At 49.3% G+C, this 69,155-nt stretch overlaps 1 protein-coding gene across 1 annotated transcript; it reads right to left on the minus strand.

Annotated features, from left to right (window-relative positions):
• Window positions 1-34,183: 34,183 nt before the first annotated feature.
• Window positions 34,184-50,622, minus strand: LOC122547986 (transmembrane protein 88-like). Its single transcript, XM_087982911.1, has 2 exons — window positions 50,341-50,622; window positions 34,184-34,476 (listed from the first exon to the last, which is right to left on the minus strand). Exons 1-2 carry the CDS (start codon window positions 50,620-50,622, stop codon window positions 34,210-34,212), a joined length of 549 nt encoding a protein of 182 aa, XP_087839037.1. The 3' UTR covers window positions 34,184-34,209.
• Between the last annotated feature and the right edge of the window lie 18,533 nt (window positions 50,623-69,155).

The raw sequence follows: 69,155 nt of genomic DNA on the forward strand, positions 1-69,155 counted from the left end.
TTGAGTGCAGTCTATATAGGGATAGATCCCACACTGGCATTGAGTGCAGTCTATATAGTGATATATCCCACACTGGCATTGAGTGCAGTCTATATAGTGATACATCTCACACTGGCATTGAGTGCAGCCTATATAGTGACACATCCCACACTGGCATTGAGTGCAGTCTATATCGGGATAGATCCCACTCTGGCATTGAGTGCAGTCTATATAGTGACACATCCCACACTGGCATTGCGTCCAGTCTATACAGGGATAGATCCCGCACTGGCATTGAGTGCAGTCTATATAGTGACACATCCCACACTTGCATTGAGTGCAGTCTATATAGGGATAGATCCAACACTGTCATTGAGTGCAGTCTATATAGTGATACATCCGACAGTGCCATTTTGTACAGTCTATCTCGTGACACATCTCACAGTGACATTGAGTGCAGTCTATATAGTGATATGTCCCACACTGACATTGAGTTCAGTCCATCTAGTGATACATCCCACACTGGCATTGAGTGCAGTCTATATAGTGATACATCCCACACTGGCATTGAGTGCAGTCTATATAGTGATACAACCCATACTGACATTGAGTGCAGTCTATATAGTGATACATCCCACACTTGCATTGAGTGCAGTCTATATAGTGACACATCCCACACTTGCATTGAGTGCAGTCTATATAGGGATAGATCCCACACTGTCATTGAGTGCAGTCTATATAGTTACACATTCCACACTGGCATTGAGTGCAGTCTGTATAGGGATAGATCCCACAAAGGCATTGAGTGCAGTCTATATAGGGATAGATCCCACACTGGCATTGAGTGCAGTCTATATAGTGACACATCCCACACTGGCATTGAGTGCAGTCTATATAGGGATAGATCCCACACTGTCATTGAGTGCAGTCTATATAGGGATAGATCCCACACTGGCATTGAGTGCAGTCTATATAGTGACACATCCCACACTGGCATTGAGTGCAGTCTATATAGGGATAGATCCCCCACTGGCATTGAGTGCAGTCTATATCGTGACACATCCCACACTGGCATTGAGTGCAGTCTATATAGTGACACATCCCACACTGACATTGAGTGCAGTCTATATAGGAATAGATCCAACACTGACATTGAGTGCAGTCTATAATGATACATCCCACACTGGCATTGAGTGCAGTCTATAAAGTGATACATCCCACACTGGCATTGAGTGCAGTCTATATAGGGATAGATCCCACACTGTCATTGCGGGCAATCTATATAGGGATAGATCCCACACTGGCATTGAGTGCAGTCTGCTCAGTGATACATCCTACAGTGCCATTTAGTACAGTCGATATAGGGATCGATCTCACAGTGACATTGAGTGCAGTCTATATAGTGATATGTCCCACACTGAGATTGAGTTCAGTCCACCTAGTGATACATCCCACACTTGCATTGAGTGCAGTCTATTTGGTGACACGTCTCACACTGGCATTGAGTGCAGTCTAAAAAGTGATACATCCCACACTGACATTGAGTACAGTCTATACAGTGATACGTCCCACACTGGCATTGAGTGCAGTCTGCAAAGTGATCCATCTCACACTGGCATGGAATGCAGTCTATATAGTGACACATAACGCACTGGCATTGGGTGCAGTCTATACAGTGACACATCCCACACTGACACTGAGTGCAGTCTATACAGTGACACATTCCAAACCTTCAGTGAGTGCAGTCTATATAGTGATACATCCCACACTGGCATTGAGTGCAGTCTATACAGTGACACATTCCAAACCTTCAGTGAGTGCAGTCTATATAGTGATACATCCGACACTGGCGTTGACTGCAGTCTATATAGTGATACGTCCCACACTGGCGTTGAGTGCAGTCTATATAGGGATACATCCCACACTGGCATTGAGTGCAGTCTATACGAGGATACATCCCACACTGACATTAAGTACAGTCTATGTAGTGATATGTCCCACACTGGCATTGAGTGCAGTCTATATAGTGACACGTCCCACACTGGCATTGAGTGCAGTCTATATAGTGATACGTCCCACACTGGCATTGAGTGCAGTCTATATAGTGATACGTCCCACACTGGCATTGAGTGCAGTCTATATAGTGATACATCCCACACTGGCATTGAGTGCAGTCTATATAGTGATTCGTCCCACACTTGCATTGAGTGCAGTCTATATAGTGATACATCCCACACTGTCATTGAGTGCAGTCTATATAGTGATACGTCCCACACTGGCGTTGAGTGCAGTCTATATAGTGATACATCCCACACTGGCGTTGAGTGCAGTCTATATAGTGATACGTCCCACACTGGCGTTGAGTGCAGTCTATATAGTGATACATCCCACACTGGCATTGAGTGCAGTCTATATAGTGATACATCCCACACTGGCATTGAGTGCAGTCTATATAGTGATACATCCCACACTGACATTGGGTGCAGTCTATACTGTGACACATCCCACACTGACATTGAGTGCTGTCTGCATGGTGATATATCCCACACTGGCATTGAGTGCAGTCTATATAGTGACACATCCCACACTGGCATTGAGTGCAGTCTATATCGGGATAGATCCCACTCTGGCATTGAGTGCAGTCTATATAGTGACACATCCCACACTGGCATTGAGTGCAGTCTATACAGGGAGAGATCCCGCACTGGCATTGAGTGCAGTCTATATAGTGACACATCCCACACTTGCATTGAGTGCAGTCTATATAGGGATAGATCCCACACTGTCATTGAGTGCAGTCTATATAGTGATACATCCGACAGTGCCATTTTGTACAGTCGAGATAGTGACATATCTCACAGTGACATTGAGTGCAGTCTATATAGTGATATGTCCCACACTGAGATTGAGTTCAGTCCATCTAGTGATACATCCCACACTGGCATTGAGTGCAGTCTATATAGTGATACATCCCACACTGGCATTGAGTGCAGTCTATATAGTGATACAACCCATACTGACATTGAGTGCAGTCTATATAGTGATACATCCCACACTTGCATTGAGTGCAGTCTATATAGTGACACATCCCACACTTGCATTGAGTGCAGTCTATGTAGGGATAGATCCCACACTGTCATTGAGTGCAGTCTACATAGGGATAGATCCCACACTGGCATTGAGTGCAGTCTATATAGTGACACATCCCACACTGGCATTGAGTGCAGTCTATATAGTGACACATCCCACACTTGCATTGAGTGCAGTCTATATAGTGACACATCCCACACTGACATTGAGTGCAGTGTATATGGTGATACATCCCACACTGGCACTGAGTGCAGTCTATATAGTGACACATCCCACACTGACATTGAGTGCAGTCTATATAGGGATAGATCCCACACTGGCATTGAGTGCAGTCTATATAGTGACACATCCCACACTTGCATTGAGTGCAGTCTATATGGTGATACATCCCACACTGGCATTGAGTGCAGTCTATATAGGGATAGATCCCACACTGTCATTGAGTGCAGTCTATATAGGGATAGATCCCACACTGGCATTGAGTGCAGTCTATGTAGGGATAGAGCCCACACTGGCATTGAGTGCAGTCTGCATAGTGGTACATCACTCATAGGCATTTAGTACATTCTATACAGTGACACATCCCACGCTGTCATTGAGTGCAGTCTATATAGTGATACACCCCACACTGGCATTGAGTGCAGTCTATATGGTGACACATCTCACACTGACATTGAATGCAGTCTGCTCAGTGACACATTCCACACTGGCATTGAGTGCAGTCAATATGGTAATACATCCCACACTGGCATTGAGTACAGTCTATATAGTGACACATCCCACACTGGCATTGAGTGCAGTCTATGTAGTGACACATCCCACACTGGCATTGAGTGCAGTCTATATAGTGACACATCCCACGCTGGCATTGAGTGCAGTCTATATAGTGATATGTCCCACACTGAGATTGAGCTCAGTCCATCTAGTGATACATCCCACACTGGCATTGAGTGCAGTCTATACAGTGACACATTCCAAACCTTCAGTGAGTGCAGTCTATATAGTGATACATCCGACACTGGCGTTGACTGCAGTCTATATAGTGATACGTCCCACACTGGCGTTGAGTGCAGTCTATATAGGGATACATCCCACACTGGCATTGAGTGCAGTCTATACGAGGATACATCCCACACTGACATTAAGTACAGTCTATGTAGTGATATGTCCCACACTGGCATTGAGTGCAGTCTATATAGTGACACGTCCCACACTGGCATTGAGTGCAGTCTATATAGTGATACGTCCCACACTGGCATTGAGTGCAGTCTATATAGTGATACGTCCCACACTGGCATTGAGTGCAGTCTATATAGTGATACATCCCACACTGGCATTGAGTGCAGTCTATATAGTGATTCGTCCCACACTTGCATTGAGTGCAGTCTATATAGTGATACATCCCACACTGTCATTGAGTGCAGTCTATATAGTGATACGTCCCACACTGGCGTTGAGTGCAGTCTATATAGTGATACATCCCACACTGGCGTTGAGTGCAGTCTATATAGTGATACGTCCCACACTGGCGTTGAGTGCAGTCTATATAGTGATACATCCCACACTGGCATTGAGTGCAGTCTATATAGTGATACATCCCACACTGGCATTGAGTGCAGTCTATATAGTGATACATCCCACACTGACATTGGGTGCAGTCTATACTGTGACACATCCCACACTGACATTGAGTGCTGTCTGCATGGTGATATATCCCACACTGGCATTGAGTGCAGTCTATATAGTGACACATCCCACACTGGCATTGAGTGCAGTCTATATCGGGATAGATCCCACTCTGGCATTGAGTGCAGTCTATATAGTGACACATCCCACACTGGCATTGAGTGCAGTCTATACAGGGAGAGATCCCGCACTGGCATTGAGTGCAGTCTATATAGTGACACATCCCACACTTGCATTGAGTGCAGTCTATATAGGGATAGATCCCACACTGTCATTGAGTGCAGTCTATATAGTGATACATCCGACAGTGCCATTTTGTACAGTCGAGATAGTGACATATCTCACAGTGACATTGAGTGCAGTCTATATAGTGATATGTCCCACACTGAGATTGAGTTCAGTCCATCTAGTGATACATCCCACACTGGCATTGAGTGCAGTCTATATAGTGATACATCCCACACTGGCATTGAGTGCAGTCTATATAGTGATACAACCCATACTGACATTGAGTGCAGTCTATATAGTGATACATCCCACACTTGCATTGAGTGCAGTCTATATAGTGACACATCCCACACTTGCATTGAGTGCAGTCTATGTAGGGATAGATCCCACACTGTCATTGAGTGCAGTCTACATAGGGATAGATCCCACACTGGCATTGAGTGCAGTCTATATAGTGACACATCCCACACTGGCATTGAGTGCAGTCTATATAGTGACACATCCCACACTTGCATTGAGTGCAGTCTATATAGTGACACATCCCACACTGACATTGAGTGCAGTGTATATGGTGATACATCCCACACTGGCACTGAGTGCAGTCTATATAGTGACACATCCCACACTGACATTGAGTGCAGTCTATATAGGGATAGATCCCACACTGGCATTGAGTGCAGTCTATATAGTGACACATCCCACACTTGCATTGAGTGCAGTCTATATGGTGATACATCCCACACTGGCATTGAGTGCAGTCTATATAGGGATAGATCCCACACTGTCATTGAGTGCAGTCTATATAGGGATAGATCCCACACTGGCATTGAGTGCAGTCTATGTAGGGATAGAGCCCACACTGGCATTGAGTGCAGTCTGCATAGTGGTACATCACTCATAGGCATTTAGTACATTCTATACAGTGACACATCCCACGCTGTCATTGAGTGCAGTCTATATAGTGATACACCCCACACTGGCATTGAGTGCAGTCTATATGGTGACACATCTCACACTGACATTGAATGCAGTCTGCTCAGTGACACATTCCACACTGGCATTGAGTGCAGTCAATATGGTAATACATCCCACACTGGCATTGAGTACAGTCTATATAGTGACACATCCCACACTGGCATTGAGTGCAGTCTATGTAGTGACACATCCCACACTGGCATTGAGTGCAGTCTATATAGTGACACATCCCACGCTGGCATTGAGTGCAGTCTATATAGTGATATGTCCCACACTGAGATTGAGCTCAGTCCATCTAGTGATACATCCCACACTGGCATTGAGTGCAGTCTATATAGTGATACATCCCACACTGGCATTGAGTGCAGTCTATATAGTGATACAACCCATACTGACATTGAGTGCAGTCTATATAGTGACACATCCCACGCTGGCATTGAGTGCAGTCTATATCGGGATAGATCCCACACTGGCATTGAGTGCAGTCTATATAGTGACACATCCCACACTGGCATTGAGTGCAGTCTATATAGGGATAGATCCCGCACTGGCATTGAGTGCAGTCTATATAGTGACACATCCCACACTTGCATTGAGTGCAGTCTATATAGGGATAGATCCCACACTGTCATTGAGTGCAGTCTATATAGTGATACATCCGACAGTGCCATTTTGTACAGTCTATATAGTGACACATCTCACAGTGACATTGAGTGCAGTCTATATAGTGATATGTCCCACACTGAGATTGAGTTCAGTCCATCTAGTGATACATCCCACACTGGCATTGAGTGCAGTCTATATAGTGATAGATCCCACACTGGCATTGAGTGCAGTCTATATAGTGATACAACCCATACTGACATTGAGTGCAGTCTATATAGTGATACATCCCACACTTGCATTGAGTGCATTCTATATAGCGATAGATCCCACACTGGCATTGAGTGCAGTCTATATAGTGACACATCCCACACTGGCATTGAGTGCAGTCTATATAGGGATAGATCCCACACTGGCATTGAGTGCAGTCTATATAGTGACACATCCCACACTGGCATTGAGTGCAGTCTATATAGGGATAGATCCCACACTGGCATTGAGTGCAGTCTATATAGTGACACATCCCACACTTGCATTGAGTGCAGTCTATATAGTGATACATCCCACACTGGCATTGAGTGCAGTCTATATAGGGATAGATCCCACACTGTCATTGAGTGCAGTCTATATAGGGATAGATCCCACACTGGCATTGAGTGCAGTCTATATAGTGACACATCCCACACTGGCATTGAGTGCAGTCTATATAGTGACACATCCCACACTGACATTGAGTGCAGTTTATATAGTGACACATCCCACACTGACATTGAGTGCAGTCTATATAGGGATAGATCGCACACTGGCATTGAGTGCAGTCTATATAGTGACACATCCCACACTTGCATTGAGTGCAGTCTATATAGTGATACAACCCATACTGACATTGAGTGCAGTCTATATAGTGACACATCCCACACTGGCATTGAGTGCAGTCTATATTGGGATAGATCCCACTCTGGCATTGAGTGCAGTCTATATTGTGACACATCACACACTGGCATTGAGTGCAGTCTATACAGGGATAGATCCCGCACTGGCATTGAGTGCAGTCTATATAGTGACACATCCCACACTTGCATTGAGTGCAGTCTATATAGGGATAGATCCCACACTGTCATTGAGTGCAGTCTATATAGTGATACATCCGACAGTGCCATTTTGTACAGTCTATATAGTGACACATCTCACAGTGACATTGAGTGCAGTCTATATAGTGATATGTCCCACACTGAGATTGAGTTCAGTCCATCTAGTGATACATCCCACACTGGCATTGAGTGCAGTCTATATAGTGATAGATCCCACACTGGCATTGAGTGCAGTCTATATAGTGATACAACCCATACTGACATTGAGTGCAGTCTATATAGTGATACATCCCACACTTGCATTGAGTGCAGTCTATATAGTGACACATCCCACACTTGCATTGTGTGCAGTCTATATAGGGATAGATCCCACACTGTCATTGAGTGCAGTCTACATAGGGATAGATCCCACACTGGCATTGAGTGCAGTCTATATAGTGACACATCCCACACTGGCATTGAGTGCAGTCTATATAGTGACACATCCCACACTTGCATTGAGTGCAGTCTATATAGTGATACATCCCACACTGACATTGAGTGCAGTGTATATGGTGATACATCCCACACTGGCACTGAGTGCAGTCTATATAGTGACACATCCCACACTGACATTGAGTGCAGTCTATATAGGGATAGATCCCACACTGGCATTGAGTGCAGTCTATATAGTGACACATCCCACACTTGCATTGAGTGCAGTCTATATGGTGATACATCCCACACTGGCATTGAGTGCAGTCTATATAGGGATAGATCCCACACTGTCATTGAGTGCAGTCTATATAGGGATAGATCCCACACTGGCATTGAGTGCAGTCTATGTAGGGATAGAGCCCACACTGGCATTGAGTGCAGTCTGCATAGTGGTACATCACTCATAGGCATTTAGTACATTCTATACAGTGACACATCCCACGCTGTCATTGAGTGCAGTCTATATAGTGATACACCCCACACTGGCATTGAGTGCAGTCTATATGGTGACACATCTCACACTGACATTGAATGCAGTCTGCTCAGTGACACATTCCACACTGGCATTGAGTGCAGTCCATATGGTAATACATCCCACACTGGCATTGAGTACAGTCTATGTAGTGACACATCCCACACTGGCATTGAGTGCAGTCTATATAGTGACACATCCCACACTGGCATTGAGTGCAGTCTATATAGTGATACAACCCATACTGACATTGAGTGCAGTCTATATAGTGACACATCCCACACTGGCATTGAGTGCAGTCTATATCGGGATAGAACCCACACTGGCATTGAGTGCAGTCTATATAGTGACACATCCCACACTGGCATTGAGTGCAGTCTATACAGGGATAGATCCCGCACTGGCATTGAGTGCAGTCTATATAGTGACACATCCCACACTTGCATTGAGTGCAGTCTATATAGGGATAGATCCCACACTGTCATTGAGTGCAGTCTATATAGTGATACATCCGACAGTGCCATTTTGTACAGTCTATATAGTGACACATCTCACAGTGACATTGAGTGCAGTCTATATAGTGACACATCTCACAGTGACATTGAGTGCAGTCGATATAGTGATATGTCCCACACTGTGATTGAGTTCAGTCCATCTAGTGATACATCCCACACTGGCATTGAGTGCAGTCTATATAGTGATACATCCCACACTGGCATTGAGTGCAGTCTATATAGTGATACAACCCACACTGACATTGAGTGCAGTCTATATAGTGATACATCCCACACTTGCATTGAGTGCAGTCTATATAGGGATAGATCCCACACTGGCATTGAGTGCAGTCTATATAGGGATAGATCCCACACTGTCATTGAGTGCAGTCTATATAGTTGCACATTCCACACTGGCATTGAGTGCAGTCTATATAGGGATAGATCCCACACTGGCATTGAGTGCAGTCTGTATAGTGACACATCCCACACTGGCATTGAGTGCAGTCTATATACTGATACATCCCACACTGGCATTGAGTGCAGTCTATATAGGGATAGATCCCCCACTGGCATTGAGTGCAGTCTATATAGTGACACATCCCACACTGGCATTGAGTGCAGTCTATATAGTGACTCATCCCACACTGACATTGAGTGCAGTCTATATAGGGATAGATCCAACACTGACATTGAGTGCAGTCTATAATGATACATCCCACACTGGCATTGAGTGCAGTCTATATAGTGATACATCCCACACTGCCATTGAGTGCAGTCTATATAGGGATAGATCCCACACTGGCATTGAGTGCAGTCTATATAGTGATACATCCCACACTGGCATTGAGTGCAGTCTATATAGTGATACAACCCATCCTGACATTGAGTGCAGTCTATATAGTGACACATCCCACACTGGCATTGAGTGCAGTCTATATCGGGATAGATCCCACACTGGCATTGAGTGCAGTCTATATAGTGACACATCCCACACTGGCATTGAGTGCAGTCTATACAGGGATAGATCCCGCACTGGCATTGAGTGCAGTCTATATAGTGACACATCCCACACTTGCATTGAGTGCAGTCTATATAGGGATAGATCCCACACTGTCATTGAGTGCAGTCTATATAGTGATACATCCGACAGTGCCATTTTTTACAGTCTATATAGTGACACATCTCACAGTGACATTGAGTGCAGTCTATATAGTGATATGTCCCACACTGAGATTGAGTTCAGTCCATCTAGTGATACATCCCACACTGGCATTGAGTGCAGTCTATATAGTGATAGATCCCACACTGGCATTGAGTGCAGCCTATATAGTGATACAACCCATACTGACATTGAGTGCAGTCTATATAGTGATACATCCCACACTTGCATTGAGTGCATTCTATATAGCGATAGATCCCACACTGGCATTGAGTGCAGTCTATATAGTGACACATCCCACACTGGCATTGAGTGCAGTCTATATAGTGACACATCCCACACTGGCATTGAGTGCAGTCTATATAGTGACACATCCCACACTGGCATTGAGTGCAGTCTATATAGGGATAGATCCCACACTGGCATTGAGTGCAGTCTATATAGTGACACATCCCACACTTGCATTGAGTGCAGTCTATATAGTGATACATCCCACACTGGCATTGAGTGCAGTCTATATAGGGATAGATCCCACACTGTCATTGAGTGCAGTCTATATAGGGATAGATCCCACACTGGCATTGAGTGCAGTCTATATAGTGATAGATCCCACACTGGCATTGAGTGCAGTCTATATAGTGACACATCCCACACTTGCATTGAGTGCAGTGTATATGGTGATACATCCCACACTGGCACTGAGTGCAGTCTCTCTAGTGACACATCCCACACTGACATTGAGTGCAGTCTATATAGGGATAGATCCCACACTGTCATTGAGTGCAGTCTATATAGGGATAGATCCCACACTTGCATTGAGTGCAGTCTATATAGGGATAGATCGCACACTGGCATTGAGTGCAGTCTATATAGTGACACATCCCACACTTGCATTGAGTGCAGTCTATATGGTGATACATCCCACACTGGCATTGAGTGCAGTCTATATAGGGATAGATCCCACACTGTCATTGAGTGCAGTCTATATAGGGATAGATCCCACACTGGCATTGAGTGCAGTCTATATAGTGATACATCCCACACTGGCATTGAGTGCAGTCTATATAGTGATACAACCCATACTGACATTGAGTGCAGTCTATATAGTGACACATCCCACACTGGCATTGAGTGCAGTCTATATCGGGATAGATCCCACTCTGGCATTGAGTGCAGTCTATATAGTGACACATCCCACACTGGCATTGAGTGCAGTCTATACAGGGATAGATCCCGCACTGGCATTGAGTGCAGTCTATATAGTGACACATCCCACACTTGCATTGAGTGCAGTCTATATAGGGATAGATCCCACACTGTCATTGAGTGCAGTCTATATAGTGACACATCCGACAGTGCCATTTTGTACAGTCTATCTCGTGACACATCTCACAGTGACATTGAGTGCAGTCTATATAGTGATATGTCCCACACTGAGATTGAGTTCAGTCCATCTAGTGATACATCCCACACTGGCATTGAGTGCAGTCTATATAGTGATACATCCCACACTGGCATTGAGTGCAGTCTATATAGTGATACAACCCATACTGACATTGAGTGCAGTCTATATAGTGATACATCCCACACTTGCATTGAGTGCAGTCTATATAGTGACACATCCCACACTTGCATTGAGTGCAGTCTATATAGGGATAGATCCCACACTGTCATTGAGTGCAGTCTATATAGTTACACATTCCACACTGGCATTGAGTGCAGTCTATATAGGGATAGATCCCACAAAGGCATTGAGTGCAGTCTATATAGGGATAGATCCCACACTGGCATTGAGTGCAGTCTATATAGTGACACATCCCACACTGGCATTGAGTGCAGTCTATATAGGGATAGATCCCACACTGTCATTGAGTGCAGTCTATATAGGGATAGATCCCACACTGGCATTGAGTGCAGTCTATATAGTGACACATCCCACACTGGCATTGAGTGCAGTCTATATAGGGATAGATCCCCCACTGGCATTGAGTGCAGTCTATATCGTGACACATCCCACACTGGCATTGAGTGCAGTCTATATAGTGACACATCCCACACTGACATTGAGTGCAGTCTATATAGTGACACATCCCACACTGGCATTGAGTGCAGTCTATATAGGGATAGATCCCGCACTGGCATTGTGTGCAGTCTATATAGTGACACATCCCACACTTGCATTGAGTGCAGTCTATATAGGGATAGATCCCACACTGTCATTGCGGGCAATCTATATAGGGATAGATCCCACACTGGCATTGAGTGCAGTCTGCTCAGTGATACATCCTACAGTGCCATTTAGTACAGTCGATATAGGGATCGATCTCACAGTGACATTGAGTGCAGTCTATATAGTGATATGTCCCACACTGAGATTGAGTTCAGTCCATCTAGTGATACATCCCACACTTGCATTGAGTGCAGTCTATTTGGTGACACGTCTCACACTGGCATTGAGTGCAGTCTATATAGTGATACATCCCACACTGACATTGAGTACAGTCTATACAGTGATACGTCCCACACTGGCATTGAGTGCAGTCTGCAAAGTGATCCATCTCACACTGGCATGGAATGCAGTGTATATAGTGACACATAACGCACTGGCATTGGGTGCAGTCTATACAGTGACACATCCCACACTGACACTGAGTGCAGTCTATACAGTGACACATTCCAAACCTTCAGTGAGTGCAGTCTATATAGTGATACATCCCACACTGGCATTGAGTGCAGTCTATACAGTGACACATTCCAAACCTTCAGTGAGTGCAGTCTATATAGTGATACATCCCACACTGGCGTTGAGTGCAGTCTATATAGTGATACGTCCCACACTGGCGTTGAGTGCAGTCTATATAGGGATACATCCCACACTGGCATTGAGTGCAGTCTATACAAGGATACATCCCACACTGACATTAAGTACAGTCTATGTAGTGATATGTCCCACACTGGCATTGAGTGCAGTCTATATAGTGATACGTCCCACACTGGCATTGAGTGCAGTCTATATAGTGACACGTCCCACACTGGCATTGAGTGCAGTCTATATAGTGATACGTCCCACACTGGCATTGAGTGCAGTCTATATAGTGATACGTCCCACACTGGCATTGAGTGCAGTCTATATAGTGATACATCCCACACTGGCATTGAGTGCAGTCTATATCGTGATTCGTCCCACACTTGCATTGAGTGCAGTCTATATAGTGATACATCCCACACTGTCATTGAGTGCAGTCTATATAGTGATACGTCCCACACTGGCGTTGAGTGCAGTCTATATAGTGATACATCCCACACTGGCGTTGAGTGCAGTCTATATAGTGATACGTCCCACACTGGCGTTGAGTGCAGTCTATATAGTGATACATCCCACACTGGCATTGAGTGCAGTCTATATAGTGATACATCCCACACTGGCATTGAGTGCAGTCTATATAGTGATACATCCCACACTGACATTAAGTACAGTCTATGTAGTGATATGTCCCACACTGGCATTGAATGCAGTCCATATAGTGATAGAACCCACACTGGCATTTAGTGCAGTCTGCATAGTCATACATCCCACACTGGCATTGAATGCAGTCTATATAGTGACACATCCCACACTGTCATTGGGTGCAGTCTATACTGTGACACATCCCACACTGACATTGAGTGCTGTCTGCATGGTGATATATCCCACACTGGCATTGAGTGCAGTCTATATAGTGATACAGCCCACTCTGGCATGGAGTGCAGTCTATATAGTGACACATCCCACACTGGCATTGAGTGCAGTCTATATCGTGATACATCCCACACTGGCATTGAGTGCAGTCTATATAGTGATACATCTCGCAATGAATTTGAATGCAGTCTATATAGTGATACATACCACACTGACATTGAGTGCAGTCCATATAGTGATACATCCCACACTTGCATTGAGTGCAGTCTATATGGTGATACATCCCACACTGGCATTGAGTGCAGTCTATATAGGGATAGATCCCGCACTGGCATTGAGTGCAGTCTATATAGTGACACATCCCACACTTGCATTGAGTGCAGTCTATATAGGGATAGATCCCACACTGTCATTGCGGGCAATCTATATAGGGATAGATCCCACACTGGCATTGAGTGCAGTCTGCTCAGTGATACATCCTACAGTGCCATTTAGTACAGTCGATATAGGGATCGATCTCACAGTGACATTGAGTGCAGTCTATATAGTGATATGTCCCACACTGAGATTGAGTTCAGTCCATCTAGTGATACATCCCACACTTGCATTGAGTGCAGTCTATTTGGTGACACGTCTCACACTGGCATTGAGTGCAGTCTATATAGTGATACATCCCACACTGACATTGAGTACAGTCTATACAGTGATACGTCCCACACTGGCATTGAGTGCAGTCTGCAAAGTGATCCATCTCACACTGGCATGGAATGCAGTCTATATAGTGACACATAACGCACTGGCATTGGGTGCAGTCTATACAGTGACACATCCCACACTGACACTGAGTGCAGTCTATACAGTGACACATTCCAAACCTTCAGTGAGTGCAGTCTATATAGTGATACATCCCACACTGGCGTTGACTGCAGTCTATATAGTGATACGTCCCACACTGGCGTTGAGTGCAGTCTATATAGGGATACATCCCACACTGGCATTGAGTGCAGTCTATACAAGGATACATCCCACACTGACATTAAGTACAGTCTATGTAGTGATATGTCCCACACTGGCATTGAGTGCAGTCTATATAGTGATACGTCCCACACTGGCATTGAGTGCAGTCTATATAGTGACACGTCCCACACTGGCATTGAGTACAGTCTATATAGTGATACGTCCCACACTGGCATTGAGTGCAGTCTATATAGTGATACGTCCCACACTGGCATTGAGTGCAGTCTATATAGTGATACATCCCACACTGGCATTGAGTGCAGTCTATATAGTGATTCGTCCCACACTTGCATTGAGTGCAGTCTATATAGTGATACATCCCACACTGTCATTGAGTGCAGTCTATATAGTGATACGTCCCACACTGGCGTTGAGTGCAGTCTATATAGTGATACATCCCACACTGGCGTTGAGTGCAGTCTATATAGTGATACATCCCACACTGGCATTGAGTGCAGTCTATATAGTGATACATCCCACACTGGCATTGAGTGCAGTCTATATAGTGATACATCCCACACTGGCATTGAGTGCAGTCTATATAGTGATACATCCCACACTGACATTAAGTACAGTCTATGTAGTGATATGTCCCACACTGGCATTGAATGCAGTCCATATAGTGATAGAACCCACACTGGCATTTAGTGCAGTCTGCATAGTCATACATCCCACACTGGCATTGAATGCAGTCTATATAGTGACACATCCCACACTGTCATTGGGTGCAGTCTATACTGTGACACATCCCACACTGACATTGAGTGCTGTCTGCATGGTGATATATCCCACACTGGCATTGAGTGCAGTCTATATAGTGATACAGCCCACTCTGGCATGGAGTGCAGTCTATATAGTGACACATCCCACACTGGCATTGAGTGCAGTCTATATCGTGATACATCCCACACTGGCATTGAGTGCAGTCTATATAGTGATACATCTCGCAATGAATTTGAATGCAGTCCATATAGTGATACATTCCACACTGGCATTGAGTGCAGTCCATATAGTGATACATGCCACACTGACATTGAGTGCAGTCTATATAGTGACACATCCCACACTGGCATTGAGTGCAGTCTATATCGTGATACGTCCCACACTGGCATTGAGTGCAGTCTATATAGTGATACATCCCACACTGGCATTGAGTGCAGTCTATATAGTGACACATCCCACACTGGCATTGAGTGCAGTCTATATAGTGACACATCCCACACTGGCATTGAGTGCAGTCTATATCGTGATACGTCCCACACTGGCATTGAGTGCAGTCTATATAGTGATACAATCTCTTAAATATCCCCAATGACCTTGCTTCCACAACTCCTGCTGGCAACGCATTCTATGCTCATACAATTCTTTGCCTAAAGAACTGCCTCTGCCATCCCCTCTATACTTTCCGCCAACCAGCTTAAAACTATGACCCCTCGTGTTAACAATGTCTGCCCTGGGAAAAAGTCTCTGGTTATCAACTCTATCTATGCTTCTCATTATCTTGTACACCTCAATTCAGTCCCCTCACTTCCTACTTTTTTCCAATGAAAAAAATCCGAGCTCAGTCAGCCTCTCTTTGTAAGATAAGCCCTTCATTCCAGGCAGCATCCTGGTAAACCTCCTCTGAACCCTCTCCAAAGCATCCGCATCTTTCCTATAATAGGGCGACCAGAACTGGACACAGTATTCCAAGTGCTGTCTAACCAAAGTTTTTCAGAGCTGCAACAAGATCTCTCGGCTCTTAAACTCATTCCCCCTGTTAATGAAAGCCAAAACACCATATGCTTTCTTAACAACCCTGTCCACTTGGGTGGCCATTTTAAGGGATCTATGTACCTGCACACCAAGATCCTGCTGTTCCTCCACACTGCCAAGAATCCTGTCTTTAATCCTGTACTCAACTTTCAAGTTTGACCTTCCAAAATGCATCACTTCGCATTTATCCAGGTTGAATTCCATCTGCCACCTCTCAGCCCATCCTCTGCAATGTCATGATGCAGCCTACAATAGTCAACACCTCCAACCTTTGTGCCGTCTGCAAACTTGCTGACCCATCCTTCAATCCCCTCATCCAAGTCATTAATAAAAATTACAAAGAGTAGAGGCCCAAGAACAGAGCCCTGTGGAACACCACTCACCACTAACTTCCAGGCAGAAAATTTTCCTTCCACTACCATTCCCTGTCTTCTGTCGACTAGCCAATTCTGCTAAATTTCCCTGTATCCCATTCCTCCTGACCTTCTGAACGTGCCTACCATGGGGAACCTTATCAAATACCTTGCTGAAGTCCATATACACCACATCCACCGCTTGACCCTCATCAACTTGTCTAGTAACATCCTCAAAGAACTCTATAAGATTTGTGAGGCATGACCTGCCCCTCACAAAGCCGTGTTGACTGCACTTAATCAAGCCATGCTCTTCCAGATGGTTATAAATCCTATCCCTCAGAATCCTGTCTAACACCTTGCAGACGACAGACGTGAGACTTACTGGTCTGTAATTGCCGGGGATTTCCCTAGTCCCTTTCTTGAAGAGAGGAATTACATTTGCCTCTCTCCAGTCCTCAGGTACGACTCCAGTGGAGAGCGAGGATGCAAAGATCTTCGCAAGTGGCGAAGCAATTGCATTTCTCGTTTCCCAAAGCAGCCGAGGACAAATCTGGTCCGGGCCTGGCGACTTGTCAATCTTAATGTTTGTCAAAAGTTTCAGCACATCAGCTTCCTCAATCTCTATCTGTTCCAGCATGCTTACCTGCTCCTCAATGGTTTCATTCAAGACAAGGTCCTTTTCTTTAGTAAAGCCAGGAGCAAAAAACATACCTGAAGCCCTCCCTCCTACACCAGCTGCGCAGCCACGTGTTAAGCTGCGCCCGCTCCCTGTTCCTCGCCTCGCTATCTCGTGATAGTAAACCCGAGAACACTACTCTGTTCGTCCTGCTCTGCAGCTTCCACCCTAACTCCCTGAAATCACTTTTTATATCCTCGATCCTTTTCCTGGCTATATCATTAGTGCCAATATGTAACACGATTTCTGGCTGTTCGCCCTCCCCTTTTAGAACCTTATACACCCGATCGAAGACGTCCCAGACTCTGGCACCAGGGAGGCAACATACCTTCCGGGAATCCCGATCCTGACCACAAAATCTCCTGTCAATTCTCCTAACTATCGAGTCTCCTAGCGCTTTTCTATTCTGCCCCTTCCCTTCTGGGCCACAGTGTCAGGCTCAGTGCCAGAGAACTGACCACTATGGCTTTCCTCTGGTAGGTCATCCCCCCCAGCAGTATCCAAAACAGTATACTTATTGCTGAGGGGAATGTCCACAGGGGATCTCTGCACTGTCTGACTGTCCCCTTTCCTCCCCCTGACTATAACCCATCTATCCTCATCCTGAGCCTCAGGAGTGACCAACTCCCGGTAACTCCTCTCAATTACGCCCTCAGCCTCCCGAATGATCCGTAGTTCATTCAGCTCCAGCTCCAATTCCCTAACACGGTTTTCAAGGAGCTGGTGTTGGGTGCACTTCCCGCAGATGTAGCCAGCGGAGACATGTGTCATGTCTCTCACGTGCCACATTCTGCAGGAGGAGCAAGCAACTGCCCTAGCATCCATACCCGACTTATCTGAACGCCCACACAATACTAAACAAGAAAGCTTAACTCAATTGCTATAAAATCAAGCAATAAACTTATATTCAATACAGGGAGTTTAGAAATGAGCCGTACCTTATTAACTTATATATAAGAGAGTGCTACTGTAAGGGGTGTGGGGTGTATCAGAGTGTGTTACAGTGAGGGTGTGGGGTATATCAGAGAGTGTTACAGTGAGGGATATGGGGTACATCAGAGAGTGTTACAGTGTGGGGTGGGGGTATGTCGGAGTGTGTTACAGTGAGGGGTGTGGGGTATATCGGAGAGTGTTACAGTGAGGGGTGTGGGGTATAACGGAGAGTGTGACAGAGAGGGGAGTGTGGTATATCACAGAGTGTTTTAATGAGGGGTGTGTGGTATATCAGGGTGTGTTACAGTGAGGGGCGTGGGGTATATCAGAGAGTGTTACAGTGAGATATATGGCGTGTATCAGAGAGTGTTACAGTGAGGGGTGTGGGATATATCAGAGAATGTAACAGTTAGGGTGTGTGGTATATCCGGAGTGTGTTACAGTGAGGGATGTGGGGCACATTGCAGAGTGTTACAGTGAGGGGTGTGCGGAATATCAGAGAATGTTATAGTGAGGAGTGTGGGGGATATCAGGGAGTGTTACAGTGAGGGGTGTGGGGGATATCAGGGAGTGTTACAGTGAGGGGTGTGGGGTATATCAGAGAGTGTTACAGTGAGGGGTGTGGGGTATATCAGAGAATGTTACAGTGAGGGATGTGGGGTATATCGGAGAGTGTTACAGTGAGGAGTGTGGGGTGTGGGGTATATCAGAGAGTGTTACAGTGAGGGGTGTGAGGTATATCGGAGAGTGTTACAGTGAGGAGTGTGGGGGATATCAGGGAGTGTTACAGTGAGGGGTGTGGGGTATATCAGAGAGTGTTACAGTGAGGGGTGTGGGGTATATCAGAGAATGTTACAGTGAGGGATGTGGGGTATATCGGAGAGTGTTACAGTGTGGGGTGTGGGGTATATCAGAGAGTGTTACAGTGAGGGGTGTGGGGTATATCAGAGAATGTTACAGTGAAGAGTGTGGGGTATATCAAGGAGTGTTACAGTGAGGGGCGTGGGGTATATCCGGAGTGTGTTACAGTGAGGGATGTGGGGCACATTGCAGAGTGTTACAGTGAGGTGTGTGGGGTATATCAGAGAATGTTATAGTGAGGGATGTGGGGTATATCAGGGAGTGTTACAGTGAGGGGTGTGGGGTATATCAGAAAGTGTTACAGTGAGGGGTGTGGGGTATATCAGAGAGTGTTACAGTGACGGGTGTGGGGTATATCGGAGAGCATTACAGTGAGGAGTGTGGGGTATAGCAGGGAGTGTTACAGTGAGGGGTGTGGGGTATATCAGAGAGTGTTACAGTGAGGGGTGTGGGGTATATCAGAGAGTGTTACAGTGAGGGGTGTGGGGTATATCAGAGAGTGTTACAGTGAGAGGTGTGGGGTATATCAAAGAGTGTTCCAGTTAGGGACGTGGGGGGTATCAGAGAGTGTTACACTGAGGGGAGTGAGGTATATCAGAGAGTGATACAGTGAGAGGAGTGGGGTATATCGGAGAGTGTTACAATGAGGGGTGTGGGGTATATCAGAGAGAGTTACAGTGAGGTGTGTGAGGAATATCGGAGAGTGTTACAGTGAGGGGTGTGGGATACATCAGAGAGTGTGACAGTGAGGAATGAAGGGTATATCAGAACGTTATACAGTGAGGGGCGTGGAGTATATCAGAGAGTGTTACAGTGAGGGGTGTGGTGTATATCAGGGAGTGTTACTGTGAGGGGTGTGGTGTATATCAGGGAGTGTTACTGTGAGGGGTATGGGGTGTATCAGACAGTGTTACAGTAAGGGATGAGGGGTGTATCAGCGGGTCTTAGAGTGGGGTGTGTGTGTTATCTCAGAGAGTGTTACAGTGAAGGGTGTGGGGTATATCAGAGAGTGTTTCAGTGAGGAAGTGTGGGGTATATCAGAGAGTGTTACTGTGAGGGGAGTGGTGTATATCAGAGACTGATACAGTGAGGGGTTTGGGGTATATCAGAGAGTGTTACAGTGAGGGGTGTGGGGTATATCAGAGAGTGTTACAGTGAGGGGTGTGGGGTGTATCGGAGTGTGTTACAGTGAGGGGTGTGAGGTATATCAGAGTGTTACAGTGAGGGGTGTGGGGTGTATCAGAGAGTTTTATAGTGATGTGTGTAGGGTATATCAGAGAGTTACAGTGATGTGTGTTGGGTATATCAGAGAGTGTTACAGTGAGGGGTGTGGGATATATCAGAGAGTGTTACAGTGAGGGGTGTGGGATATATCAGAGAGTGTTACAGTGAGGGGTGTGGGATATATCAGAGAGTGTTACAGTGAGGGGTGGGGGTATATCAGAGAATGTTACAGTGAGGGGGTGTGGGATATATCAGAGAGTGTTACAGTGAGGGGTGTGGGGTATATCGGAGAGTGTAACAGTGAGGAGTGTGGGGTATATCAGAGAGTGTTACAGTGAGGGGTGTGGGGTATATCAGAGTGCGTTAAAGTGAGGGGTGTGGTGTGTATCGTAGAGTGGTACACTGAGGGCTGTGGGGTATATTGTTGAGTGTTACCATGAGGAATGTGGGGTATATCAGAGAGTGTTATAGTGAGGGTGTGGGATATATAAGAGAGTGTTACAGTGAGGTATGTGGAGTATATCAGAGAGTGTTACCGTGTGGGGTGTGGGGAGTATCAGAGAGTGTAACAGTGAGGGGTGTTGGGTACATCGGGGTGTGTTACGGTGAGGCAAGTGGGGTATATCGGGGTGTGTTACGGTGAGGCACGTGGGGTATATCGGAGTGTGTTACAGTGAGGGGTGTGGGGTACCTTGGAGGCTGTTACTGTGAGTGGTGTGGGGTGTAACAGTGACTGTTACAGTGATGGTTGTGGGGTGTATCAGAGTGTTACTTTGAGGGGTGTGGGGTATATCAGAGAGTGTTACTGTGAGGGGTGTGGGGTATATCAGAGAGTGTGACAGTGAGGGGTGTGGGATATATCAGAGTGTTATGGTGACGGGTGTGGGGTACATCGGAGAGTGTTACCATGAGGAGTGTGGGTTATATGGGAGCGTGTTACTGTCAGGGGTGTGGGGTGCATCAGAGATTGTTACAGTGATGACTGTGGGGTAAATCGGAGAGTGTTACCGTGAGGAGTGTGGTGTATATGGGAGAGTGTTACTATGAGGGGTGTGGGGTCTATCGGAGAGTGTAACTGTGAGGGGTGTGGGGTCTATCGGAGAGTGTTACAGTGAGGGGTGTGGGGTATATCGGAGAGTGTAACTGTGAGGGGTGTGGGGTATATCAGAGATTGTTACAGAAAAGGGTGTGGGGTACATCAGAGAGTGTTACAGTGAGAGGTGTCGGGTGTATCAGAGAGTGTTACAGTGAGGGGTGTGGAGTATATCAGAGAGTGTTACAGTGAGGGTGTGGAGTATATCAGTGAATGTTACAGTGAGGGGTGTATTTTATATCAGAGAGTGTTAAAGTGAGAGGTGTGGGGTATTTCAGAGAGTGTTACAGTGAGGGGTGTGGGGTATATCAGAGCGTGTTACAGTGAGGAGTGTGGGGTATATCAGAGAGTGTTACAGTGAGGGGTGTATTTTATATCAGAGAGTGTTACAGTGAGGGGTGTGGGGTATAACGGAGAGTGCTACAGTGAGGGGTGTGGGGTATATCAGAGAGTGTTATAGTGAGGGTGTGGGATATATAAGAGAGTGTTGCAGTGAGGTATGTGGAGTATATCAGAGAGTGTTACCGTGTGGGGTGTGGGGAGTATCAGAGAGTGTAACAGTGAGGGGTGTTGGGTACATCGGGGTGTGTTACGGTGAGGCAAGTGGGGTATATCGGGGTGTGTTACGGTGAGGCACGTGGGGTATATCGGAGTGTGTTACAGTGAGGGGTGTGGGGTACCTTGGAGGCTGTTACTGTGAGTGGTGTGGGGTGTAACAGTGACTGTTACAGTGATGGTTGTGGGGTGTATCAGAGTGTTACTGTGAGGGGTGTGGGGTATATCAGAGAGTGTTACTGTGAGGGGTGTGGGGTATATCAGAGAGTGTGACAGTGAGGGGTGTGGGATATATCAGAGTGTTATGGTGACGGGTGTGGGGTACATCGGAGAGTGTTACCATGAGGAGTGTGGGTTATATGGGAGCGTGTTACTGTCAGGGGTGTGGGGTGCATCAGAGATTGTTACAGTGATGACTGTGGGGTAAATCGGAGAGTGTAACTGTGAGGGGTGTGGGGTATATCAGAGATTGTTACAGAAAAGGGTGTGGGGTATATCAGAGAGTGTTACAGTGAGAGGTGTCGGGTGTATCAGAGAGTGTTACAGTGAGGAGTGTGGGGTGTATGAGAGAGTGTTACAGTGAGGGGTGTGGAGTATATCAGAGAGTGTTACAGTGAGGGTGTGGAGTATATCAGTGAATGTTACAGTGAGGGGTGTATTTTATATCAGAGAGTGTTAAAGTGAGAGGTGTGGGGTATTTCAGAGAGTGTTACAGTGAGGGGTGTGGGGTATATCAGAGCGTGTTACAGTGAGGAGTGTGGGGTATATCAGAGAGTGTTACAGTGAGGGGTGTATTTTATATCAGAGAGTATTACAGTGAGGGGTGTGGGGTATAACGGAGAGTGCTACAGTGAGGGGTGTGGGGTATATCAGAGAGTGTTACAGTGAGGGGTGTGGGGTATAACGGAGAGTGCTACAGTGAGGGGTGTGGGGTATATCAGAGAGTGTTACAGTGAGGGGTGTGGGGTGTATCAGAGAATGTTACAGTGAGGGGCGTGGTGTATATCGGAGAGTGTTACAGTGAGGGGCGTGGTGTATCTCAGAGAGTGTTAAAGTGAGGGGTGTGGTGTATATCAGAGAGTGTTACAGTGAGGAGTGTGGGATATATAAGAGATTTTTGCAGTGAGGTATGTGGAGTATATCAGAGAGTGTTACCGTGTGGGGTGTGGGGTATATCAGAGAGTGTAACAGTGAGGGGTGTTGGGTACATCGGGGTGTGTTACGGTGAGGCACGTGGGGTATATCAGAGAGTGTTACAGTGAGGGGTGTGGGGAGTATCGGAGAGTGTTACAGTGAGGGGTGTTGGGTACATCGGGGTGTGTTACAGTGAGGCACGTGGGGTATATCAGAGAGTGTTACAGTGAGGGGTGTGGGGAGTATCAGAGAGTGTTACAGTGAGGGGTGTGGGGTACCTTGGAGGCTGTTACTGTGAGTGGTGTGGGGTGAAACAGTGACTGTTACAGTGATGGTTGTGGGGTGTATCAGAGTGTTATAGTGAGGGGTGTGGGGTATATCAGAGAGTGTTACAGTGAGGAGTGTGGGGTGTATGAGAGAGTGTTACAGTGAGGGGTGTGGGGTATATCGAAGAGTGTTACAATGAGGGGTGTGGGGTATATCAGAGAGTGTTACAGTGAGGAGTGTGAGGTATATCAGAGAGTGTTACAATGAAGGGTGTGGGGTATATCAAAGAGTGTTACAGTGAGGGGTGTGGGGTATATCAGAGAGTGTTACAGTGAGGGGTGTGGGGTATATCAGAGAGTGTTACAGTGAGGGGTGTGGGGTGTATCAGAGTGTTACAGTGTGGGATGTGGGGTATATCAAAGAGTGTTACAGTGAGGAGCGTGGGGTATATCGTAGAGTGTCACAGTGTGGGGTGTGGGGTGTACCGGAGAGTGTTACAGTGAGGGATGTGGGGTACATCAGAGAGTGTTACAGTGTGGGGTGTGGGGTATATCAGAGAGTGTTACAGTGAGGGATGTGGGGTATATCAAAGAGTGTTACAGTGAGGAGCGTGGGGTATATCGTAGAGTGTTACAGTGTGGGGTGTGGGATATATCAAAGAGTGTTACAGTGAGGGATGTGGGGTATATCGGAGAGTGTTACAGTGTCGGGTGTGGGATATATCAGAAAGTGTTCCAGTGAGGGAAGTGGGATGTATCAGAAAGTGTTACAGTGTGGTGTGTGGGGTATATCAGAGAGTGTTAGCGTGAGGTGTGTGGGGTATATCAGACTGTTACAGTGAGGGGCGTGGAGTGTATCAGAGTTGTTACAGTGAGGGGTGTGGGGTATATCAGAGAGTGTTACAGTGAGGGATGTGGATTGTATCGGCGTATGTGACTGTGAGTGTTTTGGGGTGTATCAGACAGTGTTACAGTGAGGGGTGTGGGGCATCTTGGAGAGAGTTGCCGTGAGGGGTGTGCGGTGTATCAGAGCGTGTTACCAGGTGGGGTGTGGGGTATATCGGAGAGTGCTACATTGAGTGATGTGGGGTATATCGGAGAGTGCTACAGTGAGTGGTGTGTGATATATCAGAGAGTGTTACAGTGTGGGATGTGCGGTATATCAGAGAGTGTTACAGTGAGGGGTATGGGGTGTATCAGAGGGTGTCACAGTGTGGGGTGTGGGGTGTACCGGAGAGTGTTACAGTGAGGGGTGTGGAGTATATCGGAGAATGTTACAGTGAGGGGTGTGGGGTATATCGGAGAGTGTTACAGTGTGGGGTGTGGGGTATATCGGAGAGTGTTACAGTGAGGGGTGTGGGATATATCGGAGAGTGCTACAGTGAGTGGTGTGTGATATATCAGAGAGTGTTACAGTGTGGGATGTGCGGTATATCAGAGAGTGTTACTGTGAGGGGTATGGGGTGTATCAGAGGGTGTCACAGTGTGGGGTGTGGGGTATATCAGAGAGTGTTACAGTGAGGGGTGTGGGGTATATCGGAGAGTGTTACAGTGAGGGGTGTGGGGTATATCAGAGAATGTTACAGTGAGGGGTGTGGGGTATATCAGAGAGTGTTACAGTGAGGGGTGTGGGGTATATCAGAGAATGTTACAGTGAGGGGTGTGGGGTGTACCGGAGAGTGTTACAGTGAGGGGTGTGGGGTATATCAGAGAGTGTTACAGTGAGGGGTGTGGGATATATCAAAGAGTGTTACAGTGAGGGGTGTGGGGTATATCGGAGAGTGTTACAGTGAGGGGTGTGGGATATATCAGAAAGTGTTCCAGTGAGGGAAGTGGGGTGTATCAGAAAGTGTTACAGTGAGGTGTGTGGGGTATATCAGAGAGTGTTACAGTGAGGTGTGTGGTGTATATCAAAGTTTACAGCGAGGGGTGTGGGGTATATCAGAGAGTGTTAGCGTGAGGTGTGTGGGGTATATCAGACTGTTACAGTGAGGGGCGCGGAGTGTATCAGAGTGTTACAGTGTGGGGTGTGCTGTATAATGGAGTGTGTTACAGTGAGGGGTGTGCGGTATATCAGAGAGTGTTACAGTGAGGGGTGTGAATTGTATCGACGTATGTGACCGTGAGTGTTTTGGGGTGTATTGGACAGTGTTACAGTGAGGGGTGTGGGGCATCTTGGAGAGAGTTGCCGTGAGGGGTGTGCGGTGTTACCAGGTGGGGTGTGGGGTATATCGGAGAGTGCTACATTGAGGGGTGTGGGGTATATCGGAGAGTGCTACATTGAGGGGTGTGGGATATATCAGAGAATGTTACAGTGAGGGATGTGCGGTATATCAGAGAGTGTTACAGTGAGGGGTATGGGGTACATCAGCGAGTGTTACTTTGAGGGATGTGGGTTGTATCGGAGAGTGTTACAGTGAGGAATGTGGGCTATATCAGACAGTGTTACGTGACGGGTGTGGTGTATATCAAAGTGTTACAGTGTGGGGTATATCAGAGCATGTTACAGTGAGGGGTGTGGAGTATATCGGAGAGTGTTACAGTGAGGGGTGTGGGGTATATCGGAGAGTGTTACAGTGAGGGGTGTGGTGTATATCAAAGTGTTACAGTGAGGGGTGTGGGGTATATCGGAGAGTGTTACAGTGAGGGGTGTGGGGTATATCGGAGAGTGTTACAGTGAGGGGTGTGGGGTATATCGGAGAATGTTACAGTGAGGGGTGTGCGGTATATCGGAGAGTGTTACAGTGAGGGGTGTGCGGTATATCGGAGAGTGTTACAGTGAGGGGTGTGGGGTATATCGGAGAGTGTTACAGTGAGGGGTGTGGGGTATATCGGAGAGTGTTACAGTGACGGGTATGGGGTATATCAGAGAATGTTACAGTGAGGGGTGTGGGATATATCAGAGATTGTTTCAATGAGGGGTGTGGGGTGTATCAGACAGTGTTACAGTGCGGGGTGTGGGGTATATCAGAGAATGTTACAGTGAGGGGTGTGGTGTATATCAGAGAGTGTTACAGTGAGGGGTGAGGGGTGTATCAGAGAGTGTTACAGTGAGGGCTGAGGGGTATATCAGAGAGTGTTACAGTGAGGGGTGTGGGGTATATCAGAGAGTGTTACTGTGAGGGGTGTGGGGTATATCGGAGAGTGTTACAGTGAGGGGTGTGGGGTATATCGGAGAGTGTTACAGTGAGGGCTGAGGGGTATATCGGAGAGTGTTACAGTGAGGGCTGAGGGGTATATTAGAGAGTGTTACTGTGATGGGTGTGGGGTATATCAGAGAGTGTTACTGTGAGGGTTATGGGGTATATCAGAGAGTGTTACAGTGAGGGGTGTGGTGTATATCAAGAATGTTACAGTGAGGGGGGTGTCGTATATCAGAGAGTGTTACAGTGAGAGGTGTGGGGTGCATCAGGGACTTTTACAGTGAGGTGTGTTGAATATCTGAATGCTATAATGAGGGATGTGCAGTATTACAGCATGTTACAGTGAGAAACGTGTATGGCATGTCAGAGTGTTTTAGCGATGGGTGTTAGGGTATGTCATTAGAGTGAGGAGTATTAGGTATATCAGAGTGTTACCATGACATAGAGTGAGGTCTATCAATATGTTACAGTGAGCTGTATTGAGTTTGGGATGTGTATAGGACCCTCTGACAGTGCGGCACTCCCTCAGCACTGACCCTCTGACAGTGCCCACTCCCTCAGCACTGACCCTCTGACACTGCAGCACTCCCTCAGCGCTGACCCTCTGACAGTGCAGCTCTCCCTCAGCACTGACCCTCCGACAGTGCGGCACTCCCTGAGCACTGACCCTCTGAAGTGCGGCACTCCCTCAGTACTGATCCTCCGACAGTGCGGCACTCCCTCCGTACTGACCCTCTGAAAGTGCCCACTCCCTCAGCACTGACCCTCTGACAGTGCGGCACTCCCTCTGTACTGACCCTCCGACAGTGCGGCACTCCCTCTGTACTGACCCTCTGACAGTGCGGCACTCCCTCTGGACTGACCCTCCGACAGTGCGGCACTCCCTCTGTACTGACCCTCTGACAGTGCGGCACTCCCTCTGGACTGACCCTCCGAAAGTGCGGCACTCCCTCTGTAATGTGCGGCACTCCCTCAGTACTGACCCTCCGACAGTGCCTACTCCCTCAGCACGGACCCTCTGACTGTGCCCACTCCCTCAGTACTGACCCTCCGACAGTGCCTACTCCCTCAGCACGAACCCTCCGACTGTGTCCACTCCCTCAGCACTGACCCTCCGACAATGCCCACTCCCTCAGCACTGACCCTCTGAGAGTGCCCACTCCCTCAGCACTGACCCTCCGACAGTGCCCACTCCCTCAGCACTGACCCTCCGACAGTGCGGCACTCCCTCAGTACTGACCCTCTGACAGTGCAGCACTCCCTCAGCACTGACGCTCTGACAGTGCGGCACTCCCTCAGCACTGACCCTCTGACAGTGCCCACTCCCTCAGCACTGACCCTCTGACAGTGCGGCACTCCCTCAGCGCTGACCCTCTGACAGTGCAGCTCTCCCTCAGCACTGACCCACCGACAGTGCGGCACTCCCTCAGCACTGACCCACCGACAGTGCCCACTCCCTCAGCACTGACCCTCCGACAGTGCGGCACTCCCTCAGTACTGACCCTCTGACAGTGCGGCACTCCCTCAGCACTGACCCTCCGACAGTGCAGCACTCCCTCAGCACTGACCCTCTGACAGTGCCCACTCCCTCAGCACTGACCCTCCGACAGTGCCCACTCCCTCAGCACTGACCCTCCGACAGTGCGGCACTCCCTCAGCACTGACCCTCCGACAGTGCCCACTCCCTCAGCACTGACCCTCCGACAGTGCAGCACTCCCTCAGCACTGACCCTCTGACAGTGCCCACTCCCTCAGCACTGACCCTCCGACAGTGCCCACTCCCTCAGCACTGACCCTCCGACAGTGCGGCACTCCCTCAGCACTGACCCTCTGACAGTGCGGCACTCCCTCTGAACTGCACTAGGAGTGTTATCCCGGAGTATTTTCTCCAGCTTGTAGAGTGGGACATTAACCCTTTCTGATCGAACGTTGAAGGAGTCCTCTGCTGAACTAAACGATTCCCTTTGGAGATTTATATCAGCCCCTCGAGCTAAGGAGAGGCTATTCCGCCCTTGCAGCCTGTCCTGAGACTGAACTTGATCAGGTTTGACATATATTTTATCTGTGTCTGTCTGCCCTTGTTCCCTTCACCCAGATTCCCTCACCCCTTACAAAAACCTTCCAATTAGATTTTGAAATTTCCCATTAAGCCTCTTGTTTGCAGAGACGTTTTCTGCTGTCACTCCTGACTGTCCCTGGCTCAGACTTTCAGATTCCCGCTGATCATTCTGATGCCCCCCCTCCCCCGAACTCCACAAGGGACACGGCCAACTCTTTCTCTCACAAGATGGAACAACTCCTCTCAATCCACTGTTTTGAATCCTTTCATCATCCTTATCCCCGCAATTAATTTCCCCTTCAATGCAGTAACCTCTGACCCAGCCTACAGGAGAACAGAAGATTCTCCTGTACTCCATTATGATCTGGACTTGTGTGCCTTTGGCCTTAGACCTTTGACCCCCCACGCAGACGAACGAGACATGTGACTCTGGACGTGTTCAATGAATCAGTTCACTTTATTTCCACCATGTTTTGACAACGCTCCGTTCCCGTAGCGACAGGAACCCAGTCCACAAGGCGTCGCTCTTTTACCAACCCCTCTGCCGTGGATCTACCCCCCAACGAGGCGACGGGGATACCCAGAACACCCTCGATTCTCCACCCATCGCTTTCTGAACCGACATCCGCGTGCAGCTGCCATTTTTAATTTTCCCGCCTCCCAAAACCAGTCAGAAAGCAGCTTCAATGTTCCCCCCCCCCACCAGACAATCCTACTCACTGTTAAACGGGTGCTAGAGTAGGCCATTCGGCCCATCTGTGCACTGAGGAAAAGGTACAGATTTCCTGTGCAGATAGCTCGGATTGGCTCCCAAATGGCTCCCCTCTGCCTGGAGGCCATTCCTTGATTCAACTTGTCCTGTCAGCTTCTGGGGGTGATAGATTTTCAGCAGGTGGGTGTCAGTGCTGTCCCACAAGGAGGCTGTTACTGAATTCTCTTGAGTAAGAACACCGTGTGGTGATCCCATTAAAATGTAGAAAGTCCTCACAGCGGGTAGATACAGGAAAGATCAACCAGCAGGCAGTGAGGGCTGCAGATGCTGGAGATCAGAGTCGAGACCGTGGTGCTGGAAAAGCGCAGCCAGGTCAGGCAGCATCCGAGGAGCAGGAGAGTCGACGTTTCGGGCAAGAGCCTTTCATCAGGAGTCTGAAAAGATGTGTCCCCCTGACTAAGGAGGTCTCGAACATGAAGGCAGAGTCTCTGAATAAGTGGCAGGTCATTTCTGACTGAGCTGAGGAGGAATCGCTTCAACTTGAGGATGGTGCGGACCTTTGGAATTCTCGACCCCAGAGGGCGGTGGAATCATTGTTCCAGACAGAGATTTCCGGTTGTTAGGGGTGTCAACGGATATGGGGATGTTGTGGAGAAAATGGCACTGAGGGAGACAATCAGATTGTGGAGCAGGTTCGACCTTCATGCCCGTCTAGATTACAATCTCAACCTCTGGGCCTTGTCTAGACCCAGGCTTCCCTCATGGAACCTTCCCGTCCAACTCCTGCCTTTCCATTAGCCATCTCCTCCCATGTGACAGTCCGGACTGTGACAGCCTTCTGCAGCACATGGCCTCTGATCGGGATAGATCTGTAGATCTGTAAATCTAGCCGCTGATCCAGTTACCCTTCCCCTTGACCAAGCAGACACTGCTGGTCCCACTGATTGTAATCAGTTTCTTGCCCCCATTGGAAAAAAACAGCACTGAATATTAAACAGAAAAGAAGACACTGAATATTGAGTGGCACGGTGGCTCAGTGGTTAGCACTGCTGCCTCATGGCACCAGGGACCCGGGTTCGATTCCAGCCTCGGGTGACTGTCTGTGTGGAGTTTGCACATTCTCCCCGTGTCATAGAGTCATAGAGATATACAGCACAGAAACAGACCCTTCGGTCCAACTCATCCATGCCGACCAGATATCCCAACCTAATCTAGTCCTGTTTCCCAGCACTTGGCCCAAACCCCTCCCACTGATATACCCATCCAGATGCCTCCCAAATCCCACAATTGCACCAGCCTCCACCACCTCCCTGGTCGCCCATTCCACAGATGCACCACCCCCCCCCTGCCCAAAAATGTTACCCCCCCAGGTCTCCCTTGCACCATTCCCTCCCACCCTAAACCTATGCCCTCTCGTTCTGGACCCCAACCCCAGGGGAAAGACCCTGCCCACCCACTCCATCCATGCCCCCCACGGCCCCACAGACCTCTATGAGGTCACCCCTCAGCCTCCAGGGAAAACAGCCTCTCCCTGTAGCTCAAATCCTCCAACCCTGGCGCCATCCTTGTAAATCTTTTCTGAACCCATTCAAGTTTCACAACATCTTTCCGATAGGAAGGAGACCAGAATTGCACGCAATATTCCAAAAGTCAGTGTGGGGTTCCTCCCACAATCCAAAGGTGCGCAGGTTACACTGGAATGACAATGTTAAATTGCCAAATAGTGTCTAGGGATGCGCAGGCTAGGTGGGTTAGCTACAGTAAATGTGGGATTACAGGGATACGGTGTGGGTCTAGACTTGATTGGCCAAGAACCCACTGAATATTTAACAATGTTGGATTGACCCCCTTTCCTCCTGGTAGCTTTCTCCCAAGATTGGTACATCCCTGCAGAACGATCACCACCAGTGGGTATCTGAGAGGGTGATAACTTGGATCCCCATCCCAGGATCCATCCAAATGTTGGGGGAGCAGTATCCGAACGATTTATGTTGGATTATTTGTCGCGCTGCGATTTCGAGTTTTCCAACGGAGCCCGGAGCAGCAGGGAGCTCAGGAGCAAGGGGGAGACCATGATGGACTTCTGTTATCCCATCCTCTGTGTGGCCCAAAAACTTGAGGAAGCTTTTTATAAGGAGCGCAGGAGTTGAAGGGGTGTAAGATACGCCGAGGTTAAGGATGGGGCTTGGAAGTGGATCTAATTAAAATTTATAGGGCTACGGAGATAGGGCTGGTGAACAGGGCTGACTGAGTGGCCTTTTCAGGAGCCAGCACAGACTCGATGGGTCGAATGGCCTCCTTCTCGACTGTAAACCTCTACGATTTTATAATTAGATGGATGTTTCACTGACCCGGTCGGTTGAATGGACTCTTTCTGTGCCAAGTCTCAGTTTTATTAAGCACTATCCCAGAGTGACAGCTGAGGGGTAACTGGGCAGGGGCTGTGAGATGGCTCCACCCCATCTCTGCCCCGGTATATCGCACAGCACCGAGGCAAACAAGTTCCATAATAGGGTTGCATGGTGGCACAGTGGTTAGCACTGCTGCCTCACAGCGCCAGAGACCCAGGTTCAATTCCCGCCTCGGGCGACTGTCTGTGTGGAGTTTGCACGTTCTCCCCGTGTTTGCGTGGGTTTCCTCCGGGTGCTCCGGTTTCCTCCCACAGTCCAAAGATGTGCAGGTTAGGGTGAATTGGCTATGCTAAATTGCCCGTAGAGTTCGGTGAAGGGGTAAATGTAGGGGAATGGGTCTGGGTGGGTTGCGCTTCGACGGGTCGGTGTGGACTTGTTGGGCTGAAGGGCCTGTTTCCACACTGTAAGTAATCTAATCTAATCTAAACAGCAGTTAGCTGACCTCAGTTGAGGAAGATTGTGACATTAACTACCCCTCCCCCCACCCCATGCATCATCTCCCTGTTGGGGAAGTGGGGGGTTGGTGTAATTAACTGGAATTGTGATTTGAGATGGTACAGACCAGGTATTTCCCACCCGCCTCAGTGATGGTACAGAAACACTCATCAAAGTTCCCCCTTGCCCCCCCCTCCCACTTCACTGATGGTACAAACCCATCTCTCCTCTTCACCTCTCAGTAATGGTACATACCTTCCCACCCTTACACCCCCTCCTCCATGTCATTGCACCCAGCAATAATGGTACAGACCCCAGACATCCATTCCCCCTCCCATCTGATATAATCCTGCAGATACTAGACCCCCATACCCACACCCTCTCTCCCGACAGTAACAGACGGGTACAGACACCAGAATGCTATTCCCCCTCCCACCCAATATAATGGTGCAGATACCAGATCCGTATTTCTACACCCTCCCCCTGATGTTAACAGCACACACCCTAGATCTTCATTCCCCCCCAACAGTAATGGTACAGACCCCAGACCCTCATTCCCCTCCCCCCTCTGACTGTAATGGTACAGACCCCAGACCCCCATTCCCTTCCCCCCACTGACTGTAATGGTACATACCCCAGACCCCCATTCCCTTCCCCCCACTGACTGTTATGGTACATACCCCAGACCCCCATTCCCTTCCCCCCACTGACTGTAATGATTAGATTAGATTACATTACATTACAGTGTGGAAACAGGCCCTTCGGCCCAACAAGTCCACACCGACCCGCCACGCACCCATGCCCCTACATTTACCCCTTACCTATCACTACGGGTAATTTAGCATGGCCAATTCACCTGACCTGCACATCTTTGGACTGTGGGAGGAAACCGGAGCACCCGGAGGAAACCCACGCAGACACGGGGAGAACGTGCAAACTCCACACAGTCAGTCGCCTGAGGCGGGAATTGAACCCGGATCTCAGGCGCTGTGAGGCAGCAGTGCTAACCACCGTGCCACCCACTATGCCACCGTTCCACCCACCATGATACAGACCCCAGACCCGCATTCCCTTCCCCCCACTGACTGTAATGGTACATACCCCAGACCCCCATTCCCTTCCCCCCACTGACTGTAATGGTACATACCCCAGACCCCCATTCCCTTCCCCCCATTGACTGTAATGGTACATACCCCAGACCCCCATTCCCTTCCCCCCACTGACTGTAATGGTACATACCCCAGACCCCCATTCCCTTCCCCCCACTGACTGTAATGGTTCAGACCCCAAACCCCCATTCTCATCCCCACCAATAGTAATAGTACAGATGCCAGACTTTCATTTCCCCCCACCCTACAGCATTGGTACAGGCCCTAGATTGCCATTCCCTGCTGCCCCCCCACCCTGAACAGTAATGGTACAGACCCCCATTCTCCCCATGTCAGTAATAGTACAGACCCCAAACTCCCATTTCCCCCCAGGACAGTAATGGTACAGACCATATTCTGCGCTCCCCCCAACAGTAATGGTACACATTCCCATTCCCCTTCCCCTAAACGGTAATAGTACAGACGCCAGACCCCCATTCCTCCCCCCACCCTCACACTCTTGCTCTGACCCATCACATTGGCCATGGACAGACGTTACACCCAAACTTTTCCTGAAGTCTCCCCCGTCCTGAGGCAGCAACCCCCCGTCCAGCGGTAGCGGGAGGCCGGAAGATTCCGGTACACGGCCTTGCTGTACGGGATAAAGCAGAGGCCAAGTTCCAGGCGCCGTGCGAGCCGACAGTAAGCAGCCAGAGCCAGGACTGCTAACGGTGTCACCAGGATGAAGCCCACCACCATCAGTGCAGTGGAACTGTTATCGTTCAGCAACTGCTTGCAGTGACTCGTCTGGGAGTTCAAAACCTGCAAGGGAGAGAGAGAGAGAGACAGCAGAGTTACAGAGGAAGTACATTATTAGAATTACAATAGTAATTACATTAGAGTTACAATCAGGTTACAGTGGAGTTATAGCAGTAGACAGCAGAGTTACAATAGAATCATAGTAACCCTAGAGCGTAGAAACAGGCCATTTGGCCCAACAAGTCCACACCAACCCTCCGAAGAGTATCCCACCCAGACCCATTCCCCTACCCTATTACTCTACATTTACCCCTAACTAATGCATCTAACCTACACATCCCTGAACCCTCCAAGGTCTCTTTGTTCAGCAACAATCCCCAGGACCTTACCATTCAGTGTATAAATAAGTCCTGGTAAGATTTGCTTTCCCAAAATGCAGCACCTCACATTTATCTAAATTAAACTCCATCTGCCACTCCTCAGCCCATTGGCCCAAACAGACAACTTAGCACAGCCGATTCACCCGGACCTGCATATATTCGGACTGTGGGAGAAAACCAGAGCACCACCGTGCAGACACGGGGAGAACATGCAAAGTGGACACAGAAAGTTACCCAAGGCTGGAATGGAACCCGGGTACCCTGGCGCTGGGAGGCAGCAGTGCTAATCACTGAGGCACTGTGCTGCCTGAAGTTTTACTAAAGAATTACAAAATAATTATAATGGAGTTGTGCTTGAGGTATGAGAGTCACAGTGAACATGCAATAGAATTACCACAGAGGTACACCAGATATACAGCAGAGGTGTACTGGGGTTACAATGAAATTACAGTAGTGCTACAAAAGTCACAAAAGAAACAGTCACAGTAGATTTGCAACAGAGATACTGTGGAGTTATAGAGTCATAGAGATGTACAGCACGGAAACAGACCCTTCGGTCCAACCCGTCCATGCCGACCAGATATTCTAACTGAATATAGTCCCACCTGCCAGCACCCGGCCCATATCCCTCCAAACCCTTCCTACTCATATACCCATCCAGATGCCTCTTAAATGTTGCAATTGTACCAGCCTCCACCACATCCTCTGGCAGCTCATTCCATGCACGTACCACCCTCTGCGTGAAAAAGTTGCCCCTTAGGTCTCTTTTATATCTTTCCCCTCTCACCCTAAACCTATGACCTCTAGTTCTGGACTCCCCGACCCCAGGGAAAAGACTTTGTCTATTTATCCTATCCATGCCCCTCATAATTCTGTAAACCTCTATAAGGTCACCTCTCAGCCTCCGACGCTCCTGGGAAAACAGTCCCAGCCTGTTCGGCCTCTCCCTGTAGCTCAAACCCTCCAACCCTGGCAACATCTTTGTAAATCCTTTCTGAACCCTTTCAAGTTTCACAACATCTTTCCGATCGGAAGGAGACCAGAATTGCACGCAATATTCCAACAGTGGCCTAACCAATGTCCTGTACAGCCGCAACATGACCTCCCAACTCCTGTACTCAATACTCTGACCAATAAAGGAAAGTATACCAAACGCCTCCTTCACTATCCTATCTACCTGCGACTCCACTTTCAAGGAGCTATGAACCTGCACTCCAAGGTCTCGTTGTTCAGCAACACTCCCTAGGACCTTACCATTAAGTGTATAAGTCCTGCTAAGATTTGCTTTCCCAAAATGCAGCACCTCGCATTTATCTGAATTAAACTCCATCTGCCACTCCTCAGTCCATTGGCCCATCTGGTCCAGATCCTGTTGTAATCTGAGGTAACCCTCTTCGCTGTCCACTACACCTCCAATTTTGGTGTCATCTGCAAACTTACTAACTGTACCTCTTATGCTCACATCCAAATAATTTATGTAAATGACAAAAAGTAGAGGACCCAGCACCGATCCTTGTGGCACTCCACTGGTCACAGGCCTCCAGTCTGAAAAACGACCCTCCACCACCACCCTCTGTCTTCTACCTTTGAGCCAGTTCTGTATCCAAATGGCTAGTTCCCCCTGTATTCCATGAGATCTAATCTTGCTAATCAGTCTCCCATGGGGAACCTTGTCGAACGCCTTACTGAAGTCCATATAGATCACATCTACTGCTCTGCCCTCATCAATCCTCTTTGTTACTTCTTCAAAAAACTCAATCAAGTTTGTAATATGATTTCCCACACACAAAGCCATGTTGACTATCCCTAATCAATCCTTGCCTTTCCAAATACATGTACATCCTGTCCCTCAGGATTCCCTCCAACAACTTGCCCACCACCGAGGTCAGGCTCACCAGTCTATAGTTCCCTGGCTTGTCTTTACCGCCCTTCTTAAACAGTGGCACCACATTTGCCAACCTCCAGTCTTCCGTCACCTCACCTGTGACTATCGATGATACAAATATCTCAGCAAGAGGCCCAGCAATCACTTCTCTAGCTTTCCACAGAGTTCTCGGGTACACCTGATCAGGTCCTGGGGATTTATCCACCTTTAACTGTTTCTAGACATGTTACAGCAGAGGAACAGCTTAGTTATGATGGAATTACAATAGAGTTACAACAATGTTCCAATGGAGTTAAAGCAGAGATAAACTAGTCTTAGAGCAGAGTAGAGATATAGCAGAGGTATAATGGAGTTAGAATGGACATACCAGCATAATAATGAAGTCATAACAGTGTTAAAATGAACTTAGAACAGAGTTACAATGGGGCTAAAGCAAACTGGGCTTATGACAGAGTCACAACAGAATGAGAAAAGAGTTACAGCAAGGTTAAAATCGAGTCACAGGAGGAGTATATCAGAGCTACAACATAGTTATGGCAATGTTGCAGCTGAATTACAACAGATCGACAGCAGAGTTACAATAGAGTGGGAAAGGCCACACCTGGAATATTGTGCATCGAAACAACAAAATGCTGGAGATCACAGTGGGTCAGGCAGCATCCATGGAGAGGGAGCAAGCTAACGTTTCCAGTCTCAACAGCTCTTCATCGGAGCTGTTTCCAGTACAGCTTCCAGCATCTGCAGTAATTTGCTCCAACACGGGAACATTGTGTGTGGTTTTGGTCCTCTTGTCCGAGGAGAGATCGAGTCAGTTTAGAATTGTATCCACTGGAGTTTGGAAGAATTGGGGGAATTCATAGCAACTTATAAAATTCCAACAGGACGAGACAGGTTAGATGGAAGAAGGGTGTTCCCGATACTTCGGGAGTCTAGAACCAGGAGTCTTTTTTTAAAAATTCACTCTTGACACGTAGGCATCGCTGGCTGTGCCCAGCATTTATTACCCATCCCTAGTTGCCCCTTGGGAAGGTGGTGGTGAGCTGCCTTCTTGAACCCACAATATCCTCAGGATGGAAATTCCAGGATTTTGACCCAGCGACGGTGAAGGAACAGTGATATATTTCCAAATCAGAATGGGGAGTGTCCTGGAGGGGAACTTGCAGGGGGTGATGTTCACATTTACCTGCTGCCCTTGTCCTTCCAGTTGGAAATAATTGGAAGGTGCTGTCAGAGAAGCCTTGGTGAGTTTCTGCAACGCATCCTATAGCACACACTGCTGCTACTGAGCGTCGGTGAGGGAGGGGGTGGATGTGGTGCCAATCAAGCGGGGGCTGCTTTGTCCTGGATGGTGTCGAGCTCCTTGAGTGTTGTTGGGGCTGCCCCCATCCAGGGGCAAGTGGGGAGTATTCCCTCACCCTCCTGACCTGTGCCTTGTCGATGGTGGACAGACTTTGGGAAGTTTTAAGAATGAGGGATAAAACTTTTAGGACTGAGGGGAGGATAAATTTCTTCACACACAGAGAGTCGTGAGTCTGTGGCATTCAGTGCCACAGAAAATGGTTGTGGCCAAACCACAATGTGTTTACAAGAAGGTGACAGATAGAGCTCTGTGGCTAAAGGGATCAACAGATATGTGATGATGACATTGAGCCCATGTTGAATGGTCGAACAGTCTCACTTGCTCCTACTTTCTGTGTTTCTATAAGATGCAGCAGGGCTATGGCTGAGTTACATGGAATTGCAGCAGAGTGACAATAGGGTTGAAACACAACAGAATGACAACAGCATTGGGACAGGGTTACAATGGAACCATAGGAGTGGTTCATCAGTAACTGCAGGTGTTGTGGCAAGTTACAACTGAGTTACTAAGGAGTTTGTGTACATTCACAATAAAATCACAACAGGCATCTATGGGGTCTACAGGAAGCAGACAGACCTGTGTGGGACTCAGGTAGGGACAGACAGACTGGGAGCACAGCTGTTTCCAAAACATTGAAGGATATTGTCCCAGACTGGCACACGGATGATTGGTGGATAGCTCCCTCTTGTCTGTTTAGACTGGATACTGATTGGAAGTTAAGATCCTCAATACAGGGGTGGTTAGCACTGCTGCCTTACAGCACCAGGGACCCAGGTTCGATTCCACACTGTCTGGGTGGAGTTTGCACATTCTCCCTGAATCTGCATAACTCCTCTCCAGGTGCTCCTGTTTCCTCCCACAGTCCAAAGATGTGCAGGTCAGGGTGGATTGGCTGTGGGAAGTTGCCCCATAGTGTCCAGGGATGTGCAGGCTAGGTGGGTTAGCCGTGGGAAATGCAGTTATAGGGCGGAGGGGGTGGTGGGTCTGAGTGGGATACTCTGCAGAGGGTCAGTGTGGACTCGAAGGGGGGGGGGGGGTTCCGTGATACGGCTTCATCAGATAATTAAATATTTAGAACTTATAAAGTCCATTTCTTCACTTGATCGAGTTATTGTATGAGGTTCTGGGAGCTTGTCTGTTGGTCTATACATCTGCAAGACTGCAAATTCTATTTAAGTCAGGGACGTGTGGGAAGTTCAGGCCATCCTGCACTCGCCTTTTATCACTCAAAACCCTACAGAATACTGACCCCAGTTTGCTCCCCATCCCAGAAGTAATCTAGTCAACCCCTGTTGCACTCCCTCTATACCCAATGTTTCGGGGAGGTCTCACTAAGGCTGTCCATGCAGCAGGTTACCTTTAATCCTAGATCTAAGTCCTCTCCATTCACTTGCTGCACTTTCGTGTTCACTCTGAGTGACTTTTGGACAAGCACACTTCCCGGCCTCTCGCCATGAAAGAAATGTGCTGTTTTTCTGTTTCTTCTTCTTACAATCACACATTTTCCCAGCATATTCCCTCTGCTCAGGACTCCCGTCCGCCCACTGAGACCCCTTCTCCAGCCTCCAACACACCCCATCCACCTGGACACCCCATGCTGGCCTCTTGACCTCTTCATTTCCAACTACCGCCGGGACATTAACCACCTCAACCTGTCTACCCCCCCCTCCCCCACTCCAACCTCTCACCCTCACAACGCGCGGCCCTCCACTCCCTCTGGTCCAACCCCAACCTCACCATCAAGCCAGCAGATAAAGGGGGCGCAGTGGTAGTCTGGCGCACTGACCTCTACACCGCTGAAGCCAAACGCCAACTCGAAGACACCTCTTCCTACCACTCCCTCGACCATGACCCCATTCCCCTATCACCAAACCATCATCTCCCAGACCATACAGAACCACATCATCTCAAGAGATCCCCCACCCACAGCTTCCAACCTCATAGTCCGGGAACCCCCCACTGCCTGGTTCTACCTCCTTCCCAAGATCCACAAGCCTGACCACCCTGGCCGACCCATGGTCTCAGCCTGCTCCTGCCCCACCGAACCCATCTCTACCTACCTCGACACTATCCTATCCCCCCTAGTCCAGGAACTCCCCATGTGTTCAGGACACCACCCACACCCTCCACCTCCTCCAAGACTTCCATTTCCCCGGCCCCCAACGCCTCATCTTCACCATGGATATCCAATCCCTCTACACCTCCATCCGCCATGACCAGGGCCTCCAAGCCCTCCGTTTCTTCCTCTCCCGACGTTCCCAACAGTACCTTCCACTGACACTCTCATTCATTTGGCTGAACTGGTCCTCACCTTCAATTTCTCCTTCCAATCATCCCACTTCCTCCAGACAAAAGGGGTAGCCATGGGCACCCACGTGGGCCCCAGCTATGCCTGTCCCTTCTTCGGCTACATAGAACAGTCCATCTTCTGGAGTTACACTGGCACCAAGCCCCACCTTTTTCTCTGTTACATCGATGACTGCATCAACGTCACCTCGTGCTCCCACAAGAAAGTTGAACAGTTCATCAGCTTCACCAACACATTCCACCCTGACCTTAAATTCACTTGGACCATCTGACACCTCCCTCCCCTTCCTGGACCTCTCCAGTCCCATCAATGGTGACCGGCTCAACACTGACATCTACTACAAACCCACCAACTCCTCCCACCCTGCTTCCTGCAAAAATGCTATCCCGTATTCCTACCTCCTCCACCTCCGCTGTATCTGCTCCCAGGAGGACCAGTTCCACCACAGAACACAACAGATGGCCTCCTTCTTTAAAGACTCCAATTTCCTTTCCTACCTGGTTGAAGATGTCCTCCAACGCATCTCATCCACTTCCAGAACCTCTGTCCTCGAACCCCACCCCTCCAACCACAACAAGGACTGAACACCCCTGATCCTCACCTTCCACCTCACCAGAGATATATTTCTCTCCCCACCCTATTTGTGTTCTGTAAAGACCATTCCCCCCTCATGATTCCCTCGTCAGGTCCACCAACCCACCCTCCCTCCTGGCACCATCCCCTGCCACCGCAGGAATTGCAAAACCTGCGCCCACACCTCCCCCCCTCACCTCCATCCAAGACCCCAAAGGATCCTTCCACATCCGACAGAAACTTATCTGCACATCCAAACATGTCATCTACTGTATCCGTTGCTCCCGATGAGGTCTCTACATTGCGGAGACAGGACGTCTACTTGCAGAGCGCTTCAGGGCACATCTCCGGGACACCCGCACCAATCAACCCCACCGCCCCGTGGCTGAACACTTCAACTCCCCCTCCCGCTTCACCAAGGACATGCATGTCCTTGGTCCTCTCCACCGCCACTCCCTTACCACCTGATGCCTGGAGGAAGAACGCCTCATCTTTCACTTCGGGAACCTTCAACCATATGGGATCAATGTGGATTTCGCCAGTTTCCTTATTTCCCATCCCCCCCCATCTTATCCCAGATCCAACCTTCCAACTCATGACCTATCCCACTTGTCCCATCTATCCTCTCTGACCTATCACCTTTACCCTCACCTTCATCCACCTATTGCACTCTCAGCTACCTTCCCCTCAGCCCCACCCCTTCCTATTTATCTCTCAGTCCCCTTGGGCTCTACACCACTCTTCCCTGATGAAGGGCTTTTGCCCGAAACGTCGACTCTCCTGCTCCTCGGATGCTGCCTAACCTGCTGTGCTTTTCCAGCACCACACATTTCTACTCTGGTCTCCAGCATCTGCAGTCCTCCCTTTCCAGTTTACTGCCAGACCAAATCTCAGCAAGTCTGGCAGTAGACTGGAAACATTAACTCCATATGCTCTCCACAGATGATACCTGACCTACTGAGATTTTCCAGCAGTTTGTATTCTTGTTGAAAATGTTACAATTGGTCCCCACGTTCCAAACATTTATACAGATGATGAACAGTTGCAGACCAAGCACTGACGGTTATGATAAGGTGGTGTGTGTATGGAATGAGCTGCCAGAGGATGTGGTGGAGGCTGGTACAATTGCAACATTTAAGAGGCATTTGGATGGGTATATGAATAGGAAGGGTTTGGAGGGATATGGGCCGGGTGCTGGCAGGTGGGACTAGATTGGGTTGGGATATCTGGTCGGCATGGACGGGTCGGGCCGAAGGGTCTGTTTCCATGCTGTACATCTCTATGACTCTATGACCTCACTGGGTACAGCCTGCCCATAGAATCGTAGACAACTTCAGCACCGAGGAAGGCTCTCTGCCATCCTGAGATTGATCTGCTTCCTCTCTCTCAACCCATATCCCAATCCCACGTGCTCTACTTTTGATCAGTAGCATCCTCTGCTGAAAATCCAACTAAGCTAACTCTCTGGTACCTATGCCACAAAGTTACATCCTGAAAGACTCCAAGATTGTCAAACATGATTTCCTCAGGATTGGCCACGGGAAATTGCCCCATAATGTTCAGGGATGTGCAGGTTAGGGTGGATGGCCGTGCTAAATTGCCCCATAGTGTTCAGGGATGTGTAGGTTAGGGTGGATGGCCGTGCTAAATTGCCCCATAGTGTTCAGGGATGTGTAGGTTAGGGTGGATGGGCCGTGCTAAATTGCCCCATAGTGTTCAGGGATGTGTAGGTTAGGGTGGATTGGCTATGCTAAATTACCCCATAGTGTTCAGGGATGTGTAGGTTAGGGTGGATTGGCCATGCTAAATTACCCCATAGTGTTCAGGGATGTGTAGGTTAGGGTGGATTGGCCATGCTAAATTACCCCATAGTGTTCAGGGATGTGTAGGTTAGGGTGGATGGGCTGTGCTAAATTGCCCCATAGTGTTCAGGGATGTGTAGGTTAGGGTGGATTGGCTATGCTAAATTACCCCATAGTGTTCAGGGATGTGTAGGTTAGGGTGGATTGGCTATGCTAAATTACCCCATAGTGTTCAGGGATGTGTAGGTTAGGGTGGATTGGCCATGCTAAATTACCCCATAGTGTTCAGGGATGTGTAGGTTAGGGTGGATTGGCCATGCTAAATTACCCCATAGTGTTCAGGGATGTGTGGGTTAGGCGCATTAGTCAGGGGTAAATGTAGAGTAATACAGTAGGGGAATGGGCCTGGGTGGGATACTCTTCGGCGGGTCAGTGTGGACTTGTTGGGCCGAAGGACCAGTTTCCATGCTGTAGGGATTCTAATTCTTAAAAACAAAAATCAGCTGTGACCGGATTTATTTGGCTCAAGGGGCAGAATGGTCTAACTTTGGACTTTTGTACAATGGAGTCAGAGTTACGGTTAAATTACAGCACAGTCATGGCAAAATCTGAACAGAATTGCCTCCCTGACATAAGACTCCGTGACTTTCAGGATTTCGGGAAAGTGATCATCTCCCAATCGTCCGAAACTGCCTGGAGTTTTCGGATTGTTTCTACATCTTCACTTGTGTTAGAAAATCTTCACAGGAACTTTCTGGAAAAAAAACTAACAGACAGACAGAGAGAGAGAGAGAAATAAAGGAAGGTTGACTGACTATAGGAAGCTTCCATCGTCCATTCACTAGTCTGAGTCAGAATATCCAGATTATTGATGGTTTACCACAAACTGTCATTTGCTGTCAATGTGGAAGTGCTGGAAATAGCAGTTCAGGGAAGACTGAAGATTACAAATTGGTTCCACGGCAACTGTCTTCGACCAATGTCTATCTAAAGCTCCACAGGGCTGCATCCTCTTTCCCGCATCAGATAAAGAGTCAAATATGAGTTTTAAATACAGAAACCACAGGCCGGAACTCTGTCAGTTTCTTATCCATTCATTTAAAAGGCCTAGGGCCCAGGCCTCAAGCTTCAGCACTTAGGCCTCAGTCCTGTGTGCTTAGGCCTTACAGCCAATGCCCCAGTGCCCAGGCCTCAGGACCTAGGCCTCAGTGCCTAGGCCTCAAGGCTCAGACCTCAGGCCTCAGGCTCATTCTCTAGGCCGAAGCTGCTTCTCTATAGGCCAAACTTCCCCCTTTCCCGATAGGTAGATCCTCCAATTCTCCATAGGTTCTCCCTCTTTCCTTGGCCAAGGGGAATCTCCTGCCCAGGCTGAAGCTCGCCGCAGTAAAACTGCAAATGACCCATAAAGGCCCGACTAGGCAGGTACCACAAAATGGAGCACTAGCACTTTCATTTCTCACAGATACTTGCTTCCCCACCCCCCCCCCACCCCCAACCCCATCCCTCGGCCAAGGCTTACCCTCGGTGAAATTTGTCCTCTGCCTCAGCTGTGAGTGGCTTCCCCACTGATTCCCAGCAGTCTCCGGGGTGAGGGAGGTGCGGGTGGAGGGAATTGTTTGTTAGCTAAGGGGATGAAGCTGGGAAAGAGGATGTAGGGCACCGGGTTCCTCAATCACCAGGTAAACCAAAAAGATAACCACCAGGCTGAGCATTTTGCTGTCCTTTCAAAACCCTGGATAGCTTCATTCCTCTGAGAGCAGGCATAGGCGAGGGCAAGGAATTCAATCTCAAATCACAGGCCGGGTGAAGCCCAGACCTCGCTGATCTCACTCCGCCCTTCACTGGAATCCATAAGAGCCAAGTGTGGGGTTGGGGGGGGGGGGTTGGAGGGGGCTGGGATAATTCCCTGACATCTCAGAGGCTCCTCCGCCCCAGGAGTGCTGGGTGGAGGAAGGTAGAATAGAAGATTGAATTGCTGCAGCATGGAAACAGGCTTTTTGGCCTACTGAGTCCACACAGGCCCTCTGAGGAGCATCCCACCCAGAGTCACCCGCAATCCCCTCCCCCTCTATCCTTTCCCTGCAACCCTGCATTCCCCACCGACAATCCACCCTGACCTGCACGTCTTTGGACTGTGGGAGGAAACCGGAGCACCCGGAGGAAACCCACGCAGACACGGGGGAGAATGTGCAAACTCCACACAGTCAGTCGCCTGAAGCTGGGATCGAACCCAGGTCCCTGGCGCTGTGAGGCAGCAGTGCTAACCACTGAGCCTTCTGTGGAGTTCCCTCTGTGAGAGCACTCGGCCCGTCTGCTCCATGCTGGTTTTTCTGCTCCACAAGCATCTCTTTCCAATCCCTTTCCATCTCCCCCCTCGGTCTCTCCTCCTATTCCTTTCTCCCTGGTGTGGTCTATCCTACAATGTACTGATACTATTCCCCTCGAACACACTCCTCTTTCTCTCTGGAGTAAAGACCTTCCTCCCGAACTCCCGGTGGGATTTATTTAGGGACTGTCTGCGGTCGGTCGCCCTCAGTTCTGGTCTCCCACACCAGTGGAAACCCTCCATCTCTTTAAAGACCTCGGTCAGCCTTCCCTCCACCACTCCCAGAGAAAAAGAGTTCCGTCCCCTTCAACCTTCCCTGACATTCAGACTCTGGCCATCCCGGAAAACCGTTCTCAAGATGGAGACCAGAACTGTTGCCACGTTCTATGCAACGACTCAGCAGCTTTCAACACCTTTAGCCAATGGGAGTACAGTTGTAATGCAGGAGACATAAGTCTGTACACAGCAAGATCCCACATTGCAGGCTTACCTCGATGATGTCAAGCGTGTCTGGGGTGGAAAGGACACCTGCAGACCTCAGGTACATCACTCAAGCAAACATGCATCTGGATCACAGTGCGGCCAGATGCAATCTGAACAGGACCCCAGAACGCTGACAACCTCTACCTTCACTCAACATAGAGACACGGAGGTCATTGCTAGTAACTCCCACCCCTCCCCCAATCCCCAAACCCTCTCCTGTCCCCCAAACCCCCCCATTCCCCAAACCCTCTCCTGTCCCCCAAACCCCCCCATTCCCCAAACCCTCTCCTGTCCCCCAAACCCTCCCCATTCCCCAAACCCTCTCCTGTCCCCCAAACCCTCCCCCATTCCCTAAACCCTCTCCTGTCCCCCAAACCCTCCCCCAATTCCCAAACCCACTCCTGTCCCCCAAAACCCTCTCCCAATCCCCAAACCCACTCCTGTCCCCCAAACCCTCCACCAATCCTCAAACCCTCTCCTGTCCCCCAACCCCCCCATTCCCCAAACCCTCTCCTGTCCCCCAACCCCCCCCATTCCCCAAACCCTCTCCTGTCCCCAAACCCTCCCCCATTCCCCAAACCCACTCCTGTCCCCCAAACCCTCCCCCAATCCCCAAACCCTCTCCTGTCCCCCAACCCCCCCCATTCCCCAAACCCTCTCCTGTCCCCAAACCCTCCCCCATTCCCCAAACCCTCTCCTGTCCCCCAAACCCTCCCCCATTCCCTAAACCCTCTCCTGTTCCCCAAACCCTCCCCCAATCCCCAAACCCACTCCTGTCCCCCAAAACCCTCTCCCAATCCCCAAACCCACTCCTGTCCCCCAAACCCTCCCCCAATCCTCAAACCCTCTCCTGTCCCCCAAACCCTCCCCAATCCCCAAACCCTCTCCTGTCTCCCAAATCCCCACCATTCCCTAAACCCACTCCTGTTCCACAAACACTCCCCCATTTCCCAAACACAGTCCTATTCCCTGAATCCACCCCTGTTCCCTGAATCCTCTCCTGTTCCCTGAACTCTCTCCTATTCCCTGAACCCTCTCCCGTTTCCCAAAACTACCCCATTCCTGAAACCCTCCCCCATTCCTGGTTTTGAGTGGGGGGGTGAGAAGTGGGGGAGACTGGGAGGGGTGAAACTGAGGGGTTTTGAGTGAGGGTGGGGGGTTGGGGAAGACTGAGGGGGTTTTGATTGAAGGTGAGGGGGTGGGGAAGACTGAGGGGGTTTTGAGTGAGGGTGAGGGGGTGGGGGAGACTGAGGGGGTTTTAGAACATAGAACATAGAAGAATACAGCGCAGTACAGGCCCTTCGGCCCTCGATGTTGCGCCGATCCAAGCCCACCTAACCTACACTAGCCCACTATCCTCCATATGCCTATCCAATGCCCGTTTAAATGCCCATAATGAGGGAGAGTCCACCACTGCTACTGGCAGGGCATTCCATGAACTCACGACTCACTGAGTAAAGAATCTACCCCTAACATCTGTCCTATACCTAACACTCCTTAATTTAAAGCTATGCCCCTCGTAATAGCTGACTCCATACGTGGAAAAAGGTTCTCATGGTCAACCCTATCTAACCCCCTAATCATCTTGTACACCTCTATCAAGTCACCCCTAAACCTTCTTTTCTCCAATGAAAACAGCCCCAAGTGCCTCAGCCTTTCCTCATACGATCTTTCTACCATACCAGGCAACATCCTGGTAAACCTCCTCTGCACCCGTTCCAGTGCCTCCACATCCTTCCTATAGGATATGGCGACCAATACTGCACACAGTACTCCAGATGCGGCTGCACCAGAGTCTTATACAACTGCAACATGACCTCAGTACTCCGGAACTCAATTCCTCTACCAATAAAAGCCAGTACGCCATATGCCTTCCTCACCGCACTATTTACCTGGGTGGCAACTTTCAGAGATCTGTGTACATGGACACCAAGATCCCTCTGCTCATCCACACTACCAAGTATCCGACCATTAGCCCAGTACCCCATCTTTTTATTACTCTTACCAAAGTGAATCACCTCACACTTAGCCACATTGAACTCCATTTGCCACCTTTCTGCCCAGCTCTGCAGCTTATCTATATCCCGCTGTAACCTGACACATCCTTCCTCACTGTCAACAACTCCACCTACTTTCGTATCATCCGCAAACTTGCTCACCCAATCTTCTAGCCCCTCCTCCAGGTCATTTATAAAAATGACAAACAGCAATGGTCCCAAAACAGATCCTTGCGGAACACCGCTAGTGACGGCACTCCAAGATGAACCTTTGCCATCAACTACTACCCTCTGTCTTCTTCCAGCCAGCCAATTCCTAATCCAAACCTCCAACTCACCCTCAATGCCATACCTCCGTATTTTCTGCAGTAGCCTACCATGGGGAACCTTATCAAACGCCTTACTAAAATCCATATATACCACATCTACCGCTTTCCCCTCATCAACCTCCTTCGTCACCTTTTCAAAGAATTCAATAAGGTTTGTGAGGCACGACCTGCCCTTCACAAAACCATGCTGACTATCCTTGATCACATTATTCCTATCCAGATGTTCATAAATCCTATCCCTTACAATTCTCTCTAAGATTTTGCCCACAACAGAAGTGAGACTCACCGGCCTATAGTTACTAGCGTTATCCCTACTCCCCTTCTTGAACAAGGGAACCAGATTTGCTATCCTCCAGTCTTCTGGCACTACTCCAGTAGACAACGAGGACATAAAAATCAAGGCCAATGGCTCTGCAATCTCCTCCTTGCTTCCCAGAGAATCCTAGGATAAATGCCATCAGGCCCAGGGGACTTATCTATTTTCACCCTTTCCAGAATTTCCAACACCTCTTCTCTACATACCTCAAAGCCGTCCATTGTAATTAATTGTGACTCAGTATTCACATTGGCAACAATGTCCTGTTCCTGAGTGAATACTGACGAAAAGTATTCATTCAGTGTCTCCCCAATCTCTTCAGCCTCCACATGCAACTTCCCACTACTATCCTTGACTGGACCTATTCCTACCCAAATTTTGAGTGAGGGTGAGGGGGTAGGGAAGACTGAGGGGGTTTTGAGTGGGGGTGAGGGGGTGGGGGAGACTGAGGGGGTTTTGAGTGGGGGTGATGGGGTGGGGGAGACTGAGGGGGTTTTGAGTGGGGGTGAGGAATGGGGGAGACCGAGGGAGTTTTGAGTTGGGGTGGTGGTAGGGGTGGGGGAGACTGAGGGGGTTTTGAGTGGGGGTGAGGAATGGGGGAGACCGAGGGGGTTTTGAGTTGGGGTGGTGGTATTGGTGGGGGAGACTGAGGGGGTTTTGAGTGGGGGTGAGGGGGTGGGGGAGACTGAGGGGGTTTTGTGTGGGGGTGAGGGGGTGGGGGAGACTGAGGGGGTTTTGTGTGAAGGTGAGGGGGTGAGGGAGACTGAGGGGGTTTTGAGTGGTGGTGAGGATGGGGGCGACTGAGGGGTTTTGAGTTGGGGTGGTGGTAGGGGTGGGGGAGACTGAGGGGGTTTTAAGTGGGGGTGAGGGGGTGGGGGAGACTGAGGGGGTTTTGTGTGAAGGTGAGGGGGTGAGGGAGACTGAGGGGATTTTGTGTGAAGGTGAGGGGGTGAGGGAGACTGAGGGGGTTTTGAGTGAAGGCGAGGGGGTGGGGAGACTGAAGGGGTTTTGAGTGGGGGTGAGGATGGGGGCGACTGAGGGGATTTGAGTGAGGGTGAGGGGGTGGGGGAGACTGAGGGGATTTTGAGTGGGGTTTGGGCGGTGTGGGAGACTGAGGGGTTTTTGAGTGGGGGGGTGAGGGGGTGGGGAGACTGAGGGGGTTTCGAGTGGGGAGGGGTGAGGGGGTGGGGGAGACTGAATGGGTTTTGAGTGGGGGGGTGAGGGGGTGTGGGAAACTGAGGGGGTTTTGAGTGGGGGGGTGAGGGGGTGTGGGAAACTGAGGGGGTTTTGAGTGGGGGGGTGAGGGGGTGGGGGAGACTGAGGGGGTTTTGAGTGGGGGGTGAGGGGGTGGGGAGACTGAGGGGTTTTTGAGTGGGGGGTGAGGGGTGGGGATACTGAGGGGGTTTTGAGTGGGGGTGAGGGGGTGGGGGAGACTGAGGGGGTTTTGTGTGAAGGTGAGGGGGTGAGGGAGACTGAGGGGGTTTTGAGTGGGGGTGAGGATGTGGGCGACTGAGGGGTTTTGAGTTGGGGTGGTGGTAGGGGTGGCGGAGACTGAGGGGGTTTTAAGTGGGGGTGAGGGGGTGGGGGAGACTGAGGGGGTTTTGAGTGAAGGTGAGGGGGTGGGGGAGACTGAGGGGGTTTTGTGTGAAGGTGAGGGGGTGAGGGAGACTGAGGGGGTTTTGAATGAAGACGAGGGGGTGGGGAGACTGAAGGGGTTTTGAGTGGGGGTGAGGATGGGGGCGACTGAGGGGTTTTGAGTGAGGGTGAGGGGGTGGGGGAGACTGAGGGGATTTTGAGTGGGGTTTGGGCGGTGTGGGAGACTGAGGGGTTTTTGAGTGGGGGGGTGAGGGGGTGGGGAGACTGAGGGGGTTTTGAGTGGGGAGGGGTGAGGGGGTGGGGGAGACTGAATGGGTTTTGAGTGAGGGGGTGAGGGGGTGGGGGACACTGAGGGGGTTTTGAGTGGGGGGATGAGGGGGTGGGGGAGACTGAGGGAGTTTTGAGTGGGGGGTGAGGGGGTGGGGAGACTGAGGGGGTTTTGAGTGGAGAGGGGTGAGGGGGTGGGGAGACTGAGGGGGGTTTGAGAGAAGGTGATGGGGTTTTGAGTGGGGGTTTTGAGTTGGGGTGAGGAGTCAGGGTGAGGGGTGAGGGGTGTTTCTGGTGTCCCTCACCTGTGAGTGGCAGAGTAGGCCGATGGTGACCATGATGGAGGCGGGCAGTAGGATGCTCCCGAAGACGGTGACAATGAGCAGCACGTTGAGAAGAGTCACCAGGATGTTGTGTGCAGTGAGGAGCACCGCACACGCCCAGCAGTCCAGCCCGCTGCGCAACTCCAGCGCTTCCCTTCGGCAGAGCGGTTCACCCGGGCACTGACCCAGCGCCACTCCTCGGGGCATCTCTGCACTCTGGCTGCCCAGCGCCAGGCCATCAAACGGCTCGGCAAGGTCAGACATGGTGGAGCCAATCCCGAGAGCAGACGACAGCGCCAGTGACCCCCACACCGTGACCCCCACACCGTGACCCCCACACCCCTCCTTCAGCACCGTCTGGTCCCAAACCTTTGGGAAAGCCTTTGTGGAGTCCGGCACGTGAGAGATTCCCAGCGTGGCTGCCTGTGAGGATCTGGAAAGCTTGTCTCTCTGTGTCTCGCACAGAATGCTGAGAACTGAGTCCAGACCTCTCCCTCCCTCTCTCTCTCCCCTCCCAGCTGGAGCCAGGAGCAGAGGGCCCCCCACACGTAATCCTGGAATGTGAGATAACACAGGCCCCCATCAGAGATACGAACAAACAGTGAGTGAGTAATGGGGGTGGGGGTGGTTGGGCGAGCGCTGTCAGAGAGGTGAGAGGGAACTGCTGAGGCTGGCTGCGTCTAACTGCGGCCTGGCAGCATGACCTCCCAACTCCTGTACTCAATACTCTGACCAATAAAGGACAACATACCAAACGCCTTCTTCACTATCCTATCTACCTGCGACTCCACTTTCAAGGAGCTATGAACCTGCACTCCAAGGTCTCTTTGTTCAGCAACACTCCCTAGGACCTTACCATTAAGTGTATAAGTCCTGCTAAGATTTGCTTTCCCAAAATGCAGCACCTCGCATTTATCTGAATTAAACTCCACCTACACACCTGAGCCCCTTGGCTCAAATAGGCAATTTCCCACGGCCATCCATCATAACCTGCACACCTTAGGACTGGGGAGGAAACCCACACATACATGGGGAAAGCTCCACTCATACACAGTTGCCCGAGGCTGGAATCGAACCTGGGTCACTGGTGCTGTGAGGCAGCAGTGCTAACCACAGAGCCACCGTGCCACCCAGTTGCATTACAGCTGTGTTGAGGGAGGATATTCCCGGAAATACATCCAGGGAAGTTATTTGGGTGGAATTGAGAAATAAGAAACGGATGATCACCTTATTGGAATTGTATTACAGACCCCCCAATAGTCAGAAGGAAATTGAGAAACAAGCTTGTAAGGAGATCTCAGCTATCTGTAAGAATAATAGGGTCGTTATGGTAGGGGATTTTAACTTTCCAAACAATCGACTGGGACTGACATAGTGTTAAAGGTTTAGATGGAGATGAATTTGTTAAGTGTGTACAAGACAATTTTCTGATTCAGTATGTGGATGTACCTACGAGAGAAGGTGCAAAACTTGATCTACTCTTGGGAAATAAGGCAGGGCAGGTGACTGAGGTGTCAGTGGGGGAGCACTTTGGGGCCAGCGATCATAATTCTATTAGATTTAAAATCGTGATGGAAAAGAATAGACCAGATCTAAAAGTTGAAGCTCTAAATTGGAGAAAGGCCAATTTTGACGGTATTAGGCAAGAACTTTCGAAAGCTGATTGGAGGCAGACGTTCGAAGGTAAATGGGACGGCTGGAAAATGGGAAGCCTTCAGAAATGAGATAACGAGAATCCAGAGAAAGTATATTCCTGTCGGGGTGAAAGGGAAGACAGGTAGGTGTAGGGAATGCTGGATAACTAAAGAAATTGAGGGTTTGGTTAAGAAAAAGAAGGAAGCATGTGTCAGGTATAGACAGGATAGATCGAGTGAATCCTTAGAAGAGTATAAAGGAAATAATATACTTAAGAGAGAAATCAGGAGGGCAAAACGGGGACATGAGATAGCTTTGGCAAATAGAATTAAGGAGAATCCAAAGAATGTTTACAAATATATTAAGGACAAAAGGGTAACGAGGGAGAGAATAGGGCCCCTCAAAGATCAGCAAGGCCACCTTTGTGTGGAGCCACAGAAAATGGGGAGATACTAAATGAATATTTTGCATCAGTATTTATTGATATGGAAGGTAGAGACTGTAGGGAAATAGATGGTGACATCTTGAAAAATGTCCAGATTACAGAGGAGGAAGTGCTGGATGTCTTGAAACGGTTAAAGGTGGATAAATCCCCAGGACCTGATCAGGTGTACCCGAGAACTCTGTGGGAAGCCAGAGAAGTGATTGCCGGGCCTCTTGCTGAGATATTTGTATCATTGATAGTCACAGGTGAGGTGCCGGAAGACTGGAGGTTGGCAAACGTGGTGCCACTGTTTAAGAAGGGCGGTAAGGACAAGTCAGGGAACTATAGACCGGTGAGCCTGACCTCGGTGGTGGGCAAGTTGTTGGAGGGAATCCTGAGGGACAGAATGTACATGTATTTGGAAAGGCAAGGACTGATTCAGGAGAGTCAACATGGCTTTGTGCGTGGGAAATCATGTCTCACAAACTTTGAAGAAGTAACAAAGAGGATTGATGAGGGCAGAGCAGTAGATGTGATCTACATGGACTTCAGTAAGGCGTTCGACAAGGTTCCCCATGGGAGACTGATTAGTAAGGTTTCAATCTCATGGAATACAGTGAGAACTAGCCATTTGGACACAGAACTGGCTCAAAGGTAGAAGACAGAGGGGGGTGGTGGAGGGCTGTTTTTCAGACTGGAGGCCTGTGACCAGTCGAGTGCCACAAGGATCGGTGCTGGGCCCACTACTTTTTGTAATTTACATAAATTATTTGGATGCGACCATAAGAGGTACAGTTAGTAAGTTTGCAGATGACACCAAAATTGGAGGTGTAGCGGACAGCGAAGAGGGTTACCTCAGATTACAACAGGATCTGGACCAAATGGGCCAATGGGCTGAGAAGTGGCAGATAGAGTTTAATTCAGATAAATGCGAGGTGCTGCATTTTGGGAAAGCAAATCTTAGCAGGCCTTATACACTTAATGGTAAGGTCCTAGGGAGTGTTGCTGAACAAAGAGACCTTGGAGTGCAGGTTCATAGCTCCTTGAAAGTGGAGTCGCAGGTAGATAGGATAGTGAAGAAGGCGTTTGGTATGCTTTCCTTTATTGGTCAGAATATCGAGTACAGGAGTTGGGAGGTCATGTTGCATCTGTACAGGAAATTGGTTAGGCCACTGTTGGAATATTGCGTGCAATTCTGGTCTCCTTCCTATCGGAAAGATGTTGTGAAACTTGAAAGGGTTCAGAAAAGATTTACAAGGATGTTACCAGGGTTGGAGGGTTTGAGCTATAGGGAGAGGCTGGGGATGTTTACCCTGGTGCGTCGGAGGCTGAGGGGTGACCTTATAGAGGTTCATAAAATTATAAGGGGCATCGATAGGGTAAACAGACAAAGTCTTTTTCCTGGGGTCGGGAAGTCCAGAAATAGAGGGCATAGGTTTAGGGTGAGAGGGGAAAGATATAAAAGAGACCTACGGGGCAACGTTTTCACACAGAGGGTGGTACGTGTATGGAATGAGCTGCCAGAGGATGTGGTGGAGGCTGGTACAATTGCAACATTTAAGAGGCATTTGGATGGGTATATGAATAGGAAGGGTTTGGAGGGATATGGGCCGGGTGCTGGCAGGTGGGACTAGATAGGGTTGGGATATCTGGTCGACATGGACGGGTTGGATGAAGGGTCTGTTTCCATGCTATACATCTCTATGACTCTGTCTCCTATATTTACATACAAATCATTTATACAAACAACAAAAACCAGCCCCTACACCTCTCCCTATCTCTGTAACTCCCTCCAGCCCCTACATCCCCTCCCTATCTCTATAACCTCCTCTAGCCTCTACACCCCCTCCCTATCTCTGTAACCCCCTACAGCCCCTACACCCCTCCAGCCTCTACATTCCCTCCCTATCTCTGTAACCCCCTCCAGCCCCTACACCCCTCTCTATCTCTGTAACCCCCTCCAGCCTCTACACGCCGTCCCTATCTCTGTAACCCCCGCCAGTCTCCTCTCCCACTCCTTATCTCTGTAACCCCCTCCTGCCTCTACACCCCCTCCCTATGTCTGTAATCCCCTCCAACCCCTACACATCTCCCTATCTCTCTAACCCCCTCTAGCCCCTACTTTCCCTCCCTATCTCTGTAACCTCCTACAGCCCCTACACCCCTCCCTGCCTCTGTAACCCCCCAGCCCTACACCCCCTCCCTATCTCTGTAACCCCCTCCTGCCCCTACATCCCCTCCCTATGTCTGTAATGCCCGCCAACCCCTACACCTCTCCCTATCTCTGTAACCCCCTCTAGCCACTACATCCCCTCCCTATCTCTGTAACCTCCTACAGCCCCTACATCCCCTCCCTATCTCTGTAACCCCCTCCAGCCCCTACACCCCTCCCTATCTCTGTAACCCCCTCCAGCCCCTACACCCCCTCCCTAACTCTGTAACACCCTCCAGCCCCTACATCCCCTCCCTATCTCTGTAACCCCCTCCAGCCCCTACACCCCTCCCTATCTCTGTAACCCCCTCCAGCCTCTACATCTCCTCACTATCTCTGTAACCCCCTCCAGCCCCTACACCCCCCCCTATCTCTGTAACCCCCTCCAGCCCCTACTCCCCCTCCCAATCTCTGTAACTTCCTCCAGCCCCTATACCCCTCCCTACCTCTGTAACTTCCTCCAGCCCCTATACCCCTCCCTATCTCTGTAACCCCCCCCCCCAGCCCCTACACCCCCTCCCTATCTCTGTAACATCATCCAGCCCCTACATCCCCTCTCTATCTCTGTAACCCCCTCCAGCCCCTACCCCCCTCCCTATCTCTATAATCTCCTCCAGCCCCATTCCCCTCCCTATCCCTGTAACACCCCCCCAACCCCTACATCCCTCCCTATCTCTGTCACCCCATCCAGCCCCTACGCCCCTCCCTATCCCTGTAACATCCTCCAGCTCCTAACCCCCCCCTATCTCTGTAACATCCTCCAGCCCCTACACCCCTCTATATCTCCGTAAACCTCCCTCCAGCCCCTACACCACTCCCTATCTCTGTAACCCCCTCCTGCCCCTACATCCCTCCCTTTCTCTGTAACCCCCCAGCCCCTACACCCACTCCCTATCTCGGTAATCCCATCCAGCCCCTACGCCCCTCCCTATCTCTGTAACATCCTCCAGCCCCTACACCCCTCCCTATCTCTGTAACCCCCTCCAGCCCCTACACCCCTCCGTAACCCCCTCCAGCCCCTATACCCCTCCCTATCTCTGTAACCCCCCCCCAGCCCCTACACCCCTTCCCTATCTCTGTAACATCATCCAGCCCCTACATCCCCTCACTATCTCTGTAACCCCCTCCAGCCCCTACACCCCCTCCCTATCTCTGTAACCCCCTCCAGTCCCTACAGCCCTCCCTATCTCTGTAACCTCCTCCAGCCCCTACATCTCCTCCCTATCTCTGTAACCCCCTCCAGCCCCTACACCCCTCCCTATCTCTGTAGCCCCCTCCAGCCCCTACACCCCTCCCTATCTCTGTAGCCCCCTCCAGCCCCTACACCCCACCCTATCTCTGTAACCCCCTCCAGCCCCTACACCCCCTCCCTATCTCTGTAGCCCCCTCCAGCCCCTACACCCCACCCTATCTCTGTAACCCCCTCCAGCCCCTACACCCCCACCCTATCTCTGTAACCCCCTCCAGCCCCTACACCCCACCCTATCTCTGTAACCCCCTCCAGCCCCTACACCCCTCCCTATCTCTGTAGCACCCTCCAGCCCCTACACCCCTCCCTATCTCTGTAACCCCCTCCAGCCCCTATACCCCTCCCTATCTCTGTAGCCCCCTCCAGCCCCTACTCCCATCCCTATCTCTGTAGCCCCCTCCAGCCCCTACTCCCATCCCTATCTCTGTAGCCCCCTCCAGCCCCTACACCCCCTCCCTATCTCTGTAGCCCCCTCCAGCCCCTATACCCCTCCCTATCTCTGTAGCCCCCTCCAGCCCCTACTCCCATCCCTATCTCTGTAGCCCCCTCCAGCCCCTACTCCCCTCCCTATTTCTGTAGCCCCCTCCAGCCCTCCCTATCTCTGTAGCCCCCTCCAGCCCCTACTCCCCTCCCTATCTCTGTAGCCCCCTCCAGCCCCTATACCCCTCCCTATCTCTGTAGCCCCCTCCAGCCCCTACTCCCATCCCTATCTCTGTAGCCCCCTCCAGCCCCTACTCCCCTCCCTATTTCTGTAGCCCCCTCCAGCCCTCCCTATCTCTGTAGCCCCCTCCAGCCCCTACTCCCCTCCCTATCTCTGTAGCCCCCTCCAGCCCCTATACCCCTCCCTATCTCTGTAGCCCCCTCCAGCCCCTATACCCCTCCCTATCTCTGTAGCCCCCTCCAGCCCCTCCAGCCCTCCCTATATCTGTAGCCCCCTCCAGCCCCTCCAGCCCTCCCTATCTCTGTAACCCCCTCCAGCCCTCCCTATCTCTGTAACCCCCTCCACCCCTCCCTATCTCTGTAACCCCCTCCAGCCCCTACACCCTCCCTATCTCTGTAACCCCCTCCAGCCCCTCCCTATCTCTGTAACCCCCTCCACCCCTCCCTATCTCTGTAGCCCCCTCCAGCCCCTCCAGCCCTCCCTATATCTGTAACCCCCTCCAGCCCTCCCTATCTCTGTAACCCCCTCCAGCCCCTACACCCTCCCTATCTCTGTAACCCCCTCCAGCCCTCCCTATCTCTGTAACCCCCTCCACCCCTCCCTATCTCTGTAACCCCCTCCAGCCCCTACTCCCCTCCCTATCTCTGTAGCCCCCTCCAGCCCTCCCTATCTCTGTAACCCCCTCCAGCCCTCCCTATCTCTGTAACCCCCTCCAGCCCCTACTCCCCTCCCTATCTCTGTAGCCCCCTCCAGCCCTCCCTATCTCTGTAGCCCCCTCCAGCCCCTACTCCCCTCCCTATCTCTGTAACCCCCTCCAGCCCACCCTATCTCTGTATCCCCCTCCAGCCCTCCCCATCTCTGTAGCCCCCTCCAGCCCCTACACCCTCCCTATCTCTGTAACCCCCTCCAGCCCTCCCTATCTCTGTAACCCCCTCCAGCCCCTACACCCTCCCTATCTCTGTAACCCCCACCAGCCCCTCCCTATCTCTGTAACCCCCTCCAGTCCTCCCTATCTCTGTAGCCCCCTCCAGCCCCCCCTATCTCTGTAACCCCTCCAGCCCTCCCTATCTCTGTAACCCCCTCCAGCCCCTACTCCCCTCCCTATCTCTGTAGCCCCCTCCAGCCCTCCCTATCTCTGTAACCCCCTCCAGCCCTCCCTATCTCTGTAACCCCCTCCAGCCCCTACTCCCCTCCCTATCCCTGTAGCCCCCTCCAGCCCCTATACCCCCTCCCAGTAAGATTCCCTTTGTTGTAACCCTTACTGCAGACTCGGCTGATTACCCCGTCACCCCAGGAATCAGTCGAGTGAGTTTTCTCTGAACCGTTGTATTGTTTCTTGAGCAGAAACCGTACATCGTGCTGCAGATGTGAGCATACCACCACCTGCAGTAAACCTTTTCTATTGTCATCCCTTTTGTAATGAGGAACATTTTTTCACTGTCTCCCTCATCAGCTGGTGTCCCTGCAGACACAATTAAAGTTACTCATGTACTGGGTGTCTCAATTCCCTGCAGGGTCTCTTGATTTAAATAACATTCTGCTTTTGTGTTCTCACTGCAAGCTGTTCAGCTCCTGTTTAATCTCGTTTCTTCTCTTCACTAATATGACAAATTGACTAATTATCAATATTAATTACTTTAAGTTCCTTGGCCTTATTAGAACTTCCTGCACCATTTCCAGTGCTGTTATGTGAACACCCACTCAGTCCCTGGGGTGGGGAAGTCCTGAACTAGAGGGTATAGGTTTAGGGTGAGAGGGGAAAGATATAAAGGAGACCTAAGGGGCAACTTTTTCACACAGAGGGTGGTGTGTGTATGGAATGAGCTGCCAGAGGATGTGGTGGAGGCTGGTACAATTACAACATTTAAGAGGCATTTGGATGGGTGTATGAATAGGAAGGGTTTGGAGGGATATGGGCCGGGTGCTGGCAGATGGGACTATTTTGGGTTCGGATATCTGGTCGGCATGGACGGGTTGGACCGAAGGGTCTGTTTCCATGCTATACATCTCTATGACTCTATGAGACTGAAGGCATTGACATAAGCTCAGTTTAGCAAGTACGTCGTGCAGGAATTCACAAGACAGGAAACTCCAACCAAACAGCACACAAAACTGAGGAAATGACTCGCTTACTCAGATCCTGGATATTATTGGTCTTTATTAGGAGCCAACGAATTGGTTCAGTGAGTGGGCACATATGGAAAGAATAATAAATATGCATATTATGTAAATAGTGAGAGATTGCAGGACTCTGACATGCAGAGGGATCTAGTGCATGAATCACAAAAGGTTTCAATGCAGGTAAAGGAAACCCCCGAGAATGGGCCGCACAGTGGCTCAGTGGTTACCACTGCTGCCTCCAGGGACCCGGGTTCGATCCCAGCCTCAGACGACTGTCTGTGTGGAGTTTACCCATTCCCTGCGTGGGTTTCCTCCCACAATCCAAAGGTGTGCGGGTTAAGGTGAAATGGACATACTAAATTGCCCATAGTATCCAAGGATGTGTAGGTTAGATCAGAGGGAAATATAGGGTAGGGGGATGGGACTTGGTAGGATATTTTTTGGAGGGTTGGTGTGGACTTGTTGGATTGAGTGGCCTGTTTGCATCCTGTAGAGATGATCATTTCTCACGAGGGGCACTGAATTCAAAAGCAGGGAGACAATGTTTTAGTTACAGGGCCTGAGGGAGACCTTGGGAACAGAGAGGGTGGGAGCAGGAGTAGGTCACATGATTCTCCAAGACTGTTCCATCCCTATATATGATCACGCCTGATCATCGATCTCAATACCCTGATCTCCCCCTTCCCATATCCCCTGATCTCTTTAGCCATAAGAGCTATATCTGCCTCCTTTCAAACACATAATGGTTTGGCCTCAACCACGTTCTGGGGTAGTGAATTCCGCAGGGTTCCCCCCCCCGGAATAAATTTCTCCTCATCCCATTCCGAAATGGGATGCATTGGGAACAGAGAGGGTGGGAGCAGGAGTAGGTCACACCTGCACCTCCACCCACATCATCTACTGCATCCGCTGCAGCCGGTGTGGCCTCCTCTATATTGGGGAGACAGGCCGCCTACTTGTGGAGCGATTCAGAGAGCACCTCTGGGCCACCCGGACGAACCAACCCAATCACCCTGTAGCACAGCATTTCAACTCCCCCTCCCACTCCACCGAGGATATGCAGGTCATTGGACTCATCCACCGCCAAACCACAACAACCCGACGGTCGGAGGAGGAGCGTCTTATCTTCCGACTGGGAACCCTCCAACCGCAGGGGATGAACTTGGACTTCACCAGTTTCTTCATCCCCCCTCCCCCCACCTTGTCTCAGCCGAATCCCTCCAGCCCGGCACCGCCTTCCTGACCTGCAGTCTTCTTCTTGACCTCTCCGCCTCCATCCTACTCCGACCTATCACCCTCACCTTGACCTCTTTCCACCTATCACATTTCCAACGCCCCTCCTCCAAGTCCCTCCTCCCTACCTTTTATCTTCTCCTGCTGAACACTCTCTGCTCATTCCTGAAGAAGGGCCTGTGCCCGAAACGTCGAATCTCCTGTTCCCTGGATGCTGCCTGACCTGCTGTGCTGTTCCAGCAATAAAGTTTCAACTTTGATCTCCAGCATCTGCAGACCTCACTTTCTCCTCGAACCTGATTGAGGCCTACAAAATCATGAGACATATAGACAGAGTGGATAGCAAGATGCTCTTTCCCAGAGTGTGGGATTCAATTACTAGGGGTCACGAATTCAAGGTGAGAGGGGAAAGGTTAGGTGAGATATGTGTGGAAAGTTCTTTATGCAGAGGGTGTTGCATGCCTGGGATGCATTACCAGCAGAGGTGGCAGAGGCGGGCATGATTGCATCATTTAAGAATGGGCAGGGAGCAGAGGGATACAGATCCTTGGAAAATAGGTGACAGGTTTAAATAGAGGATCTGGATCGGCACAGGCTTGGAGGGCCGAAGGGCCTGTTCCTCTGCTGTAATGTTCTTTGCTCTCTTCGTTCTTTGTTCACATCATAATCTGCCTCCCTATTTTTGCGACATTAAACTACATCTGCCTTGCAGTTGCTCACTCCCTCAGCCTGTCCAATTGACACGACGCCATCTCTGCATCCCTCTCACAGCTCACCCGCCCATCCAGCTTTGGGTCATCAGCATTCCTCGAGATATATTTAGTTCCCTCATCCAAATCGTTAACATATATTGAGAATAGCTGGGCTGGCTGCACTGGGCCCTGCGGTACCCCACTAGTCATTGCCTGCCATTCAGAAAAAGACCCACTGACTCCTCCTCTTTCCTGCTTCTCAGAGAACCAATTTTTTATCCATCTCAAAACAGTGAATCCCCAACCGACTCTATCAGTTACATCCTCAAAGGTCTTTAATAGATTTGCCAATGATTCCCCTTTTGCAAACCGATGCATCCGAAAACCACTGATTCCTCAGTGCTCTGCTAGAAAATCCTTGATAATGGATTCAAGCATTTTCCCCACAACTGACTGGTCTATAATTCCCTTTCCTTTCCTCCTCCCTCTTGAAGCAGTGCTGGGAGAGGGAAATGGTTCCCGAGGAGCGTAGGATTAAAGGGAACAGTCTAAAAACTGACAGCCTGACCTTTTAGGAGGGTGAGAGATGCTTGTGACTCGATTCCACAAACAGCAGTTACGATGGTTAATTGTAAATCTGAGAGATTGATCGCTTTTTGTCCAAAACGATGAATGGATTATGGGGTGAAGCTGTCAATATGGAGATGGGTCATCTCACGGAAATGTGGTGCAGACTTGGAGGGCTGAAATGAACTTCTCCTGTTCCTACGCTGTCCTTGTCCATTTGATGCTTCTCCCTATCCCCCTCCACCGATTAGTTTTTGTGTCATCTTTTGCTGATTTAGAGTCATAGAAACAGCACGGAAACAGACCCTTCGGCCCAACCCGTCCATACCAACCAGATATTCTAACTGAATCTAGTCCCACCTGCCAGCACCCGGCCCACATCCCTCCAAACCCTTCCTATTCATATACCCATCCAAATGCCTTTTAAATGTTGTAATTGTACCAGTCTCCACCACTTCCTCTGGCAGCTCATTCCATACACGTACCACCCACTGTGTGAAAAAGTTGCCCCTTAGGTCTCTTTTATATCTTTCCCCTCTCACCCTAAATCTATGCCCTCTAGTTCTGGACTCCCCCATCCCAGGGAAAAGACCTTGTCTATTTATCCTATCCATGCCCCTTATGATTTTATAAACCACTATTTCATAAATGCCTAGCCTCTGACACTCCAAAAAAAACAGCCCCAGCCTGTTCAGCTGCTCCCTGTAGCTCAAACCCTCCAACCCTGGCAACATCCTTGTAAATCTTTTCTGAACCCTTTCAAGTTTCACAACATCCTTCCAATAGGAAAGAGACCAAAATATTCCAACAGTGGCCTAACCAATGTCCTGTACAGCCGCAACATGACCTCCCAACTCCTGTACTCAATACTCTGACCAATAAAGGAAAGCATACCAAATGCCACCTTCACTATCCTATCTACCTGCGACTCCACTTTCAAGGAGCTATGAACCTGTACTCCAAGGTCTCTCTGTTCAGCAACATTCCCTAGGACCTTACCATTAAGTGTGTAAGTCCTGCTAAAATTTGCTTTCCCAAAATGCAGCACCTCGCATTTATCTGAATTAAACTCCATCTGTCACTTCTCAGCCCACTGGCCCATCTGGTCCAGATCCTGTTGTAATCTGAGGTAACCCTCTTCGCTGTCCACTACACCTCCAATTTTGGTGTCATCAGCAAACTTACTAACTATACCTCTTATGTTCACATCCAAATCATTTATATAAATGACAAAAAGTAGAGGGCCCAGCACCGATCCTTGTGGCACTCCACTGGTCACAGACCTCCAGTCTGAAAAACAACCCTCCACCACCACCCTCTGTCCTCTACCTTTGAGCCAGTTCTGTATCCAAATGGCTAGTTCTCCCTGTATTCCATGAGATCGAACCTTGCTAACCAGTCTCCCATGAGGAAACTTGTCGAACCCCTTACTGAAGTCCATATAGATCACATCTATAGCTCTGCCCTCATCAATCCTCTTTGTTACTTCAAAAAACTCAATCAAGTTTGTGAGACATGATTTCCCACACACAAAGCCATGTTGACTATCCCGAATCAGTCTTTGCTTTTCCAAATACATGTACATCCTGTCCCTCAGGATTCCCTCCAACAACTTGCCCACCACCGAGGTCAGGCTCACCGGTCTATAGTTCCCTGACTTGACTTTACCGCCCTCCTTAAACAGTGGCACCACGTTTGCCAACCTCCAGTCTTCCGGTACCTCACCTGTGACTATCGATGATAAAAATATCTCAGCAAGAGGCCCAACAATCACTCCCCTAGCTTCCCACAGAGTTCTAGGGTACACCTGATAAAAAGAGCAGATAAGTGCGTGGTTTTTAAGTGTAACCTCACTGTTTTTTTAATAGTGAATAGAGTGGGTTCTTTTGGTTATATGGTTTATTGAGATTTTCTCAATTAAAATTTTAAAATATAAAACATATTAAGTTAGCCTGGATCAGTGTTTATCAGAGTAATAAGATCAGAGTAATCTATTTTCTATAGATTGTTAAGGAGCAAAGATGGCCTTTAGTAGAGTGATCTGCTCTTCCTGTCAGATGTAGGAGTTTAGGGAGAGTTTCCATGTTACTGAGGATTATGTCAACAGGAAGTGTCTTCGGTTGCAAATCCTCTCATGGCGCATGGATCGGTTGGAGCGACAGTTAGAGGCAATGAGGAATTTACAAGGGGATGTGATGGGTGGCAGTTATATTAAGGGAGAAAGCCGCAGATACAGTCAGGTAGATGAGTTAACTCCAGGAGGGGTAGGCAGGTGGGGTAGCGGTCTTCTGTGGCCATCCCCATTTCAAACAAGTATGCTGATTTGGAAAAAGTAGATGATGATGGACTCTCAGGTGAATGTAGCACAAACAGCCGGGTTTCTGGTATCGAGACTGGCTCTAACATAACGAGGGGTACGTCGGGTTCCAAGAGATCAATTGTGTTAGGGGACTCTCCAGTCAGAGGCACAGACAGATGTTTCTGTGGCCAGCAGCGAAAAATCAGAATGCTGTGTTGCCTCCCAGGTGTCAGGATCAAGGATGTCTCAGAGAGGGTGCAGAATGTTCTCAAAGGGGAGAGGGCCCAGCAGGAGGTCATTGTACACATTGAAACCAATGTTATGGGAAGGGAAAAGGATGGGATTCTGGACGGAGATTACAGAGAGTTAGGCAGGAATTTAAAAAGGAGGCCCTCGAGAGTAGTAATATCAGGATTATTCCCGGTGCTATGAGCTAGTGAGGGCAGGAATAGGAGGATAGAGCAGATGAATGCATAGTTGAGGAGCTGGTGTACGGGAGATGGATTCACATTTTTGGATCATTGGAATCTCTTTTGGGGTAGAAGTGACCTGTACAAGAAGGACAGATTGCAACTAAATTGGAAGGAGACTAGTGTATTGGCAGGGAGATTTGCTCGAACTACCCAGTAAGAGGGGGGAATGGTGTTTTGATAAGGGATAGCATTACAGCTGTGCTGAGGGAGGATATTCCTGGAAATACATCCAGGGAAGTTATTTGGCTGGAACTGAGAAATAAGAAAGGGATGATCACCTTATTGGGATTGTATTATAGACCCCCCACTAGTCAGAGAGAAATTGAGAAGCAAATTCGTAAGGAGATCTCAGTTATCTGTAAATATAATAGGGTGGTTATGGTCGGGGATTTTAACTTTCCAAACATAGACCAGGACTGCCACAGAGTTAAGGGTTTAGATGGAGAGGTATTTAAGTGTGTACTGCTTCGGTGTGTGGATGTACCTACTGGTGAAGGTGTAAAACTTGACCGACTCTTGGGAAATAAGGCAGGGCAGGTGACTGAGGTGTCAATGGGGGAGCACTTTGGGGCCAGTGACCATAATTCTATTAGATTTAAAATAGTGATGGAAAAGGATAGACCAGATCTAAAAGCTGAAGTTCTAAATTGGAGAAAGGCCAATTTTGACCATGAGACAAGAACTTTCGAAAGCTGATTGGGGGCAGATGTTCGCAGGTAAAGGGACGGCTGGAAAATGAGAAGCCTTCAGAAATGAGATAACGAGAATCCAGAGAAAGTATATTCCTGTCAGGGTGAAAGGGAAGGCTGGTAGGTATAGGGAGTGCTGGATAACTAAAGAAATTGAGGGTTTGGTTAAGAAAAAGAGGGAAGCATATGTCAGGTATAGACAGGATAGATCGAGTGAATCCTTAGAAGAGTATAAAGGAAGTAGGAGTATACTTAAGAGGGAAATCAGGAGGGCAAAACGGGGACATGAGATAGCTTTGACAAATATGGTTAAGGAGAATCCAAAGGGTTTTTACAAATACATTAAGGACAAAAGGGTTACTAGGGAGAGAATAGGGTTCCTCAAAGATCAGCAAGGCGGCCTTTGTGTGGAGCCACAGGAGATGGGGGGGGCGATACTAAATGAGTATTTTGCGTCAGTATTTACTGTGGAAAAGGACATGGAAGATATAGACTGTAGGGAAATAGATGGTGACATCTTGAAAAATGTCCATATTACAGAGGAGGAAGTGCTGGATGTCTTGAAATGCATAAAGGTGGATAAATCCCCAGGACCTGATTATAGACCTCAAGCTGACAATTCCTCGAGACCATTAAAAACTGCTGAATTGTTGAATCTAACATTACTTTCAGTTGCGGCTATACTGGTGGAGCGTATAATTATAAATTATTCCATTTGAACACTTTTCTCCCATCTTACATTTTCATACACTTTCTGAATCTATCTCCATTCGCGCTTACCCCATACATGTATAATTCATTTTGAATCCTAGTTTCAGATTCAAACTTTCCAATGTCATGAGATTCGATATTATGATCGCTCTTCCCCAGAGGATCCATTACTGTATTACTAATTAACCTTGAAAAACAAAATCCTGTATCCTTGTTGCTTCTTTAACATGTCTCTTGCACCATCTCGACCTCTTTGGTGGTTGCCTACCTTTTGAATGAAGATCAAGATCCCCATAATTATCCAATCACCCTTGTACCACGTTCCCCGAATGTGTTGACCTATTCCTCGCTCAACATAACGATTACTGTTGGGGAGCTGGTAAACCATCACCACCAGCGCCTGCTCTTTCAATTTTTAAAACTTTGCTCACCCTGATATTCTTAACTTTCTCACATCTTGTGAGATGTGAGCACCACCAGGGAGACGATGGCCTTGGGCAATTATCAATTATTCCATTAATCGGGAAACTCGCCTAATGTTCTGGGCGCCTGTGTTTGGAATTTGAATTTGACGGGGAAGAAAAATCTGGAACTCAGAATCAATGACGAAATCATTGCTGATTGTTGGGAAAAACCCCTCCCGGTTCATTAATGTCCTTCAAGGAAGGAAACTTGCCACCCTCACCTGGTCTGGCCCACGTGTGACTTCGGGCCTACAGTAACGTGAGGCTGTCAACTGCCCCTAAAATGGCCGAGCAAGATGCTAAGACCAAGGCAGAGGCTGACCAGCCAGCAAGGCCCACACCTGAAGAAATAAATTAGAAACTACCCCCTTTTATATTTTGGTCACCTCTCCTAAAAATCAAATGCCATGGAATATTTTATCCCAACCCCACCCCCCCCAAGCTCGGCTAGGTCTGCTGTGTTCTGGGATCATTTTGTGTGCAAAGAGTCAAGGTACAGGGGAAGCCATTTTGACTGTCTGCCTCATGGAGGGTAATGGCTTCCTCTGATCAGTTCTTTAAGCTTCTCCAAGAATTTGAGCATCAGCCACGGTGGCGGCACGGTGGCACCGTGGGCGGCACGGTGGCACAGTGGTTAGCACTGCTGCCTCACAGCGCCTGAGACCCGGGTTCAATTCCCGCCTCAGGCGACTGACTGTGTGGAGTTTGCACGTTCTCCCCGTGTCTGCGTGGGTTTCCTCCGGGTGCTCCGGTTTCCTCCCACCATCCAAAGATGTGCAGGGTCAGGTGAATTGGCCATGCTAAATTGCCCGTAGTGTTAGGTAAGGGGTAAATGTAGGGGTATGGGTGGGTTTCGCTTCGGCGGGTCGGTGTGGACTTGTTGGGCCGAAGGGCCTGTTTCCACACTGTAATGTAATGTAATGTAATGTAATCTAATCTAGCCACACATTGGGAGGCTGTGCTGCCTTAAGGGAGCAGGCTGATTGGGGGCAGATGTTCCCCTCACCTTGAATCCCAAGATTGAGAATATTTCTTGGTGGCAGTCTCTTCTTCCCTCTCACCGGCGGATCAAGGGCACACAAACAGCAGTGAAAGGAGTGAACACTTAAAAGGTCTCCCTCATCCTCGCTCCTGCCCTTTCATGTTAACCTCTGGATCACCCACATTACCCACCCTGGGCACATGTGAGCTGTTTGACCCTGGCAGCGTTGCCAGGCTGGGATGGCCGGAGCAGCCCAATCAACATACCCTCTGCACCTCAGGCACTGAGTCCAACTCTACCACCCCCTTACCCGAGACCACAGGAGTTAAGCTCATGGAGAAACGGCTCCAGTTTCGGGCACCTCAAACCTCAGAGCCCAGTGCGGCAAGAACATGGGGTAACAGCTCCCAAATCCATACCCCTTCCCCAACCAACTCAGTCACTGGGCGAGCTCCCGGGCTGTTCCATTGAAAAGGGGGTGGACCGTTGGCCAACGTTCCACTTGAAGTGAACCTGTCCCCCTCCCACCCCACCAACACCCACGGCCCTGATCAAACAGCCCCCGATCTCACCCCAGCTTCAAAAGTAAACCCCACACGTCAAAATCTCGCCGTTAAATCCCCCCCCCCACCAAACGATTCTCCCAATCTGTTTCCCCGGACACTACCAGCCCCTCGAGCCTGGGTGGCTCCACTTCCAGTGACGTTCCCTCCATCATTTGGAACCCCAGCCCCTGCCGCGCTCCCCCAGACTGTGCCCCCCCCACCCCCCCCGAAGCAGTTGCAAAGGCAGCCCCTGGACTTGAGGAAAACGTATTGCCCACTCCCCCCCCACCCCACCGCAAAGTGGGGAAGAAATAAAGTTTATCAAAAGCTTTATTAATCATGTCACACCGATTCACAAAGTTAAGACAGTTCTGGCTCAGTTTGTCTCAAACAGTGCAGTCAAACTCTAAAACAATACTCTCATCATAAAATTCAAAATGAACAACAAAAAAAAAACTACCCTCCGACTCCAAAATAACCTCGTGTTCTTAAAAAAGCCCCGAGCAAAATTTTAATTAGAATTAAAAATAGCACACAATTTCAGGAAAACAAACTCACTCTCAGCTGCTCCTAACTGACTGGGGATGGAATAAAGGTGAGGCCAATGAGGAACAGAAGAGGAGAGAGAGAGAGAGAGAGACAGACAGATGAGGAAAAATAAGAGACAGGGAGAGAGACAGGGAGTGATGGAAGACAGACACTGATAGGAGAATGGGGTAAGGGAAGGAGAAGTAGAAGGAGAGAAGATAGGTATGAAAAGGAGAGAGAGAGAGAGAGAGAGAGAGAAACAAAGATCAGGACAGAGAGAGAGAGAGAGAGGGACAGAGAGAATGAGAATGAGAGTCTAGTATGCCAACCTTGCAGTTAGAAGTGTTTTCCTTAAAAAAAACTTTTAAAAATGTGAAACCTTAGGGGAGACAATTAGAGTGAATAAATAGAGAATTTCATAAATAAAACCAAAACTGTACATTAGAAAAGAAAAATTTTTAAAACATGGAGGTAAATTCAATGATGATGACGCAATTGATAATTTAAATGTGGAAATTTCACTGTGGGATCGTATGTCTAAATTAAAGTGACACCATACATAGAAACACATACAAGAAGCTACAACAAAAATAATTCTTGCTATAACCCGTATTTAGCAATCCAAAACCACTTCTTAATGCTTACATTTTTTTTTGATAGGAAAAAGTTTATTTTTAATTCCATTTTCCTTCTCTTCCTCTTCCCATCTTCGAAGGCCAAAGTGGTATTTGCTGCAGTGTCGAATGACAGAGGTTCGAGAACATTAACTGCCAATTGGCCGCCTCGGTGTCACCAAACGCAGGGAAGGGGAGGGGCGCGGCCATCTTGTTGTTCCACCTGAGGAGGCGGCCATTTTGTTGTTCCACCTGAGGAGGCGGCCATTTTGTTGTTCCACCTTGTGCGGGCCAATCAGCAGCTGCAGCTGCTGATGATAAGGTTGAGTAAACACATAGTTGATTGGCTGATGCAAAGATCCGCATAGTGATTGGGCGAGCCCAGTCGCTGGTTGGACAGTCCATGGCAGGGGTATTGGGTGGGTGGGGGGCAGGGGATTGCGGTGCCATTGGACTGGAGAGGAACCTCGGACAGTGAGAAACATTTGGTATGGCTTTTGAAGATCTCGTCATCTGGAGGAGCTGGATTGAGGCGCCTGTGGGAGAAACAGGAATGGATCTAGTTCACATATAGGCCTGACTCTGCAAAGATCCCAAACTCCAGGCACCCCCTTCCCTGCTCCTCCTCCTCACCACACTGTCCCCATCAACACCAAACACAATAAATCAAACCTTTCAATGCAGCCACCCTCACCATC

Source organism: Chiloscyllium plagiosum, unplaced genomic scaffold (assembly GCF_037043375.1).
Source record: "Chiloscyllium plagiosum isolate Xiang-an unplaced genomic scaffold, Cpla_swu_hap1 HiC_scaffold_44, whole genome shotgun sequence".
NCBI lineage: Eukaryota > Metazoa > Chordata > Chondrichthyes > Orectolobiformes > Hemiscylliidae > Chiloscyllium > Chiloscyllium plagiosum.

What these genes read in the sequence shown, in the direction of transcription:
- LOC122547986 (XM_087982911.1), bottom strand. Translation starts at nt 50,622, where the DNA reads ATGTCTGACCTTGCCGAGCCGTTTGATGGCCTGGCGCTGGGCAGCCAG. An exon ending in GCCTACTCTGCCACTCACAG is followed by an intron (nt 34,477 to 50,340) that starts GTGAGGGACACC and finishes TCTCCCTTGCAG; the next exon opens with GTTTTGAACTCCCAGACGAG.